Genomic DNA, 60,948 nt, shown 5'->3' on the forward strand with positions numbered 1-60,948 from the left:
TTAGGTTACAGAGTTAATTATCTACATGATGTAGAGTATATACGTTAGGTTACAGAGTTAACTATCTACATGATGTACAGTATATATGTTAGGTTACAGAGTTAATTATCTACATGATGTACAGTATATATGTTAGGTTACAGAGTTAATTATCTACATGATGTAGAGTATATACGTTAGGTTACAGAGTTAATTATCTACATGATGTAGAGTATATACGTTAGGTTACAGAGTTAATTATCTACATGATGTACAGTATATACATTAGGTTACAGAGTTAATTATCTACATGATGTAGAGTATATATGTTAGGTTACAGAGTTAATTATCTACATGATGTACAGTATATATGTTAGGTTACAGAGTTAATTATCTACATGATGTAGAGTATATACGTTAGGTTACAGAGTTAATTATCTACATGATGTAGAGTATATATGTTAGGTTACAGAGTTAACTATCTACATGATGTAGAGTATATACGTTAGGTTACAGAGTTAATTATCTACATGATGTACAGTATATATGTTAGGTTACAGAGTTAACTATCTACATGATGTACAGTATATACGTTAGGTTACAGAGTTAACTATCTACATGATGTACAGTATATATGTTAGGTTACAGAGTTAACTATCTACATGATGTAGAGTATATACGTTAGATTACAGAGTTAATTATCTACATGATGTAGAGTATATACGTTAGGTTACAGAGTTAATTATCTACATGATGTAGAGTATATATGTTAGGTTACAGAGTTAACTATCTACATGATGTAGAGTATATATGTTAGGTTACAGAGTTAACTATCTACATGATGTAGCTATTAGTAAATACAGCTCTCCATGTAAAACATCAAACTCTTCTGGAACCTGTCTGTGCTCTGATTGGTCCTTATACCTCCTCAGGTCTGCTATAGACCACCCTCTGTCTCCTGCCTGTGCTCTGATTGGTCCTTACACTTCCTCGGGTCTGTTATAGACCACCCTCTGTCTCCTGCCTGTGCTCTGATTGGTCCTTACACCTCCTCAGGTCTGTTATAGAGCACCCTCTGTCTCCTGCCTGTGCTCTGATTGGTCCTTACACTTCCTCGGGTCTGTTATAGACCACCCTCTGTCTCCTGCCTGTGCTCTGATTGGTCCGTACACTTCCTCAGGTCTGTTATAGACCAGCCTCTGCCTCCTGCCTGTGCTCTAAGGGAACTGATTGGTCCTTACACCTCCTCAGAGCTTGTGTCATCAGATGACCTGAACTGGGACATGCTCAGGCCTCCCATCAGCAGGATGCTTTAAACCTCTCCCTGATTGGCTACAGAAAGGATTCTTTAACCCTCTTCCTGATTGGCTCCAGCAGGATGCTTTAAACCTCTCCCTGATTGGCTCCCACCAGATACAACCAAGTCTATGGTTATTTTCACTAATATGCCTGCTGAGTACACCTCTGGCGTTTTCTGCCAAGGCCTTAATGGCCGCTTTTGTATTTCCTGTGTCCGCAACAGAACCACTGTTTATTGTCAAACGTCTATTAAAGCACTTCAATGAGCAGGCCTTCCTACACAACCTGGGGAAATGGGGAAACCAAGTCAGTCGCACAACTGAATTCATTCGACCTAAATGTGTCTTCCACATTTAACCCAATGCTGGGGGGGTGCCTTAATCATTGTCATTGGTTAACTGCCTCGCACAAGGGCAGAACAGCAGATTTGTTCAACCTTTCCCAAATTGGGGATTCGAACCAGCAACCTTTTGGTTACTGGCCTAACGCTCTTAACCGCTACTGTCACGTTCTGACCTTTATTTCCATTGTATTTATTTAGTATGGTCAGGGCGTGAGTTGGGTGGGCAGTCTATGTTTGTTTTTCTATGTTTTGGGGCATTTCTATGTTTTCGGCCTAGTATGGTTCTCAATCAGAGGCAGGTGTCATTAGTTGTCTCTGATTGAGAATCATACTTAGGTAGCCTGGGTTGCACTGTTTGTTTGTGGGTGATTGTCTATGTTGATGGCTTGTTTCAGCACAGGTCTCATTTTGTAGCTTCACGGTCGAATTTGGTTTATTGTTTTTGTTACTCGTTTGTAAAGTGTTCAGTCTTTCTTTATTAAAGATTTACCATGGACACTTACCACGCCGCGTATTGGTCTTCCGATCCATCTCGCCTCTCCTCTTCAGATGAAGAGGAGGACGACCGTGACAGCTACATTACCTGCCATCTGTACACTGGCCCAGAATCGACTTATCCCCTCGGTTGAGGACGCTCGGTCCTATTCCTCAAAGTCTTTAATGAACATGTCCTCCTTCAAAAAGTTACAGCCTCTGGTTTAGCACAGAACTGTCAAGGAGATGACTGTGGACAACAGGAAAAAGAGGACCGATCACGCCCCCATTATCATCGACGGGGCTGTAGTAGGTTGAGAGCTTCAAGTTCATCGATGTCCACATCACCAACAAACCTGAATGGTCCAAGGCACACCAAGACAGTCGTGAAGAGGACACGACAAAGCCTATTCCCCTTCGGGAAACTAAAAAGATTGGTTGCATCACTGCCTGGTACGGCAATTGCTCGGCCTCCGACCGCAAGGCGCTACAGAGGGTAGTGCGAACGACCCAGTACATCACTGGGACCAAGCTGTCACGACTTCCACCGAAGGGGGCTCCTCTTCCTGTTCGGGCGGCACTCAGCGGTCGTCGTCGCCGGTCTGGGCTGCTCACTCTCATCCATAACCACATCAGCCACCTTGAGTCTAAAGTCACATCCAGGAATGGTTTATTGTACCACAACGAAGCTTCCTTCACCCACTCTGCCAAGCACACCATCCTGGACGATGGCCATGTAGTTTACAGGCCTAACCTCAATAAACCAGATGTAATTTACCACACTGCCGCCCACTTTGTTACCAGTGCCTACTTTCAACGCTCATCACTGTGACCTTTACACCCTGATTAACTGGCCCTCGTTACCGACACAACGCCAGAGCTACTGGTGTTCCCTCCTCTACCTCAGCTTCCTCCTCTACCTCAGCTCCCACCTCTACCTCAGCTTTCTCCTCTACCTCAGCTTCCTCCTCTACCTCAGCTTCCCCCTCTACCTCAGCTCCTCTACCTCAGCTTCCTCCTCTACCTCAGCTCCCACCTCTACCTCAGCTTTCTCCTCTACCTCAGCTTCCCCCTCTACCTCAGCTCCCTCCTCTACCTCAGCTCCCTCCTCTACCTCAGCTCCCTCCTCTACCTCAGCTTCCTCCTCTACCTCAGCTACCCCCTCTACCTCAGCTTCCTCCTCTACCTCAGCTCCCTCCTCTACCTCAGCTCCCTCCTCTACCTCAGCTTCCTCCTCTACCTCAGCTTCCTCCTCTACCTCAGCTCCCACCTCTACCTCAGCTCCCACCTCTACCTCAGCTCCCTCCTCTACCTCAGCTTCCTCCTCTACCTCAGCTTCCTCCTCTACCTCAGCTTCCTCCTCTACCTCAGCTCCCTCCTCTACCTCAGCTCCCTCCTCTATCTCAGCTTCCTCCTTTACCTCAGCTTCCTCCTCCTCATCTCCTCTACCAATAGCAACCTGGGCTCTGGTAGATGTATCACAAGGGTCATTCAAAAGTCATTTATTTGTGTGTGCGTGCGTGTGTGCGTGTGTGTGTGTGTGTGCGCGTGCGTGTGTGTACTGGCCTTTATTCCGTAGTGAATCAGTGTTGCTAGGGACATGAGGATGTTTACTCTACTGTCAAGTAGAGCAGACTGCTGCTATGGTTACAACATCTCTCTGCACTGTTGCTGCTACTGTGTCTCCCCATGTGCTGTCTCTCTCTACTATCTGTCCCTCTCTATACCTCTCTCTGTCTCTCTCTCCCTCCCTCCCTCTCTCCACACCTCCCTCCCTACCTCCCTCCCTATCTCTATACCTCCCTTCCTCTCTCTCTCTCCCTCCCTCTCTCTATACCTCCCTCTGTCTCCCTCCCTCTCACTCCCTTTATACCTCCCTCTCTCTTTACCTACCCCTCTCTCTATACCTCCCTCTCTCTATACCTCCCTCTCTCTCTCCCTCCCCCTCTCTCTCTCTATACATCCCTCTGTCTCCCTCCCTCTCTCTTTATACCTCCCTCTCTCTCTTACTCTCTCTCTATACCTCCCTCTGTCTCCCTCCCTCTCGCTCTCCCTCTCTCTCTATACCTCCCTCTCTCTTTACCTCTCTCTCTCTATACCTCCCTCCCTCTCTCTTTATACCTCCCCCTTCCTCTCTCTATACCTTTGCACTATTGGTTAGAGCCTGTAACCTTCCTCTCTCTTTATACCTCCCCCTTCCTCTCTCTATACCTCCCTCCCTCTCTCTCTATACCTCCCTCCCCCTCTCTCTGTATACCTCCCTCTCTTTCTCTATACCTCTCTCTCTCTCTATACCTCCCTCTCTCTATTCCTCCCTCTCTTTCTCCATACGTCTCTCTCTATATACCTCCCTCTCTCTCTCTCTCTATACCTCTCTCTGTCTATACCTCCCTCTCTCTCTCTCTCTCTCTCTCTATTCCTCCCTCTCTCTCTCTATACCTCTCTCTGTCTATACCTCCCTCTTTCTCTCTCTCTCTATTCCTCCCTCTCTTTCTCTATACATCTCTCTCTCTATATATATATATACCTCCCTCTCTCTCTCTCTCTCTATTCCTCCCTCTCTTTCTCTATACGTCTCTCTCTCTATATATATACCTCCCTCTCTCTCTCTCTCTCTCTCTATATACCTCTCTCTGTCTATACCTCCCTCTCTCTCTCTCTCTCTATTCCTCCTTCTCTTTCTCTATACATCTCTCTCTCTATATATATACCTCCCTCTCTCTCTCTCTCTCTCTCTCCCTCCCTCCCTCTCTTTCTCTATATATCTCTCTCTATATATATACCTCCCTCTCTCTCTCTCTCTCTCTCTATTCCTCCCTCTCTTTCTCTATACGTCTCTCTCTCTATATATATACCTCCCTCTCTCTCTCTCTATTCCTCCCTCTCTTTCTCTATACATCTCTCTCTCTATATATATGCCTCCCCCTCTCTCTCTCTCTATACCTCTCTCTGTCTATACCTCCCTCTCTCTCTCTCTCTCTCTATTCCTCCCTCTCTTTCTCTATACATCTCTCTCTATATATATATACCTCCCTCTCTCTCTCTATGCCTCTCTCTCTCTCTATTCCTCCCTCTCTTTCTCTATACATCTCTCTCTCTATATATATACCTCCCTCTCTCTCTCTATGCCTCTATCTCTCTCTCTCTCTATTCCTCTCTCTCTCTCTCTCTCTCTCTCTATACCTCCCTCTCTTTCTCTATACATCTCTCTCTCTGTATATATACCTCCCTCTCTCTATTCGGTCTGTTTCAGATAGGAAATACAAAGATAGTGTTCACCAGAAAGAAAGAGATGTAATGATGAGAGATGGAGAGAGGGGACAAACAACCAGAGGGGGCTGGTGGGGGGAGCTATAGGAGAACAGGCTAATTTGTGATTGTAAATGGAATGGTATCAAACACTTCAAACATATAGAAACCCCACGTTTGACTCCGTTCCATTACAATGAGCTCGTCTTCTTATAGCTCCTCCCACCAGCCTCCTCTGCTAGCAATTTGGTTGGACACATTCTAAAATATTCATATTTAAGTTCCTGTAGTTGTGTGAAGCTGCAGTGTTTTTGAGCATTGCCAGCCAGGACTTTGAGACTCACTTAATCATATCCAATCGATACTGACACCTGCTGGTCAATGTCTGTAACTGCATATTAAAGATGAACAGGTGAGCTAAATATGCCATTCTGCGCACTCACTCGCTCACTCTAGCATTGCCAACAAAGCCATTACAGCCGTGTTTGTGTTTTGTTTGTTATATGCCCATATTTACTCCCTGTCTTTTCCTATGTCATTCTTAACCCACCGCATGACTCATTGGATGACTCACAGGCCCCATTCCCTCATATCCTCCTGGGCAGAGAGAGAGAGAGAGAGAGAGAGAGAGAGAGAGAGAGAGAGAGAGAGATGAGGAGAGAGAGATGAGGAGAGAGAGAGAGAGAGATGAGGAGAGAGAGATGAGGAGAAAGAGAGAGAGATGAGGAGAGAGAGAGAGAGATGAGGAGAGAGAGATGAGGAGAGAGAGAGAGAGAGATGAGGAGAGAGAGAGAGAGATAGAGAGAGATGAGGAGAGAGAGAGAGAGATGAGGAGAGAGAGAGAGAGAGAGATGAGGAGAGAGAGAGAGAGGGGGGGGGAGACAGACATGGCTCTCAAGAGAAGACAGGCTATGTGCTCACTGCCCACAAAATGAGGTGGAAACTGAGCTGCACTTCCTAACCTCCTACCCAATGTATGACCATATTAGAGAGACATGTTTCCCTCAGATTACACAGATCCACAAAGAATTCGAAAACAAATCCAATTTTGATAAACTCCCATATTTCTGGGTGAAATTCCACAGTGTGCCATCACAGCAGCAAGATTTGTGACCTGTTGCCACGAGAAAAGGGCAACCAGTGAAGAACAAACACCATTGTAAATACAACCCATATTTATGCTTATTTATTTTATCTTGTGTCCTTTAACCATTTGTACATTGTTAAAACACTATATATATATATATAATATGACATTTGTAATGTCTTTATTGTTTTGAAACTTCTGTATGTGTAATGTTTACTGTTAATTTGTATTGTTTTTCACTTTATATATTCACTTTGTATGTTGTCTACCTCACTTGCTTTGGCAATGTTAACACATGTTTCCCATGCCAATAAAGCCCTTGAATTGAATTGAATTGAGAGAGACAGACAGACAGACAGACAGACAGACAGAAACAGAGAGTGAGAGAGACAGATAGACAGATAGAGAGAGACAGAGCCACAGAGAGAGAAACAGAGAGAGAACAAAAGAGGGGTGAGTAACAGAGGAGTAACAAGGGAATGGGGGGAAGTTAAAGAGATGGCCTCTCGAATAGCGCAGTGGTCTAAAGTGAGGTGCCACTACTTCCTGGTTCGAATCCAGGCTCTGTCACAGCCAGCCGCGAACGGGAGACCAATGGGGTGGAGCACAATTCAAATCAAATCAAATTCAAATCAAATCAAATTTATTTATATAGCCCTTCGTACATCAGCTGATATCTCAAAGTGCTGTACAGAAACCCAGCCTAAAACCCCAAACAGCAAGCAATGCAGGTGTTGAAGCACGGTAGACGGAAGAAACCTAGAGAGGAACCAGGCTATGTGGGGTGGCCAGTCCTCTTCTGGCTGTGCCGGGTGGAGATTATAACAGAACATGGCCAAGATGTTCAAATGTTCATAAATGACCAGCATGGTCGAATAATAATAAGGCAGAACAGTTGAAACTGGAGCAGCAGCACGGTCAGGTGGACTGGGGACAGCAAGGAGTCATCATGTCAGGTAGTCCTGGTGCATGGTCCTAGGGCTCAGGTCAGTTGAAACAGGAGCAGCAGCACGGCCAGGTGGACTGGGGACAGCAAGGAGTCATCATGTCAGGTAGTCCTGGGGCATGGTCCTAGGGCTCAGGTCCTCCGAGAGAGAGAAAGAAAGAGAGAAGGAGAGAATTAGAGAACGCACACTTAGATTCACACAGGACACCGAATAGGACAGGAGAAGTACTCCAGATATAACAAACTTACCCTAGCCCCCCGACACATAAACTACTGCAGCATAAATACTGGAGGCTGAGACAGGAGGGGTCAGGAGACACTGTGGCCCCATCCGAGGACACCCCCGGACAGGGCCAAACAGGAAGGATATAACCCCACCCACTTTGCCAAAGCACAGCCCACACACCACTAGAGGGATATCTTCAACCACCAACTTACCATCCTGAGACAAGGCTGAGTATAGCCCACAAAGACCTCCGCCACGGCACAACCCAAGGGGGGGGGGGGGGGGGCAACCACTTCAGTGAATCAACCCACTCAGGTGACGCACCCCATCCAGGGACGGCATGAGAGATCCCCAGTAAGTCAGTGACTCAGCCCCTGTAATAGGGTTAGAGGCAGAGAATCCCAGTGGAAAGAGGGGAACCGGCCAGGCAGAGACTGCAAGGGCTCCAAGTTGCTCCAGAGCCTTTCCGTTCACCTTCCCACTCCTGGGCCAGACTACACTCAATCATATGACCCACTGAAGAGAAGAGTCTTCAGTAAAGACTTAAAGGTTGAGACCGAGTTTGCGTCTCTGACATGGGTAGGCAGACCGTTCCATAAAAATGGAGCTCTATAGGAGAAAGCCCTGCCTCCAGCTGTTTGCTTAGAAATTCTAGGGACAATTAGGAGGCCTGCGTCTTGTGACCGTAGCGTACGTGTAGGTATGTACGGCAGGACCAAATCAGAGAGATAGGTAGGAGCAAGCCCATGTAATGCTTTGTAGGTTAGCAGTAAAACCTTGAAATCAGCCCTTGCTTTGACAGGAAGCCAGTGTAGAGAGGCTAGCAATGGAGTAATATGATCAAATGTTTTGGTTCTAGTCAGGATTCTAGCAGCCGTATTTAGCACTAACTGAAGTTTATTTAGTTCTTTATCCGGGTAGCCGGAAAGTAGAGCATTGCAGTAGTCTAACCTAGAAGTGACAAAGCATGGATTAATTTTTCTGCATCATTTTTGGACAGAAAGTTTCAGATTTTTGCAATGTTACGTAGATGGAAAAAAGCTGTCCTTGAAATGGTCTTGATATGTTCTTCAAAAGAGAGATCAGGGTCCAGAGTAACGCCGAGGTCCTTCACAGTTTTATTTGAGACGACTGTACAACCATTAAGATTAATTGTCAGATTCAACAGAAGATCTCTTTGTTTCTTGGGACCTAGAACAAGCATCTCTGTTTTGTCCGAGTTTAAAAGTAGAAAGTTTGCAGCCATCCACTTCCTTATGTCTGAAACACATGCTTCTAGCAAGGGCAATTTTGGGGCTTCACCATGTTTCACTGAAATGTACAGCTGTGTGTCATCCGCATAGCAGTGAAAGTTAACATTATATTTTCGAAAATATATAGTGAAAACAAGTGGTCCTAAAACGGAACCTTGAGGAACACAGAAATTTACAGTTGATTTGTCAGAGGACAAACCATTCACAGAGACAAACTGATATCTTTCCGACAGATAAGATCTAAACCAGGCCAGAACTTGTCCGTGTAGACCAATTTGGGTTTCCAATCTCTCCAAAAGAATGTGGTGATCGATGGTATTAAAAGCAGCACTAAGGTCTAGGAGCACGAGGACAGATGCAGAGCCTCGGTCCGATGCCATTAAAATGTAATTTACCACCTTCAGTGCTATGATGGGGTCTAAAACCAGACTGAAGCATTTCGTATACATTGTTTGTCTTCAGGAAGGCAGTGAGTTGCTGCGCAACAGCCTTTTCTAAAAATGTTGAGAGGAATGGAAGATTCGATATAGGCCGATAGTTTTTTATATTTTCTGGGTCAAGGTTTGGCTTTTTCAAGAGAGGTTTTATTACTGCCACTTTTAGTGAGTTTGGTACACATCCGGTGGATAGAGAGCCGTTTATTATGTTCAACATAGGAGGGCCAAGCACAGAAAGCAGCTCTTTCAGAAGTTTAGTTGGAATAGGGTCCAGTTTGCAGCTTGAAGTTTTAGAGGCCAAGATTATTTTCATCATTGTGTCAAGAGATACAGTACTAAAACACTTGAGCGTCTCTCTTGATCCTAGATCCTGGCAGAGTTGTGCAGACTCAGGACAACTGAGCTTTGAAGGAATACGCAGATTTAAAGAGGAGTCCGTAATTTGCTTTCTAATAATCATAATCTTTTCATCAAAGAAGTTCATGAATTTATCACTGCTAAAGTGAAAGTCATCCTCCCTTGGGGAATGCTGCTTTTTAGTTAGCTTTGCGACAGTATCAAAAAGGAATTTCGGATTGTTCTTATTTTCCTCAATTAAGTTAGAAAAATAGGATGATCGAGCAGCAGTAAGGGCTCTTCGGTACTGCACAGTACTGTCTTTCCAAGCTAGTCGGAAGGCTTCCAGTTTGGTGTGACGCCATTTCCGTTCCAATTTTCTGGAAGCTTGCTTCAGAGCTCGGGTATTTTCTGTGTACCAGGGAGCTAGTTTCTTATGAGAAATGTTTTTAATTTTTAGGGGTGCAACTGCATCTAGGGTATTGCGCAAGGTTAAATTGAGTTCCTCAGTTAGGTGGTTAACTGATTTTTGTCCTCTGGCGTCCTTGGGTAGACAGAGGGAATCTGGAAGGACATCAAGGAATCTTTGAGTTGTCTGTGAATTTATAGCACGACTTTTGATGTTCCTTGGTTGGGGTCTGAGCAGATTATTTGTTGCAATTGCAGCGCAATTGCAGCGTATGACTGTGACAGTGAGTGGGTCCAGAGACATGTTGGACAAAACCCACTGAGTCGATGATGGCTCCGAAAGCCTTTTGGAGTGGGTCTGTGGACTTTTCCATGTGAATATTAAAGTCACCAAAGATTAGAATATTATCCGCTATGACTACAAGGTCCGATAGGAATTCAGGGAACTCAGTGAGGAACGCTGTATACGGCCCAGGAGGCCTGTAAACAGTAGCTATACAAAGTGATTGAGTAGGCTGCATAGATTTCATGACTAGAAGCTCAAAAGCTTCTAAGCTTTTTTTTGTAAATTGAAATTTGCTATCGTAAATGTTAGCAACACCTCCGCCTTTGCGGGATGCACGGGGGATATGGTCACTAGTGTAGCCAGGAGGTGAGGCCTCATTTAACACAGTAAATTCATCAGGCTTAAGCCATGTTTCAGTCAGGCCAATCACATCAAGATTATGATCAGCGATTAGTTCATTGACTATAATTGCCTTTGAAGTAAGGGATCTAACATTAAGTAGCCCTATTTTGAGATGTGAGGTATCATGATCTCTTTCAATAATTCGACAGTTACCATTATAAAACTAAAATTTTCCAAAATCGTTTAAAAAGGATTTCAAGTCAGATCACTTTGGGCAATGGCCTGATTTGTTTAGTAGGCTAGTACAAATGGTAGTTTATTTTTTTGTATGCCTTGTTTCGGCATCTTAACTAAAACATTTTTAATTAATATTTATCCAAATTCACTTCGTAAAAAAACAACAACAACAACAAAAACGCAATGTGACAGTTCCAGCTTGACTACTGACACTGTAGGCGACACAGAATATTACACAGGTGTGTTTTTTGGTTTCTCAACGTGCTATTCTTGTGTGTGTAATGTGTGTGTGTATAATGTGTGTGTGTGTGTATAATGTGTGTGTGTGTGTATAATGTGTGTGTGTGTGTATAATGTGTGTGTATAATGTGTGTGTGTATAATGTGTGTGTGTATAATGTGTGTGCGTGTGTGAACACAGAAACGAAGATGGCGGACGAACTAGACCGAGTTCGGATTTCAGCTGCGGAGCTGCGAGCTGAAGCGTCGACTTTGACCAACCATCACGACGATTGTCACAGAGGTGAGATCGATCACCCGACTGTTATCGTTATAAACCACGAAAGAGAACAACAACAACAACAACAAACGAGGGTGTAACACAACGTATAAACGGAAACGAAGTAGTTAGCCTGCTAGCTAACGTTAGCTATCTGATGTAACGGCAGCTAGAAGCATCATGTGGTATTTTGTTTTCAAAACACCCCTCCTCCTCCTCCTCTTCCTCCGCCCAGGGGACTCACTCACCCCCCCCCCCCCCCCGGACTCTCACACCCGAGGTGTCGGTCGGTTCATGTCCCCGTCAGCCCGTAGACCGAGGTTCCCCACCGGCTGCCGTGGTCGGTTAGTATTATAGCAGCAGAGACGAGCTTCTGGTTTTACCCCCAAATACAACAACACTATGTGGCTGTTCTTTTACAGGCCACAGTTAACGTTGTTGTTATGGAAGAAGCCTGGCGAAAGTGTATAGTTGAACTAGTTAGTTAGCGGACACAATAATTGGGAATAATGTTTTGTTTAGCGTTATTTTATAGAAAAAACAATTAAACGAAGTATATCACTATGGCAACCACACTGGTGTAGCTTTCGCCACACTAACTAACTAGCTACACACACACACACACACACACACATCTATACTCATCTATACACATCTTTCCTAAATTATCATTGATGAGGCCACTCCGGTGGTCATGGAGAATATTTTTTATTCTAGGCCATCACAAAGGTACCTGTTTACATTATTATTTTTTTTTAAAAATCTGACAATCATGATCTTCAGTCTCAGAGTCTGGGCCATGATGAGTTGAACAGGTGTGTTTGAGTAGGGCTGGAACTAAACCCTGCTCACCTACCCAGCAGCTTTTCCAGGGCCTTAAATTGGAGACTCCCCTGTTGGACTGACTGATCTTACCCACTTATGCTGGGCAACACACTACACCACTTATAAAATCGTACTACACGCTCACACTTCCGGGTTTCCTCGTCCCAAATCTTTCATTTTGTCCAGTCTCAACCCCAGGACGTGCTCACGTTACACGATGATTCCCTTAGTTGATCCTGCCTTGCGTTTCTCAGTTGTTGTAGGAAAGAAATGTTGACAGCGAGCTGTGAGCTGCTTTTTAGTGGTGCCAAGTATTATGTGCAGAAATACCAAAAGAGACAGAGGCCCAGAATATGGACTTAATATACAAAATAATAATGATATAATTATCTTTTTGATTTCTATCATGGTAGGATGGCTATGTAATATTGGTGGAGTTTGTTTTGCATGGCCCGGTGATCCAGGTGTGTGGAGATTTGACTTAAGGACCAATGGAATGGTCTCCCATCACCTCGGTCCTCACAGTGTTGTTGTTGTTGCTTTCCTCTTCACTGTTGTTGTTTTGGTCTCGCATGCTGAGTGCTCATTAGCTCTTGGCAACAGTCCTTGCCCAATCGTGCTCATACTACAACATGCACGACCAACATTGCAGACGCGTCAGAAAATGATCGGGACATCTGGACAGGGGTCTGGATAACAAAACAGCCGTCGTCGGTGCGCCCTTGACCCTCTCAAACTACGCCAGTCCCGACGTATTGATCCTAGCCCAAGTTCATAGGATTTTACCCAGATCGTGAACATTTAGTGTTTGACTGGTATTAGCTGTTATTCAGGCCCTGGGGCAGCTGTGTCATTGTTCATTGTCTTTGTTGAAGTACGGGGTACAGGTGCACTACGTTATCAGGCAGACTGTTCTTCCTGCTATCGCTTTTTCTCTTACCTCCTGCTCTCACCTTCTTGCACTTTCTCCTGCTGTGTGTTAGTCAGAGGAGACTGAGAACGAACTAAACTTACTCGACTGAGCAAGAGGGAGTGGAAATGAGGATAGAGGGAGTGGAAATGAGGATAGAGGGAGTGGAAATGAGGACAGAGGGAGTGGAAATGAGGACAGAGGGAGTGGAAATGAGGACAGAGGGAGTGGAAATGAGGACAGAGGGAGTGGAAATGAGGACAGAGGGAGTGGAAATGAGGACAGAGGGAGTGGAAATGAGGACAGAGGGAGTGGAAATGAGGACAGAGGGAGTGGAAATGAGGATAGAGGGAGTGGAAATGGGGATAGAGGGCGAAAGAGAGAAGGAGAAGGGGCTCTGACCTTCAGAACGGATTGTGTGTCTCTGTTGAAAAGTCAGTCATCACAACTAATATCTCCCATTCTCCTCTCCCTCCTCTATTTCTTTCCCAACACTTTCTCTCCCTTTCGTACCCCTCTCTCTGTCACAGAGGAGCGAGGAGAGGAGGGACGTGGCCAACGACAGCAGCGTCACCACGGCAACGACCCATCAAAACGCCCTGACCTGCAGCGCTACACGCCCGGGGCTGGCCACGGCAACCGTCGCCATGACAGCGAGGACGGCGGCGTAGTCATCTCCCCTGGAGACCCGTTAGCCATGACCTCTGACCCTGAGGTGGAACTGGTGATGTCACTGCCACAGGAGGAGGAAGAAGAAGGACACAACATGGCCGCCACCGAGACCGTTTCAACTGAACCTGGATGTATAGATGGAGGGATGGGGAAAGGAGGAGGAGAGAAATGTGGAGGAGGTTTTACTTCAAACCGGGGTGGATGCTCTCGAGCGCCTGCACAACAGAGGACTCGAAGAGGTGACCACCACACCACCAGAGCAGACAACAACAACAACAGTAGTAGCAGTAGTGCAAAGGGACCGTCAGGCTCCGCCAACCGACCACACAACTCCAGACAGAGGGATGAGGTGAGAGGGAAGAACCAGAGGGGTGGAGAACCAGCAGGGCGTTCCCCTGGCTCTCCCAAAACCACCAGGAAGACCCGTAAACCTGACCGAGAGATCTACCAGCCTGGGGGTCGGAGGAGCACCACCACCACCCAGGGGGAAGAGGGAAGAGAGACAGAGAAACCTGCTCCTGGTCCCCCTGATCCTGTCAGAGAGGAAAGCCAAGCCAGGAGGGAACCGGTCGTATGGAGAGAGAAAGAGGAAGATGGCAGAGGGGGTGAAGAGACAGGCAGAAGGCAGGGGAGGAGAGAAACAGGGAAAGCAGCCGTCTCAGACCATGGAGTAGAGAACCTGACTGGGAAGATACAGACACTCTGTGTGACTGCCCCACCTGAGAGAGAAGAGGAGGGGAAGAGAGGAGAGGGTGAGGAAGGAGTAGGCAGGAGGAGGAAGGCAAGCGGTGAGGGCAGGAGGAGCAGAGCTGGAGGTGGAGGCAAGGGACGAGTAGGAGGAGGAAATGAAGGATGCGAGAAGACTGAGGAGGAGAAGAAGAAGAAGAGAGAGAGGGGAAACCGCAGGAACAGAGGAGGGGAGAAAGGGGAGAATCAGGACTCCAGGAGAAGAGGAGGAGAGGGTGAGCGAGGGATGACCGAGAGAGACAGGAGAGCGTCGGAAGAAGATGGAGAGAGGGAAGCGAACCGTCCTGCAGATGCACAGCCAGCAAAGGGAAGAGAAAAACGGAGGGATAGAGATACTGAGAGAGACAACCAGAGAGGGAACAACAGACCCCAACCCCCGGATATAGACAGAGAGAAGAATGGAGAGAAAGACGGGAATGTAGAGATGCAGAGAAACAGAGATAGGAGTGAGAGATGCAGGGCTAACACTAACAACCACCACCACTCGTCATCTTCCTCTAAGCGCAACTCCAAGTCAAACATCAGAAGACCCAGGAATCGCACCTACAGCACCAGTTCTGCCAGTAGTGGCGCCAGCCTGGACGGACTGGGACAAGGAGAGGATCGGAGGGAGGACGGGGCCCGACGAGACCGACTGGGGCACAGGGAAAGAGACGGTGGAGAGGGAGGAGGAGGTCAGCTACCGAACAGGAGGAGAAACACTAGAGACTCCTCAACAGACTCACTGGAGGAGAGGAGGAGAGATGGAGGAGAGGAGTACTTGAGCCCCCCGTGGAGGAGAGGGGAGGAGGAGAGCAGAGGGGGAAGAGGACACAGAGGAGGAGGGAGAGGAGGGCTCCTGAAAGTGTCTCAGAGCGACAGACAGTCAGGTACCTCCCATGCCACTTCAGGCCCCAGCGATGACCCCCAGGGGCGCCTCAGGCAGGGCACTGTGCCTCGTGGTAAGGAGAGGGGCATTCTCATCCTCCCCGCCCACACTGACCTCTCCAATTCGCCGACGGGGCCCGGGCCAAGGCTCCTGTTTGGTGGGATTCGAGGAGGAAAAGAGGCGGGACTAGGGAGAGGAGGAAGGGGCGGAGGAACAAGGCGGCTCTGGGATCCCAACAACCCCGACCAGAAACCCGCTCTCCGGCTCTCCCAGCATGCCTCTCTCCAGCAGCAGCAGCCCATGTACCTGCAGACGGGCGGAGGTTACGGAGCGCTGCACTTCCTGGATACGGACGACGAGGCTGCAGGGAGTCCCCCGGTCCGCCAGGGGGAGCACTTCTACCCCCAGCAGGAGGCCGCAGCCATGGCCCAGGCCTTCTACAAGTACCAGAACTCTGACAACCCTTACCCTTACAATGCCAACCCTAATGCACGTTACCCGTACCCCTACCACACTATGCCTACCACCCCCTACCAGATGCCCTCCTCCAACGGCATTTACCCAGCCCAGTTTTACGGGGAGTATAGGGGCCAGGGGTACCAGACTGGGGCTGGAGCAGGTCTGACACCAGAGGAGGTGGAGCAGCAGGCCAGGGGAGAGCTGGGGAGACAGCTGAGGGCTGCAGACAGCCAGGAGTTACAACTCAGCAACCTCCTATCTAGAGACAGACTCAGTGCTGACGGACTGGACCGCATGGCTCAACTCAGGTAAGATGTTGGGGAGAGGGACAGGGTTGGATATGAAGGGAAGAGAGGGAAAGGGTTGGATGGAGGGACAGTGTAGGATGGAGGGAAGAGGGACAGGGTTGGATGGAGGGACAGGGTAGGATGGAGGGAAGAGGGACAGGGTAGGATGGAGAGAAGAGGGACAGGGTTGGATGGAGGGACAGGGTAGGATGGAGGGAAGAGGGACAGGGTTGGATGGAGGGACAGGGTTGGATGGAGGGACAGGGTAGGATGGAGGGAAGAGGGACAGGGTTGGATGGAGAGAAGAGGGACAGGGTTGGATGGAGGGACAGGGTAGGATGGTGGGAGATGGACAGGGTAGGAGGGAGGGTGGGAGAAGGACAGGGTAGGAGTGAGGGAGGAGACGGACAGGGTGGGAGGGAGGAGAGAGACAGGGTGGGAGGGGGAGAGGGACAGGGTAGGATGGAGGGAGGGAGGAGACGTCAGGGTAGGATGGATTGAGGGTGGGAGCTCCAACTTGGTAATATGTTGGGGGCTGCAACTTGTCTGAAAACTGACTGAGCTCCTTTCTGTCTTGTCTCCTTTTCACCCCCCCCTCCCCCTCCCCCCAGAGCTGACCTGTTGACCCTATATGAGCGGGTGATCCTAACAGACATAGAGTTCAGTGACAGTCAGAACCTGGACCAGGCTCTATGGAAGAACGTGTTCTACCAGGTTATAGAGCACTTCAGACAGCTCCTCAAAGACCCAAGCGGAGACTCAACCCTGCGCATCACCCCCATGCTGCTCACTCTGCTGGACGAGGTAGACACACTGAACACACGTAGCATAAGCACCAGCTATAGAATTTGGCCTTCCAAGGCTATTAACCAAAATAGCCCATTTTAAATTGATTAGAAAAACGATTAAAAAAACACTAGAAATTGTTATAAAAAAATTTATAAAAGTGGATGTAATTGTCCTTAAATGATTAGCCTGCATGTGAACGTTTAGGTGATAGGCTTGGGCCTTATACCGGGGTATTTGGAGAAAAAAAGCCACGTGATGGTTTTTCAATACCGTTGAAAACATTTCTTTGACGTTTTTAAATAAATATCTATATTTGAAGCTACTTAAATACCTGCTGTCAACTTGTGCAATACGTTAGGAGATAAGAAGCTGATTTTTATTCATGTCACACGTATCATTATGAAGCTTCCTGGTTGACCCCAGTCACATGGTGTTTGTTTACATACAACGACCGGAGCCTTGTGAGTCTCTCTATTGTCCAGTATGCTCCGGGTGATCTAGTTACAGCAGGGAATTCGCAATTCAATGTTTGCCAGCTACATGTCTTATAGCTATTAAGTTAACTGTCTAGAATGTGCTAAATGCGCTGCAGTTGTGCTAATTTAGTAGCTAGTTAGCTACCTAGCTAAGTGGTGAGCTCCTTCCAAAATCAAGCATTTGCATGATAACAGCAGAGGATCCCCTCCAGGATCAAAAGCCTTGCTGTCTAATATTTGTTTTGTTTTGTGCAGCTAACTGGGACTAGCAGCTAACTGGGACTAGCAGCTAACTGGGACTAGCAGCTAACTGGGACTAGCAGCTAACTGGGACTAGCAGCTAACTGGGACTAGCAGCTAACTGGGACTAGCATTTTGTTTTGTGCAGCTAACTGGGACTAGCAGCTAACTGGGACTAGCAGCTAACTGGGACTAGCAGCTAACTGGGACTAGCAGCTAACTGGGACTAGCATTTTGTTTTGTGCAGCTAACTGGGACTAGCAGCTAAATGGGACTAGCATTTTGTTTTGTGCAGCTAACTGGGACTAGCATTTTGTTTTGTGCAGCTAACTGGGACTAGCAGCTAAATGGGACTAGCATTTTGTTTTGTGCAGCTAACTGGGACTAGCATTTTGTTTTGTGCAGTTAAATGGGACTAGCATGTTGTTTTGTGCAGCTAACTGGGACTAGCATTTTGTTTTGTGCAGCTAACTTGGACTAGCATTTTGTTTTGTGCAGCTAAATGGGACTAGCATTTTGTTTTGTGCAGCTAACTTGGACTAGCATTTTGTTTTGTGCAGCTAACTGGGACTAGCAACTAACTGGGACTAGCATTTTGTTTTGTGCAGCTAAATGGGACTAGCATTTTGTTTTGTGCAGCTAACTGGGACTAGCATTTTGTTTTGTGCAGCTAACTGGGACTAGCATTTTGTTTTGTGCAGCTAACTGGGACTAGCAACTAACTGGGACTAGCATTTTGTTTTGTGCAGCTAAATGGGACTAGCATTTTGTTTTGTGCAGCTAACTGGGACTAGCATTTTGTTTTGTGCAGCTAACTGGGTCTAGCATTTTGTTTTGGGCTGCTAACTGGGAATAGCAGCTAACTGGGACTAGCAGTTAACTGGGACTAGCATTTTGTTTTGTGCTGCTAACTGGGACTAGCAGCTAACTGGGACTAGCATTTTGTTTTGTGCTGCTAACTGGGACTAGCATTTTGTTTTTGTGCGTGCAGCTATCTAACCTAAACTACTTGTATAGTTTAGGTTAGAGACTGTTGAAATGCTGAAATGCTGAAATGTTTGTTAGCATTTAGTTAGTTTTATTTATGGGATTTGACATGTACTTGTTAGCATTGCTAACCTTTGGGTTACATATTTTTTTTTATTTACATAGTATCCGTGGGGTTTGAAAACAGCGCCCCCTTGTGTTCAGTGCCGTTATTACTGAATATCCTGGTATGGCAGAAGGTCGATATGACAATCTGAATACCGTCCAAGTCTAGTAGGTGATGGACTATGCATATTGGTTACAGCTTGACAAATATAATGTAGTATAATTACATTAACGTCTAAAGGCTAATGTCTAATGTTGGGCGGTAGGTAGCCTAGTGGTTAGAGTGTAGGGGCGGCAGGTAGCCTAGCGGTTAGAGTGTAGGGGGGAGGGGTAGGTAGTCTAGTGGTTAGAGTGTAGGGGCGGTAGGTAGCCTAGTGGTTAGAGTGTAGGGGCGGCAGGTAGCCTAGCGGTTAGAGTGTAGGGGGGAGGGGTAGGTAGTCTAGTGGTTAGAGTGTAGGGGGGAGGGGTAGGTAGTCTAGTGGTTAGAGTGTAGGGGTGGTAGGTAGTCTAGTGGTTAGAGTGTAGGGGTGGCAGGTAGCCTAGCGGTTAGAGTGTAGGGGCGGCAGGTAGCCTAGCGGTTAGAGTGTAGGGGCGGCAGGGTAGCCTAGTGGTTAGAGTGTAGGGGCGGTAGGTAGCCTAGTGGTTAGAGCGTTGGACTAGTAACCGAAGGGTTTGCAAGGTCGAATCCTAGAGGCAGTTAACCCACTGTTCCTCGGCCGTCATTGTAAATATGAATGTGTTCTTAACTGACTCGCCTAGTTAAATAAAAAAAAGGTAAATTAATGAAGGCTCGATTCGGTCGACGTCCTCTAAGCACGGTTCGTTCAGAGAAAGCCCAGTGTCTGTTGTGCACTGCAATCTGAGTGGAGGCATTCAGCATTTTGAAACTATACTAAACAGAAATATAAACGCAACATGCAACCATTTCAAAGATTTTACTGAGTTACAGTTCATAGAAGGAAATCAATCAATTGAAATAAATTCATTAGGCCCTAATCTATGGATTTCACATGACTGGGCGCTGGTGGGCACCGAGAGGGCATAGACCTTTATTACAGACAGAAACATAGGTCCTAATCTATGGATTTCACATGACTGGGCACCGAAAGGGACCTTTATTACAGACAGAAACATAGGTCCTAATCTATGGATTTCACATGACTGGGCACCGAGAGGGACCTTTATTACAGACAGAAACATAGGTCCTAATCTATGGATTTCACATGACTGGGCACCAGAGGTGTTTTTATATTTTGGTTCAATATGTTTTAGCCATAAACGTAATTGTTTCAAACCTGGGCGTTTTGTCATTTTATGAATCATGTCTTACCTCGTTTCAAAGTAGCCAACAAATCTGACCATAGAAAGGTTGACGGAATTATTTTGTAAACACTTCCTCATATTGCCATTAAAACCAGCGTTTATCTCATGTTCTAACAACTTTCTTTCGTTAGCCATTAGCCAAAAGCACAATAGTCCTATTAGCAACCCGTGCTAGTTGTTACATCAATAGTCATATTAGCATCCCGTGCTAGTTGTTGCATCAATAGTCATATTAGCAACCCGTGCTAGTTGTTACATCAATAGTCATATTAGCAACCCGTGCTAGTTGTTACATCAGTAGTCATATTAGCAACCCGTGCTAGTTGTTACATCAATAGTCATATTAGCAACCCGTGCTAGTTGTTACATCAATAGTCATATTAGCAACCCGTGCTAGTTGTTGCATCAGTAGTCATATTAGCAACCCGTGCTAGTTGTTACATCAATAGTAATATTAGCAACCCATGCTAGTTGTTGCATCAGTAGTCATATTAGCAACCCATGCTAGTTGTTGCATCAGTAGTCATATTAGCAACCCGTGCTAGTTGTTGCATCAGTAGTCATATTAGCAACCCGTGCTAGTTGTTACATCAGTAGTCATATTAGCAACCCGTGCTAGTTGTTACATCAGTAGTCATATTAGCACCCATGCTAGTTGTTACATCAGTAGTCATATTAGCAACCCGTGCTAGTTGTTACATCAATAGTCATATTAGCAACCCGTGCTAGTTGTTACATCAATAGTCATATTAGCAACCCGTGCTAGTTGTTGCATCAGTAGTCATATTAGCAACCCGTGCTAGTTGTTACATCAATAGTAATATTAGCAACCCATGCTAGTTGTTGCATCAGTAGTCATATTAGCAACCCATGCTAGTTGTTGCATCAGTAGTCATATTAGCAACCCGTGCTAGTTGTTGCATCAGTAGTCATATTAGCAACCCGTGCTAGTTGTTACATCAGTAGTCATATTAGCAACCCGTGCTAGTTGTTACATCAGTAGTCATATTAGCACCCATGCTAGTTGTTACATCAGTAGTCATATTAGCAACCCGTGCTAGTTGTTACATCAATAGTCATATTAGCACCCATGCTAGTTGTTACATCAGTAGTCATATTAGCAACCCGTGCTAGTTGTTACATCAGTAGTCATATTAGCACCCATGCTAGTTGTTGCATCAGTAGTCATATTAGCAACCCGTGCTAGTTGTTACATCAATAGTCATATTAGCACCCATGCTAGTTGTTGCATCAATAGTCATATTAGCAACCCATGCTAGTTGTTGCCTCAGTAGTCAAATTAGCAACCCGTGCTAGTTGTTGCATCAATAGTCATATTAGCATCCCATGCTAGTTGTTACATCAGTAGTCATATTAGCATCCCATGCTAGTTGTTACATCAGTAGTCATATTAGCATCCCGTGCTAGTTGTTACATCAATAGTCATATTAGCAACCCGTGCTAGTTGTTACATCAGTAGTCATATTAGCATCCCATGCTAGTTGTTACATCAGTAGTCATATTAGCATGCCACAACTGTCCCAGAGTCTGTTTAAAAATATTTATTTATCACACAGAACAACAAGCTGACCGATAGACTAGGTAAACATTTATATTATGGGGGAAAGTAGATTGACATAGGCTGGTGATTTTTGCTGTTTGTAACTTTTCTTGTTGGATGAGGAAAAGTAAATGTGGACAATTATTCAGTGCGCGCCTCGGAATTCAGATTTTTTTTTGTTAGGGGGGAGAGCTGGCTGGTTTACTGCCATACAAGAGCGTGGCCTGGTACTCACACACACACACACACCGCGTACAGTGAAACACGCACCGCGTATACACACACCATGTTCAACTTCATGCAACTATTTTGAAACAGCCTTAGTGTTTCCTCATGGAGCTAATCATTTTGGTGCACTGTGTTTGTTTCCCAGGGGACGGTGTTCTTTGATGCACTGTGTTTGTTTCCCAGGGGACGGTATTCTTTGATGCACTGTGTTTGTTTCCCAGGGGACGGTGTTCTTTGATGCACTGTGTTTGTTTCCCAGGGGACGGTATTCTTTGGTGCACTGTGTTTGTTTCCCAGGGGACGGTATTCTTTGGTGCACTGTGTTTGTTTCCCAGAGGACGGTATTCTTTAATGCACTGTGTTTGTTTCCCAGGGGACGGTATTCTTTGGTGCACTGTGTTTGTTTCCCAGGGGACGGTATTCTTTGATGCACTGTGTTTGTTTCCCAGGGGACGGTGTTCTTTGATGCACTGTGTTTGTTTCCCAGGGGACGGTATTCTTTGATGCACTGTGTTTGTTTCCCAGGGGACGGTATTCTTTGATGCACTGTGTTTGTTTCCCAGGGGACAGTGTTCTTTGATGCACTGTGTTTGTTTCCCAGGGGACGGTATTTTTTGATGCACTGTGTTTGTTTCCCAGGGGACGGTATTCTTTGATGCACTGTGTTTGTTTCCCAGGGGACGGTATTCTTTGATGCACTGTGTTTGTTTCCCAGGGGACGGTGTTCTTTGATGCACTGTGTTTGTTTCCCAGGGGACGGTATTCTTTGATGCACTGTGTTTGTTTCCCAGGGGACGGTATTCTTTGATGCACTGTGTTTGTTTCCCAGGGGACAGTGTTCTTTGATGCACTGTGTTTGTTTCCCAGGGGACAGTGTTCTTTGATGCACTGTGTTTGTTTCCCAGGGGACGGTATTTTTTGATGCACTGTGTTTGTTTCCCAGGGGACGGTATTTTTTGATGCACTGTGTTTGTTTCCCAGGGGACGGTGTTCTTTGATGCACTGCTGCAGAAGCTTCAGACGGTGTTTCAATTTAAACTGGAGGATTACATGGACGGCATGGCCATCAGACCACGTCCACTACGCAAGACGGTAACAACACGACGTCTGTGTGTCTGTGTGTGTGTCTGTGTGTGTGTGTGTGTATACACGTGATGTGTGTGTGTGTGTGTGTGTACAGACTGTGTGTGTGTGTGTGTGTGTGTGTGTTCAGACTGTGTGTCTGTGTGTGTGTGTGTGTCTGTGTGTGTGTCTGTGTGTGTGTGTGTGTGTGTGTCTGTGTGTGTGTCTGTGTGTGTGTCTGTGTGTGTGTCTGTGTGTGTGTGTGTGTGTGTGTGTGTGTGTGTGTGTGTGTGTGTGTGTCTGTGTGTGTGTGTCTGTGTCTGTGTCTGTGTCTGTGTCTGTGTCTGTGTGTGTGTCTGTGTCTGTGTCTGTGTGTGTGTGTGTGTGTGTGTGTGTGTGTGTGTGTGTGTGTGTTCAGACTGTGTGTGTGTGTGTACAGACTGTGTGTGTGTGTGTTCAGACTGTGTGTGTGTGTGTGTGTCTGTGTGTGTGTGTGTGTGTGTGTGTGTGTGTGTGTGTGTGCAATCAATCACACTTAAACAAATGAAATAAAACAATGAAATAGGATGTTCTAAGTCCACAGCTTAAACCACATCAGGAGACTTTTGAGTTCTGGGAAAAAATCCAATCCATTTTCTATTTCTGGGTGTAGTTATCTTTAATTTGAGTTTACTTTAGCACATGTGATGGTAGAGTTTGGAAAATAACCACGATATCATTCTGGCAGGTAAACATAGGCTACTTTGTAGTTAACAACATTTCATTTATGTTTTTTGGGAAAAGCCTTCGTCTACTTAGCGTCGTCATCATCATTGCCTCTTCAGAGAGTTGCAGGAAATACGAAATCACTGATGCATTCTGTTCGTTGTCTTATGATAAACTCGGGAAAATTGTATAAATAGTTTTATACATTTTAGTTTTTTCCCTACAGGCTCGACAACCAGAATATAAATTTCAAAAAGTCCAAATGGACAAGTTAAAAAACGTATAATTATTATTATTTTTTTTTAAATCAATTTGAATGTGTGGATTGTGTCCTCGTTCTCCCCGTTGTAGATTCTCTAGGGTCCCACGTGTATTGAACAGTGTTACAATGTGTGTTGCTCCAGGTGAAGTATGCTCTGATCAGTGTGTGTTGCTCCAGGTGAAGTATGCTTTGATCAGTGTGTGTTGCTCCAGGTGAAGTATGCTCTGATCAGTGTGTGTTGCTCCAGGTGAAGTATGCTCTGATCAGTGTGTGTTGCTCCAGGTGAAGTATGCTCTGATCAGTGTGTGTTGCTCCAGGTGAAGTATGCTCTGATCAGTGTGTGTTGCTCCAGGTGAAGTATGCTCTGATCAGTGTGTGTTGCTCCAGGTGAAGTATGCTCTGATCAGTGTGTGTTGCTCCAGGTGAAGTATGCTCTGATCAGTGTGTGTTGCTCCAGGTGAAGTATGCTCTGATCAGTGTGTGTTGCTCCAGGTGAAGTATGCTCTGATCAGTGTGTGTTGCTCCAGGTGAAGTATGCTCTGATCAGTGCCCAGCGGTGTTTGATCTGTCAGGGGGACATCGCCCGTTACAGAGAGCAAGCCAGCGACTCGGCTAACTACGGCAAGGCCCGCAGGTACCGTACCGTGGCCACCAGGGAAAAGCATCTTATCCGTGTTCCTGTCCGTTGACAAATCGTAAATGGGGGGGGAAACTAGTGTTGTTAAAATGTTGTACATATGAAATAAGACTCCTTTAGGTCTCTCTTGCGAAGGAGACTCAGACACAATGTGCTCCTCTCTTCCTCCTCCCGTGTAGCTGGTACCTGAAGGCCCAGCAGATTGCTCCTAAGAACGGACGACCTTACAACCAGCTGGCCCTGCTGGCTGTTTACACGGTGAGAGTCGTGACAAAGGGAGGGAGGGGGTGAACTGTACTTTTTTTGTGTGGCCAGTATAGCCAAGATTTTAAGAGAAATATCACATTTTTCTCAATCTCTCTCCTTTCCTCCCCTCTTCTCTCCTCCCCCCCTCTCTCTCCTTTCCTCCCCTCTCTCGCTCTCTCTCTCTCCTTTCCTCCCTCTCCTCCGCCCTCCCTCTCCCCCTCTCTCTTTCTTTCTCCCCCTTCTCCCCCCTCCCTCTCTCGCTCTCTCCATCCCCCCTCTCCTCCCCCTCTCTCTCTCTCCTTTCCTCCCCTCTCGCTCTCTCTCCCTCCTTTCCTCCCTCTCCCTCTCTCTCTCTCCTTTCCTCCCTCTCCCCCCCTCTCTCCTTTCCTCCCTCCCCCCTCTCCTCCCCCTCTCTCTCTCCTTTCCTCCCCTCTCTCGCTCTCTCTCTCCTTTCCTCCCCTCTCTCGCTCTCTCTCCTTTCCTCCCTCTCCTCCCCCCTCCCTCTCCCCCCCTCTCCTCCCCCTCTCTCTCCTTTCCTCCCCTCTCTCGCTCTCTCTCTCTCCTTTCCTCCCTCTCATCCCCCCCTCCCTCTCACTCCTTTCCTCCCTCTCCCCCCTCTCTCCTTTCCTCCCTCTCCCCCCCTCTCTCCTTTCCTCCCTCCCCCCTCTCCTCCCCCCCTCTCTCTCCTTTCCTCCCCTCTCTCGCTCTCTCTCTCTCCTTTCCTCCCTCTCCTCCGCCCTCCCTCTCCCCCTCTCTCTCTCCTTTCCTCCCCTCTCTCGCTCTCTCTCCTTTCCTCCCTCTCCTCACCCTCTCTCTCTCCCATCTCTCGCTCTCCCTCTCCCCCCCTCTCTCTCCTTTCCTCCCTCTCCTCTCCCCCTCCCCCTCTCTCCCCCCCACCCCCTCTCTCTCTAGAAGAGGAAGTTGGATGCAGTGTATTACTACATGCGTAGCCTTGCTGCCTCCAACCCCATCCTCACTGCCAAGGAGAGTCTCATGAGTCTGTTTGAAGAGGCCAAACGCAAGGTCAGACACACACACACACCACACACACACACACACACACCACACACACACACACACCACACACATACACACCACACACACACACACCACACACACACCACACACATAAAAGACACACACACCTCAAGTCATAACCCAGCTAATGTATTCATTGACCAAACACAACCTAACACCAGGCCTTTATAACACGTGATGTTGGGATTCTCACCTGCCCCTTTGACCCCTGACCCCTTGACCTTTCACCCCCCCCCCCCCCCCCCAGGCGGACCAGATGGAGCGGAGGAGGAAGCAGGAGTGGGAGGGGGGGTCCAGGGGCCCCGGGGTGCGAGGAGGAGGACGGGGGGAGGAGGGGGCCAGGGTAGAGATCTGGGTCGGCCCTATTGGACAGGCAGGGGTTCCGTCATCACACCGCGGGGCTAGCGAGTCCAGCAGAGACTCTGAACAGGAAGGAGAACTGGGCAACCACAGCCCTAGTGATGTGAGTAGAACACTTTACACTGACACACACACACACACACACACACACAAACACACACCATCCATGCATATACACACACTTCTGGATTATCTGCAGCTTCTCTTCTGGTTCTGTTCCAGTTATTTTATACTGGATGTTGTCTTTACTCTCTGTCTCTCTCTGTGTCTCTCTGTGTCTCTCTGTCTCTCTGTGTTTCTCTGTGTCTCTCTGTGTTTCTCTGTGTCTCTCTGTGTCTCTCTGTGTCTCTCTGTGTCTCTCTGTGTCTCTCTGGGTCTCTCTGTGTCTCTCTGTCTCTTTCTGTGTCTCTCTGTCTCTCTCTGTGTCTCTCTGTGTCTCTCTCTGTGTCTCTCTGTCTCTCTCTGTGTCTCTCTGTGTCTCTCTGTCTCTCTCTGTCTCTCTCTGTGTCTCTCTGTGTCTCTCTCTCTGGGTCTCTCTGTGTCTCTCTGTGTCTCTCTGTGTCTCTCTGTGTCTCTCTGTGTCTCTCTGTGTCTCTCTCTGTGTCTCTCTCTGTCTCTCTGTGTCTCTCTGTGTCTCTCTGGGTCTCTCTGTGTCTCTCTGTCTCTCTGGGTCTCTCTGGGTCTCTCTCTGTGTCTCTCTGTCTCTCTCTGGGTCTCTCTGGGTCTCTCTGGGTCTCTCTCTCTCTCTGGGTCTCTCTGTCTCACTCTGTGTCTCTCTCTCTGTCTCTCTCTGGGTCTCTCTGTGTCTCTCTGTGTCTCTCTGGGTCTCTCTGGGTCTCTCTGGGTCTCTCTGTGTCTCTCTCTGTGTCTCTCTGTGTCTTGCTCTGTGTCTCTCTGTGTCTCTCTGTGTCTCTCTGGGTCTCTCTGGGTCTCTCTGGGTCTCTCTCTGTCTCTCTCTGTCTCTCTCTGTGTCTCTCTCTGGGTCTCTCTGTGTCTCTCTCTGTGTCTCTCTCTGTGACTCTCTCTGTGTCTCTCTGTATCTCTCTATGTGTCTCTCTCTGTGTCTGTCTGTCTCTCTCTCTCAATTCAATTCAAGGGCTTTATTGGCATGGGAAACATGTGTTAACATTGCCAAAGCAAGTGAGGTAGACAACATACAAAGTGAATATATAAAGTGAAATAAACAATAACAATTAACAGTAAACATTACACATACAGAGGTTTCAAAACAATAAAGACAATCCAAATGTCATATTATATATACAGTGTTGTAACAATGTACAAATGGTTAAAGGACACAAGATAAAATAAATAAGCATAAATATGGGTTGTATTTACAATGGTGTGTGTTCTTCACTGGTTGCCCTTTTCTCGTGACAACAGGTCACAAATCTTGCTGCTGTGATGGCACACTGTGGTATTTCACCCAGTAGATATGGGAGTTTTTCAAAATTGGATTTGTTTTCGAATTCTTTGTGGATCTGTGTAATCTGAGGGAAATATGTCTCTCTCTGTCCTCTCTTTCTTTCTTTCTCTCTTTCTCTTTCTCTGTCTCTCTCTCTCTTTCTCTGTCCTCTCTCTCTCTCTCTCTTTCTCTGGCCTCTCGCTGACTCTGTCCCCCTCTCTGACTCTCTCGCTCTCTCTGTCTACCTCTCTCTTTCTCTGACCTCTCTGACTCTCTCTCTCTCTTTCTCTCTCAGTCTGCCTCTCTCTCTCTTTCTCTGTCCTCTCTCTGTGTCTCTGTTTGTTGATTTTACCAGATTCCGGATCATATTTCTCTCTTTCCACACACACACACATACTAGAGATGTTTTACATACTAGAGCTGTTTTACATACTAGAGATGTTTTACATACTAGAGATGTTTTCTCTCCCAGGAAGTGGTGGCTCTGTGACCCACCCTCTGTAGCAGACAGACGGTGCTTCGTGGGCCATGGTGCTCTTGTTATTGCCATCTCCATGGAGATACTACCCCGTAAACACACGCGCACACAGACTCACATCCTCACACACACACACACACACACACACACACACACACACACACACACACACACACATCCTCTCTCACCATGCAGACACACACAGGGTGTTTCTTAAGACAACCCTTATTGATAAATCAATAGTTACTGAGGAATCTCTGTTTGTTTCCTCATGTACTCTTCCTCTGTTTCCCTCCTTCCTTTCTTATTTTCGGATGTAAGTTGGCCTGTTGTCAAATTCTCTCATTCCCTCTCCTTTCTGCTCAGTCCCCTTCACCTAGCTATTGTAACCTGTTATAGCCAGTCCCCTTCACCTAGCTGTTGTAACCTGTTATAGCCAGTCCCCTTCACCTAGCTGTTGTAACCTGTTATAGCCAGTCCCCTTCACCTAGCTGCTGTAACCTGTTATAGCCAGTCCCCTTCACCTAGCTGTTGTAACCTGTTATAGCCAGTCCCCTTCACCTAGCTGTTGTAACCTGTTATAGCCAGTCCATTTCACATAGCTGTTAAAACCAGTCCCCTTCACATAGCTGTTATAACCACTGTTATAACCAGACCCCTTCACCTAGCTGTTATAACCAGTCCCCTTCACCTAGCTGTTATAACCACTGTTATAACCCGTCCCCTTCACCTAGCTGTTATAACCCGTCCCCTTCACCTAGCTGTTATAACCACTGTTATAACCAGTCCCCTTCACCTAGCTGTTATAACCCGCCCCCTTCACCTAGCTGTTATAACCACTGTTATAACCAGTCCCCTTCACCTAGCTGTTATAACCAGTCCCCTTCACCTAGCTGTTATAACCAGTCCCCTTCACCTAGCTGTTATAACCCGTCCCCTTCACCTAGCTGTTATAACCACTGTTATAACCCGTCCCCTTCACCTAGCTGTTATAACCACTGTTATAACCAGTCCCCTTCACCTAGCTGTTATAACCAGTCCCCTTCACCTAGCTGTTATAACCAGTCCCCTTCACCTAGCTGTTATAACCCGTCCCCTTCACCTAGCTGTTATAACCACTGTTATAACCAGTCCCCTTCACCTAGCTGTTATAACCAGTCCCCTTCACCTAGCTGTTATAACCCGTCCCCTTCACCTAGCTGTTATAACCACTGTTATAACCAGTCCCCTTCACCTAGCTGTTATAACCCGTCCCCTTCACCTAGCTGTTATAACCCGTCCCCTTCACCTAGCTGTTATAACCACTGTTATAACCAGTCCCCTTCACCTAGCTGTTATAACCCGTCCCCTTCACCTAGCTGTTATAACCCGTCCCCTTCACCTAGCTGTTATAACCCGTCCCCTTCACCTAGCTGTTATAACCCGTCCCCTTCACCTAGCTGTTATAACCACTGTTATAACCCGTCCCCTTCACCTAGCTGTTATAACCCGTCCCCTTCACCTAGCTGTTATAACCAGTCCCCTTCACCTAGCTGTTATAACCAGTCCCCTTCACCTAGCTGTTATAACCCGTCCCCTTCACCTAGCTGTTATAACCAGTCCCCTTCACCTAGTTGTTATAACCACTGTTATAACCCGTCCCCTTCACCTAGCTGTTATAACCCGTCCCCTTCACCTAGCTGTTATAACCAGTCCCCTTCACCTAGCTCTTATAATAGCACTCATACCAAGGCCAATGATGTCACAGAGAAATAGCATTTAACAATGATAGATGACAGGACAGACATGTCTAATCAATGACAGACTGTCTGACTCATCAGTGCTCTGTTGCTCCTGTCTCTCTGCTTCTGTCTGCAGCTCAATAAGAGGTTTACACTCAGCTTCCTCCACGCTCACGGAAAACTCTTCACTAAAGTGGGGTGAGTACTCTGCCCTGTGTGTGTGTGTGTGTGTGTGTGTGTGTGTGTGTGCGCAAGCTTGTTTTTAAAAATATGTAGACTTCATTTTCATGTAGTCTTGTCGCAGACAGCTTTTCTAACTCGCACAGATTATGAGAGTTAGCTGCTGTTTCGTAAGATAGATTTAGCTTCCAGTCCCTGTGATGCGTGGTTGTCTTTCTGTGACGTCTGTAAGTCCCTCTGGGTAAGGAGTGTCTGCTAAATGAGCATAATGTGTTGCAGCATGGAGTCGTTCCCTTCGGTGGCCAGTCGGGTTCTCCAGGAGTTCACCGTGCTGCTCCAACACAGCCCCTCTCCTCTGGGCAGCACACGCATGTTGCAGATCATCACCATTAACATGTTCACGATACACAACGCTCAGAGCAGAGGTAACATACACACAGAAGTGTGACCTTGTGCCAGCAACACTCAAGCCTGTGACTAAATGTTTCTCTCTCTCTCTCTCTCTCTCTTCTCTCTCTCGCTCTCTTTTTCTCTCTTCTCTCTGCTCTCTTCTCGCTCCTCTCTTCTCTCTCCTCTCTCCCCTTTCTCTTCTTTCTTCTCTCTCCCCTCTCTCTCTCTTCTCTCTCTTCTCTCTCCTCTCTCCTCTCTCTCTCTTCTCTCTCTTCTCTCTCCCCTCTCTCTCTCTCTTTCTCTCTCTTCTCTCTCCCCTCTCTCTCTCCTCTCTCCGCTTTCTCTTCTTTCTCCTCTCCTCCTCCTCTCCTCTCCTCTCTCTAGGAGGAGACAGTGAGGTGAGATCTGTGTTACAGGAACAGACTACAGCTCTGGGTCTGGCCATGTTCTCTCTGCTGGTCCAACGCTGCACAGAGCTGCTGAGAGACACACCCGCAGGTACACACACACACACACACACACACACACACACACACACACACACACGTAAGGGCATACGATAGCGTACAGTTATGGCAATAACTACTGTTCTCTGAAGGAGGGAACAAGGTATAACATACTACGGGGAGTCAACAACAAATCATAGTCACCTGAAATCACGCTGCAACCCCAAAACGGGCCAATGGATATCGAGCTCGCCCTTGGTAGTAACACCGGAAACTGTGGACTCGCTCGCTGCCACGGCAACCCAAGGCTTAAACCCAAGGGAAACCTGCAGTAACCCGGAAACTGTGGACTCGCTCGCTTCCACGGCAACCCAAGGCACACGCAAACAATTTGCCACCCGCGACAGCAGATATGGGATCTGTGGGTTTAGGCCCCATAAACTGTTTATGATCTCTGCATAGTCACTTCACCTACATGTAGAAATTACTTCGACTAACCTGTACCCCCACACATTGACTTGGTACCGGTACCCCCTGTATATAGCCTCATTACTAACCTGTACCCCCACACATTGACTTGGTACCGGTACCCCCTGTATATAGCCTCATTACTAACCTGTACCCCCACACATTGACTTGGTACCGGTACCCCCTGTATATAGCCTCATTACTAACCTGTACCCCCACACATTGACTTGGTACCAGTACCCCCTGTATATAGCCTCATTACTAACCTGTACCCCCACACATTGACTTGGTACCGGTACCCCCTGTATATAGCCTCATTACTAACCTGTACCCCCACACATTGACTTGGTACCGGTACCCCCTGTATATAGCCTCATTACTAACCTGTACCCCCACACATTGACTTGGTACCAGTACCCCCTGTATATAGCCTCATTACTAACCTGTACCCCCACACATTGACTTGGTACCGGTACCCCCTGTATATAGCCTCATTACTAACCTGTACCCCCACACATTGACTTGGTACCGGTACCCCCTGTATATAGCCTCATTACTAACCTGTACCCCCACACATTGACTTGGTACCGGTACCCCCTGTATATAGCCTCATTACTAACCTGTACCCCCCCACATTGACTTGGTACCGGTACCCCCTGTATATAGCCTCATTACTAACCTGTACCCCCACACATTGACTTGGTACCGGTACCCCCTGTATATAGCCTCATTACTAACCTGTACCCCCACACATTGACTTGGTACCGGTACCCCCTGTATATAGCCTCATTACTAACCTGTACCCCCACACATTGACTTGGTACCGGTACCCCTTGTATATAGCCTCATTACTAACCTGTACCCCCACACATTGACTTGGTACCAGTACCCCCTGTATATAGCCTCATTACTAACCTGTACCCCCACACATTGACTTGGTACCGGTACCCCTTGTATATAGCCTCATTACTAACCTGTACCCCCACACATTGACTTGGTACCGGTACCCCCTGTATATAGCCTCATTACTAACCTGTACCCCCACACATTGACTTGGTACCAGTACCCCTTTTACAGCCTCATTATTGTTATTTTATTATTTATTTTAGAATGTTGTTGTTAACTCTATTTTCTTAACTGCGTTGTCGGTTAGTATTTCGCGGTTAAGGTGTAAACGGTTATGTTGGCCGACAAATAATACCATTTGATTTGATATTGGGCCCAAAAGGCGGATAATCTCTAGGAACCAGGGTTGTCTGGCCCAACAGGGGAGCCACCAAAATCAACAGTGGACCCTCTCCACGGTGGCCTGAATCAGATCCATAGAGCAGGGTCTGAGGCCACTGATAGGCCAAAGCATCCGTTCCCAACGGAGCGCTCAGATCCCTTTATTGAGAAGGGCAGACTGCAATGCGGGTTTTCTTGTGATTCTTTACATGTACAGGACCAGTCATAAGTTCGGACACCAACTCATTCCAGGGTGTTTCTTCATTCGGTATAATTTTCTACATTGTAGAGTAATAGTGAAGACATAAACACTATGAAATAACACCTATGGACTCATGTAGTAGACCAAAAATGTTTTAACCAAATCAAAATATATTTGAGATTCTTCAAAGTAGCCACCCTTTGCCTTGATGACAGCTTTGCACACTCTTGGCATTCTCTCAACCAGCTTCAAGAGGTGAGTCACCTGGAATGCATTTCAATTAACAAGGTGTGCCTTGTTAAAAGTTAATTTTGTGGAATTTCTTTCCTTAATATGTTTTAGCCAATCAGTTGTGTTGTGACAAGGTAGGGGTGGTATACAGAAGATAGCCCTATTTGGTAAAAGTTCATGTCCATATTATGGCAAGAACAGCTCAAATAAGCACAGAGAAACAACAGTCCCCCGAGGACTGGGATGTTTTATCGATCCAACACCCCGAGGACTGGGATGTTTTATCGATCCAACACCCCGAGGACTGGGATGTTTTATCGATCCAACACCCCGAGGACTGGGATGTTTTATCGATCCAACACCCTGAGGACTGGGATGTTTTATCGATCCAACACCCCGAGGACTGGGATGTTTTATCGATCCAACACCCCGAGGACTGGGATGTTTTAACGATCCGACACCCCGAGGACTGGGATGTTTTATCGATCCGACACCCCGAGGACTGGGATGTTTTATCGATCCAACACCCCGAGGACTGGGATGTTTTATCGATCCAACACCCCGAGGACTGGGATGTTTTATCGATCCAACACCCTGAGGACTGGGATGTTTTAACGATCCGACACCCTGAGGACTGGGATGTTTTATCGATCCAACACCCCAAGAACTGGGATGTTTTATCGATCCAACACCCCGAGGACTGGGATGTTTTAACGATCCGACACCCCGAGGACTGGGATGTTTTAACGATCCGACACCCCGAGGACTGGGATGTTTTATCGATCCAACACCCTGAGGACCGTGTCTGAACGGTATATTTGGGGGTGGAGAGCCCCGAGCCAAACAATCTTGTTGGCGAAACTGGCTCATCACAAATTTATCCGCCTGTCCCTCTCATGAATCCTGAGAAGAGGCACTGTTTATTCAGAAGCACCGTGCTAGGAGTAGCCCCCTTGTTAGCCTCTTGATCGAAGTAGATCGGCACTCATTTGCTAATTCTTTATTAAGCACTAACTCGCTAACTCTCAATCACTCAGAGCCCATCCCAGCGGAGGAGAGAGAAGAGGGGCAGGAGGGGATGGTGAGAGTTTCTGCCTTTCCATTGGAACTGAGGGAGCTGCTGCCTAGCGTCAAGGTCTGGTCTGATTGGATGCTTGGACACCCCAACCAATGGAATCCTCCACCTTGCCGTATAGAGTAAGTACACACACACACACACGATGAGCTCTTTTTTTCCCTGTTTGTTGACTGGGTGGGTGGAATTGGCACTCAATTTCAAACGTAATAGACTTTTAATTTAAAAGATTCTGAGGCACACACTGACACACACACACTGACACACACACACACACACTGACACACACACACTCTCTCTCCCCCTGTAGCTGTAGTCTTGATGTGTGGCGTAGCCTGGCAGACCTGTGTAATGCGTTGGCGCGTGTCGACCACGGCGAGGCGCCACTGTACAAGGCAGACGGGGACGGAGGCGAGGGGGATGAGGAGCTCCGCCTGCTGCTATTGGAGGAGGACAGGCTACTGGCCGGCTTCGTCCCGCTGCTCGCCGCCCCTCAGGAACCCTGCTACGTAGACTGCACCGGGGATACAGTGAGTTTATCCACCACACACACAATCACAAAACCGTATCAGTAGACCAATATTCTCTCCCTCTCCCCCCTTTTCTCCCTCTCCCCCCTTTTCTCCCTCTCCCCCCTTTTCTCCCTCTTCCCCCCTTTCTCCCTGTCCCCCCTTTTCTCCCTCTTCCCCCCTTTCTCCCTGTCCCCCCTTTTCTCCCTCTTCCCCCTTTTCTCCCTCTCCCCCCTTTTCTCCCTCTCCCCCCTTTTCTCCCTCTCCCCCCTTTTCTCCCTCTCCCCCTTTTCTCCCTCTCCCCCCTTTTCTCCCTCTCCCCCTTTTCTCCCTCTCCCCCCTTTTCTTCCTCTCCCCCTTTTCTCCCTCTCCCCCCTTTTCTCCCTCTCCCCCCTTTTCTCCCTCTCCCCCCTTTTCTCCCTCTCCCCCCTTTCCCCTCTCCCCCCTTTTCTCCCTCTCCCCCCTTTTCTCCCTCTCCCCCCTTTTCTCCCTCTCCCCCCTTTTCTCCCTCTCCCCCCTTTCGCCCTCTCCCCCTTTTCTCCCTCTCCCCCCTTTTCTCCCTCTCCCCACTTTTCTCCCTCTCCCCACTTTTCTCCCTCTCCCCCCTTTTCTTCCTCTCCCCCTTTTCTCCCTCTCCCCACTTTTCTCCCTCTCTCCCCTTTTCTCCCTCTCCCCCCTTTTCTCCCTCTCCCCCCTTTTCTCCCTCTCCCCCCCTTTTCTCCCTCTCCCCCCCTTTTCTCCCTCTCCCCCTTTTCTCCCTCTCCCCCCCTTTTCTCCCTCTCCCCCCTTTTTTCTCCCTCTCCCTCTCCCCCCCTTTTCTCCCTCTCCCCCTCCCTTCCCCCTTCTCCCTCCTCTCCCCTCTCCCTCTCCCCCCTTTCTCCCTCTCCCCCCTTTTCTCCCTCTCCCCCTTTCCCCCTCTCCCCCCTTTTCTCCCTCTCCCCCCCTTTTCTCCCTCTCCCCCCCTTTTCTCCCTCTCCCCCTTTCTCCCTCTCCCCCCTTTCTCCCTCTCCCCCCTTTTCTCCCTCTCCCCCCCTTTCTCCCTCTCCCCCTTTTCTCCCTCTCCCCCCTTTTCTCCCTCTCTCCCCCTTTTCCCTCTCCCCCCTTTTCTCCCTCTCCCCCCTTTTCTCCCTCTCCCCCCTTTTCTCCCTCTCCCCTCTCCCCCTTTTCTCCCTCTCCCCCCCTTTCTCCCTCTCCCCCCTTTTCCCTCTCCCCCTTTTCTCCCTCTCCCCCCTTTCTCCCTCTCCCCCTTTTCTCCCTCTCCCCTTTCTCCCTCTCCCCCCTTTCTCTCCCTCCCCCTTTCTCCCTCTCCCCCCTTTCTCCCTCTCCCCCCTTTTCTCCCTCTCCCCTCTCCCTCTCCCCCCTTTCTCCCTCTCCCCCCCTTTTCTCCCTCTCCCCCCTTTTCTCCCTCTCCCCCTTTTCTCCCTCTCCCTTTTCTCCCCCCCCTTTCTCCCTCTCCCCCCCTTTTCTCCCTCTCCCCCTTTCTCCCTCTCCCCCCCTTTTCTCCCTCTCCCCCCTTTTCTCTCCCTCTCCCCCCCCCTTTCTCCCTCTCCCCCTTTTCTCCCTCTCCCCCCTTTCTCCCTCTCCCCCCTTTTCTCCCTCTCCCCCTTTTCTCCCTCTCCCCCCCCCTTTCTCCCTCTCCCCCCTTTTCTCCCTCTCCCTCTCTCCCCCTTTTCTCCCTCTCCCCCCTTTTCTCCCTCTCCCCCTTTTCTCCCTCTCCCCCCTTTCTCCCTCTCCCCCCTTTTCTCCCTCTCCCCCCCTTTTCTCCCTCTCCCCCCTTTTCTCCCTCTCCCCCCCTTTTCTCCCTCTCCCCCCTTTTCTCCCTCTCCCCCTTTTCTCCCTCTCCCCCCCTTTTCTCTCCCTCTCCCCCCCCCCCTTTTCTCCCTCTCCCCCCCTTTTCTCCCTCTCCCCCCTTTTCCCTCCCTCTCCCTCTCCCCCCTTTTCTCCCTCTCCCCCTTTTCTCCCCCTCTCCCCCCCTTTTCTCCCTCTCCCCCCCTTTCTCCCTCTCCCCCTTTTCTCCCTCTCCCCCCCTTTTCTCCCTCTCCCCCTTTTCTCCCTCTCCCCCTTTTCTCCCTCTCCCCCCTTTTCCCCTCTCCCTCTCCCCCCTTTTCTCCCTCTCCCCCCCTTTTCTCCCTCTCCCCCCTTTTCTCCCTCCCTCTCCCCCCTTTTCTTTTTCTCCCTCTCCCCCTCCCTCTCCCCCCTTTCTCCCTCTCCCCCCTCTTTTTCTCCCTCTCCCCCCTTTTCTCCCTCTCCCTTTTCTCCCTCTCCCCCTTTTCTCCCTCTCCCCCTTTTCTTCCTCTCCCCCCTTTTCTCCCTCTCCCCCCTTTTCTCCCTCTCCCCCCTTTTCTCTCCCCCCTTTTCTCCCTCTCCCCCTTTTCTCCCTCCCCCCCTTTTCTCCCTCTCCCCCTTTTCCCTCCCTCTCCCCCCTTTTCTCCCTCTCCCCCTTTTCTCCCTCTCCCCCCTTTTCTCCCTCTCCCCCCTTTTCTCCCTCTCCCCCCTTTTCTCCCTCTCCCCCCCTTTTCTCCCTCTCCCCCCTTTTCTCCCTCTCCCCCTTTTCTCCCTCTCCCCCCCTTTTCTCCCCTCCCCCCCCCTTTTCTCCCTCTCCCCCTCCCTCTCCCCCTTCCCTCTCCCCCCCTTTTCTCCCTCTCCCCCCCTTTTCTCCCTCTCCCCCTTTTCTCCCTCTCCCCCTTTTCTCCCTCTCCCCCCTCTCCCTCTCCCCCCTTTTTTTCTCCCTCTCCCCCCCTTTTCTCCCTCTCCCCCCTCTTTTTCTCCCTCTCCCCCCCTTTTCTCCCTCTCCCCCCTTTTCTCCCTCTCCCCCCCTTTTTCCCTCTCCCTCTCCCCCCCTTTTCCCTCTCCTCTCCCTCCCCTCCCCCCCTCTCCCCCTTTCTCCCTCTCCCCCCCTTTCTCCCTCTCTCCCCCTTTTTCTCCCTCTCCCCCTCCCCCCCCTTTTCTCCCTCTCCCCCCTTTTCTCCCTCTCCCCCCCTTTCTCCCTCTCCTCTCTCCCCCTTTTCTCCCTCTCCCCCCTTTTCTCCCTCTCCCCCCTTTTCTCCCTCTCCCCCCCTTTCTCCCTCTCCCCCCTTTTCTCCCTCTCCCCCCTTTTCTCCCTCTCCCCTCTCCCCCCCCCCTTTTCTCCCTCTCCCCCTCCCTTTCTCCCTCTCCCCCTCCCTTCCCCCCTCCCCCTCTCCCCCCTTTTCTCCCTCTCCCCCCTTTTCTCCCTCTCCCCCCCCTCTTTCTCCCTCTCCCCCCTTTTCTCCCTCTCCCCCCTTTTCTCCCCCTCTCCCTCTCCCCCCTTTTCCCCTCTCCCCCCTTTTCTCCCTCTCCCCCCCTTTCTCCCTCTCCCCCTTTTCTCCCTCTCCCCCCTTTTCTCCCTCTCCCCCCTTTTCTCCCTCTCCCCCTTTTCTCCCTCTCCCCCCCTTCCCTCTCCCTCTCCCCCCCCCCTTTTCTCCCTCTCCCCCCCTTTTCTCCCTCTCCCCCCCTTTTCTCCCTCTCCCCCCCTTTCTCCCTCTCCCCCCTTTTCTCCCTCTCCCCCCCTTTTCTCCCTCTCCCCCCCTTTTCTCCCTCTCCCCACTTTTCTCCCTCTCCCCCCCTTTTCTCCCTCTCCCCCCCTTTTCTCCCTCTCCCCCCTTTTCTCCCTCTCCCCCCCTTTTCTCCCTCTCCCCCCCTTCTCTCCCTCTCTCTAGACGATAGCAGCAGACTGTAAAAGGGTAACAGTATTGAAGTATTTCCTGGAGGCTCTGTGTGGACAGGAAGAACCTCTCCTGGCTTTTAAAGGAGGGAAGTACGTCTCCATGGCAACCTCTCCCCAACCCGGTCGCCCCGGCGACGCACGCAGCAGACAGGACTCGCAGACAGAGAGAGAGGTGTGTCCGTCTCCTGTCCCCTGTGTGTCGCTGGCTTTTACCCAAACAACGGAAGTTAAACAGCTGATTCAACCGAGTTTTAGTTTTAATGCTGAACCTCACAACATTGATTTCCATGTCAATGGTCAGTTATCATATAGCAACTAGTCACCTTCATGAAGACCTTGGTTAGCTGAGTCGTGTGTGTGTGTGTGTGTGTGATTGTGTGTGTGTCTCAGTTTTGTAACACGTCCTTCTCTTCCGTTGTTGTGTCGCAGAGTGATGACGTCATCGTGGAGGCGGAGTCGTCTGTGTCGGACGGTGATGATGGCAGTGAGGACGACATCCGAGAGCTCCGGGCCAGACGGAGCGCCCTCACCAACAAACTGGCTGAGCAGCAGAGACGCAGGGACAAGATACAGGTAACACACACTATATACACACAGGGACTAGATACAGGTAACACACACTATATACACACAGGGACTAGATACAGGTAACACACACTACACTATATACACACTACACTATATATACACACTTTACTATACACACTATACTATACACACTATACTATATACACACTATATACACACTATACTATACACACTATACACACTATACTATATACACACTATATACACACTACACTATATACACACAGAGACTAGATACAGGTAACACACACTATACACACACTATACACACACTATACTATACACACACTATATACACACTACACTATATACACACAGGGACTAGATACAGGTAACACACACTATACACACACTATATACACACTATACACACACTATATACACACTATACACACAGGGACTAGATACAGGTAACACACACTATATACACACTATACACACACTATATACACACTATACACACACTATATACACACGGACTAGATACAGGTAACACACACTATATACACACTATACACACACTATATACACACTATACACACACTATACACACAGGGACTAGATACAGGTAACACACACTATATACACACTATACACACACTATATACACACTATACACACACTATATACACACGGACTAGATACAGGTAACACACACTACACTATATACACACACTATAGTATAAACATACACTATATATATATATATATACACACACACACAGACTATACATAGGCTCGTAAGTAAGCATTTCACTGTAAGGTCTACTACACCTGTTGTATTCAGCATTTCACTGTAAGGTCTACTACACCTGTTGTATTCAGCATTTCACTGTAAGGTCTACTACACCTGTTGTATTCAGCATTTCACTGTAAGGTCTACTACACCTGTTGTATTCAGCATTTCACTGTAAGGTCTACTACACCTGTTGTATTCAGCATTTCACTGTGAGGTCTACTACACCTGTTGTATTCAGCATTTCACTGTGAGGTCTACTACACCTGTTGTATTCAGCATTTCATTGTAAGGTCTACTACACCTGTTGTATTCAGCATTTCACTGTAAGGTCTACTACACCTGTTGTATTCAGCATTTCACTGTAAGGTCTACTACACCTGTTGTATTCAGCATTTCACTGTAAGGTCTACTACACCTGTTGTATTCAGCATTTCACTGTGAGGTCTACTACACCTGTTGTATTCAGCATTTCACTGTAAGGTCTACTACACCTGTTGTATTCAGCATTTCACTGTGAGGTCTACTACACCTGTTGTATTCAGCATTTCATTGTAAGGTCTACTACACCTGTTGTATTCAGCATTTCACTGTGAGGTCTACTACACCTGTTGTATTCGGGCGCACGTGACAAATAAACTTTGATTTGATTTTGATTTGTAACGTGTGTGTGTGTGTTCCCTCCGTCCAGGCGGTGTTACAGACGTGTGGTCAGTTGGAGTTAGAGGTCCGTCCTCTTTTCCTGGTCCCCGACACCAACGGTTTCATCGACCACCTCACCGGCCTCAAGACGCTGCTTCAGTCTGGGACGTACATTGTGGTGGTGCCCCTCATCGGTAACTACCACACACTAACAAACATACAGTGAATTCCTTCGACCGCCTCACCAAAACACTTCAGTCTGGGACGTACATCGACCGCCTCACCAAAACACTTCAGTCTGGGACGTACATCGACCGCCTCACCAAAACACTTCAGGGACTTCAGAAAGTATTCACACCCCTTGACTTTTATCACACATTTAGTTGTGTTTACATACAGCCCGAATTTTAAATTGATTAAATGTAGATTTTTTGTTGTGTCGCTGACCTACACACAATAATGTCACGGTGGAATTATGTTTGTAGAAATGTTTACAAAATTAATTAAATGTGAAAAGTTGAGTCAATATGTATTCAAACCCCTTTTGTTATGGCCTAAATAAGTTCACGTGTTTTAACAAGTCGCATAATAATTATAAGTCACTATAATTGCACACTCACTGTGTCCAAAAATAGTTTTTAAACATGATTTTTGAACGACTACCCCAACACATATAAAATTATCTGTAAGGTCTCTCAGTCGAGCAGTGAATTTTCAAACACAGATTCAACCACAAAGACCGGGGAGGTTTTTCAATGCCTCGCAAAGAAGGGCTCCTATTGGTAGATGGGTAAACATTTAAAAAAGCAGACATTGAATATCCCTTTGAACATGGTGAAGTTATTAATTTCACTTTGGATGGTGTATCAATACACCCAGTCACTACAAAGATACAGGCATCCTTCCTAACTCAGTTGCCGGAGAGGAAAGAAACCGCTCAGGAATTTCACCATGAGGCCAATGGTGATTTTACAATGGTTACAAGGTTTAATGGCTGTGACGTGTGACCTGAGGATGGATCAAGAACAGTGTAGTTACTCCACAATAGTAACATATTTGACAGAGTATGAAGGAAGCCTGTACTGAATAAAAAATATTCCAAAACATCCTGTTTGCAACAAGGCACTAAGGTAATACTGCAAAAAAAAATCTGGCAAAGAAATTAACTTTATGTCCCGAATACAAAGTGTTGTGTTTGGGGCAAACACAACACATCACTGAGTACCACTCTTCATATTTTCAAGCATGGTGGTGGCTGCATCATGTTATGGGTATGCTTGTCATTGGCAAGGACTAGAGAGTTTGTTTTTTAGGATTTAAAAAAAAAACGTAATAGAGCTAAGCACAGGCAAAATCCTAGAGGAAACCCTGGTTCAGTCTGCTTTCCAACAGACACTGAGAGACATTCACCTTACATCAGGACAATAACCTCAAACAGAAGGCCAAATATACACTGGGCGGCAGGTAGCCTAGTGGTTAGAGTGTAGGGACGGCAGGTAGTCTAGTGGTTAGAATGTAGGGGGGGCAGGTAGCCTAGTGGTTAGAGTGTTGGCCGAGCTGACAATGTAAAAATCTGCCCCTGAACAAGACAGTTAACCCACAGTTCCCCGATAGGCCATCAATCGAATGTTTCTGAGTTGCCTAGTTACAGTTTTGACTTAAATCGGCTTAAAAATCTATGACAGAACTTGAAAATGGCTGTGTAGCAATGATCAACAACCAACTTGACAGAGCTTGAAGAATTTTTAAACGAATAAGTGCAAATATTGTACATTCCAGGTGTGCAAAGCTCTTAGAGACTTACCCAGAGAGACTCACAGCTGTAAACGCTGATAAAGGTGATTCTAGCATGTGTTGAATACTTACCCTACCAGTCAAAAGTTTGGACACACCTACTCATTCAAGGGTTTTTCTTTATTTTTTACTATTTTCTACATTGTAGGATAATAGTTTAGACATCAAATGCATTCCAGGTGACTACCTCATGAAGCTGGTTGAGAGAATGCCAAGTGTGTGCAAAGCTGTCATCAAGGCAAAGGGTGGCTACTTTGAAGAATCTCAAATATAAAATGTTTTGATTTGTTTAACACTTTTTTTTTTGGTTACTACATGATTCCATAGGTGTTTTTCATAGTTTGTCTTCAGTATTATTTTACAATGTAGAAAGAGAAGGAAAAACCCTTGAATGAGTAGGTGTGTCAACTTTTGTCCGTATTGATTTCGTCAAAACATTTGCTAACATTTCTAAAAACATGTTTTCACTTTGTCATGGTGGGATATTGTGTGTAGATGGGTGAGATAATTATAATTTTTTAATAAATGTTTAATTCAGGCTGTAACTCAACATATAATGTGGAATAAGTCAACTGGCATGAATACTGTCTGAAGGCACGGTCCATACTGGTGGTGCCCCTCTATTGTGAGACTAAGAGGGAAGGAGTAGAGCATTGCACGGGCATGACATTTAAGCCTGAGCCCTACCCTATCCTACTCTACCCTACCCTATCCTACTCTACCCTAGCCTATCCTACTCTACCCTATCCTACTCTACCCTATCCTACTCTACCCTATCCTATTCTACCCTAGCCTACCCTACTCTACCCTACCCTATCCTACTCTACCCTAGCCTATCCTACTCTACCCTATCCGACTACACCCTACCCTAGCCTACCCTACTCTACCCTACCCTACTCTACCCTATCCTACTCTACCCTATCCTACTCTACCCTATCCTACTCTACCCTATCCTACCCTATTCTACCCTACTCTACCCTACCCTATCCGACTATACCCTATCCTAGCCTATCCTACTCTACCCTACTCTACTCTACCCTATCCCACCCTACCCTACTCTAGCCTGGCTGACTCTACCATATCCTACCCTAGCCTGGCCGACTCTACCCTAGCCTAACCTACTCTACCCTAGCCTGGCCGACTCTACCCTAGCTTATCCTACTCTACCCTAGCCTATCCTACTCTACCCTAGCCTATCCTACACTACCCTAGCCTATCCTACACTACCCTAGCCTATCCGACTCTACCCTAGCCAAGCCGACCGAAGCCTAGACGACCCTAGCTTTCTGACCTTACCCAAGCCTGGCCGACTCGACCCTACTCAACTCTAGCCTATCCTACTCTACCCTAGCCTATCCTACCCTATCCTATTCTACCCTAGCCTATCCTACCCTAGCCTATCCTACTCTACCCAAGCCTATCCTACTCTACCCTTGCCTATCCTACTCCACCCTAGCCTACACTACTTTACCCTAGCCTATCTTACTCTACCCTACCCTATCCGACTCTACCCTAGCCTATCCGACTCTACCCTAGCCAAGCCGACCGAAGCCTAGACGACCCTAGCTTAGCTGACCTTACCCAAGCCTGGCCGACTCGACCCTACTCTAGCCTATCCTACTCTACCCTAGCCTATCCTACTCTACCCTAGCCTATCCTATTCTACCCTAGCCTATCCTACCCTAGCCTATCCTACTCTACCCTTGCCTATCCTACTCCACTCTACCCTAGCCTACACTACTTTACCCTAGCCTATCTTACTCTACCCTACCCTATCTGACTCCACCCTACCCTGGCCTATCCTACTCTACCCTGGCCTAGCCTAGCCGACCCTACCCAAGCCTGGCCGACTCGAACCTACTCTAACCTATCCTACTCTAACATATCCTACTCTACCCTGGCCTACCCTACTCTACCCTAGCCTACCCTATCCGACTCTACCCTACCCTATCCGACTCTACCCTGGCCTATCCTACTCTACCCTGGCCTATCCTACTCTACCCTGGCCTATCCGACTCTACCCTAGCCTAGCCGACCCGAGCCTAGACGACCCTAGCCGACCCGAGCCTAGACGACCCTAGCCTGGCCGACTCGACCCTACTCTACTCTAGCCTATCCTACTCTACCCAAGCCTATCCTACTCTACCCAAGCCTATCCTACTCCACCCTACTCTACCCTAGCCTACACTACTCTACCCTAGCCTATCTTACTCTACCCTACCCGACTCTACCCTACCCTGGCCTATCCTACTCTACCCTGGCCTAGCCGACCCTAGCCTAGCCGACCCTACCCAAGCCTGGCCGACTCGACCCTACTCTAACCTATCCTACTCTACCCTAGCCTACCCTACTCTAGCCTACCCTACCCTGGCCTACTCTAGCCTATCCTACCCTAGCCTAGCCTACTCTACCCTACACTACTCTACCCTAGCCTACCCTACCCTAGCCGATCCTACCCTACCCTATCCGACTCTACCCTACCCTATCCGACTCTACCCTACCCTGGCCTATCCTACTCTACCCTGGCCTATCCTACTCTACCCTGGCCTATCCGACTCTACCCTGGCCTATCCGACTCTACCCTAGCCTAGCCGACACGAGCCTAGACGACCCGAGCCTAGACGACCCTAGCCTGGCCGACTCGACCCTACTCTACTCTAGCCTATCCTACTCTACCCTAGCCTATCCTACTCTACCCTAGCCTATCCTACTCTACCCTATCCTACCCTAGCCTATCCTACACTACTCTAGCCTATCCTACTCTACCCTAGCCGATCCTCGCCTACTCTACCCTAGCCTACCCTACTCTACCCTAGCCTGGCCGACCCTACCGTACCCTAGCCTGGCCGACCCTACCCAAGCCTGGCCGACCCTACCGTACCCAAGCCTACCCTACTCTACCCTAGCCTGGCCGACCCTACCCAAGCCTGGCCGACCCTACCGTACCCAAGCCTACCCTACTCTACCCTAGCCTGGCCGACCCTACCGAACCCAAGCCTGGCCGACTCTACCCTAGCCTGGCCGACCCAAGCCTGGCCGACCCTACCGTACCCAAGCCTATCCTACTTTACCCTAGCCTGGCCGACCCTACACAAGCCTGGCCGACCCTACCGTACCCAAGCCTACCCTACTCTACCCTAGCCTGGCCGACCCTACCGAACCCAAGCCTGGCCGACTCTACCCTACCCAAGCCTGGCCGACTCTACCCTACCCAAGCCTACCCTGCCCCAGCCTAGCCTGATTGCTTCTGCCAAATGATTATTATTATTAACTTTTACAACTTTTCTGAGTTGTTGACTATTTATTTCCCTTTTTGTTTGTTTATTCCACTTGCTTTGGCAACGTAAACATGTGTTTCCCGAGTGAGAGAGAGAGACAGCCATCAATATCAGGTTGATATTCTCCTTCTTCTTCTCTCTCTCTCTTCTCTTCTCTTCTCTCTCTCTCTCTCTCCCTTACTCATTTCTCTCTTCTCTCCAACCTCCTCTTCTCTTCTCTCTCCCTCCTCTTCTCTCTCCTTCCTCATTTCTCCCTCTTCTCTCCCTCCCCTCCTCCAGTGATAACAGAGTTGGATGGTCTAGCAAAGGGGCAGGAGAGCTGCGATGGCTCTGGCAGTGGGCGTGGTGGCAGTGGTTGTCGTGGAAACACCGGTGGTGGTGGTGGTGGACCGACCCACGCCCGGTCGGTCCAGGAGAAGGCTAAGGTTGCCGTGGCGTTTCTGGAGCGAGGGTTCGAGGCCAAGGAGCCCTGTCTCAGAGCGCTGACCAGCAGAGGAAGTCAACTGGAGTCTATCGCCTTCCGCAGCGAAGACACCTCCGGACAACAGGTGTGTGTGTGACGTGTATATTAAACATGTGCCCCAGATCCTCTGTCACGTATTTGACCATCTCTTGTGTGTGAATTAGAGTTTGGAGCGGTCTTCCACTGCAAGTCAATGCTATTTCATCCAATTTCGGACTGTCGTTGTAATTCAGCTTTAGATTTACCGGTCTCTTCCCCTCCTTTCAGGGAAACAATGATGATGTCATCTTGTCCTGCTGTCTCCACTACTGCAAAGATGAGGCTAAAAGCTTGATGCCTGCACAGACAAGTAGCTGTCTCCTTCCACCAACACACTCATGCATGTGTTGCACAATCTGTCTATACTATATTTATTCTACCTTTACTCCTCCATCCCTCCGTCTCTCATACCTCCCCCCGTCTCTCATACCTCCCCTCCTCCCTCCGTCTCTCATACCTCCCCTCCTCCCTCGGTCTCTCATACCTCCCCCCGTCTCTCATACCTCCCCCCGTCTCTCATACCTCCCCCCGTCTCTCATACCTCCCCTCCTCCCTCGGTCTCTCATACCTCCCCTCCTCCCTCGGTCTCTCATACCTCCCCTCCTCCCTCGGTCTCTCATACCTCCCTCCTCCCTCGGTCTCTCATACCTCCCTCCTCCCTTGGTCTCTCATACCTCCCCTCCTCCCTCGGTCTCTCATACCTCCCCTCCTCCCTCCGTCTCTCATACCTCCCCTCCTCCCTCCGTCTCTCATACCTCCCCTCCTCCCTCCGTCTCTCATACCTCCCCTCCTCCCTCCGTCTCTCATACCTCCCCTCCTCCCTCGGTCTCTCATACCTCCCCTCCTCCCTCGGTCTCTCATACCTCCCCTCCTCCCTCCGTCTCTCATACCTCCCCTCCTCCCTCCGTCTCTCATACCTCCCCTCCTCCCTCCGTCTCTCATACCTCCCCTCCTCCCTCCGTCTCTCATACCTCCCCTCCTCCCTCGGTCTCTCATACCTCCCCTCCTCCCTCCGTCTCTCATACCTCCCCTCCTCCCTCCGTCTCTCATACCTCCCCTCCTCCCTCCGTCTCTCATACCTCCCCTCCTCCCTCGGTCTCTCATACCTCCTCTCCTCCCTCTGTCTCTCATACTTCCCCTCCTCCCTCCGTCTCTCATACCTCCCCTCCGTCTCTCATACCTCCCCTCCGTCTCTCATACCTCCCCTCCTCCCTCGGTCTCTCATACCTCCCCTCCTCCCTCCGTCTCTCATACTTCCCCTCCTCCCTCCGTCTCTCATACTTCCCCTCCTCCCTCCGTCTCTCATACCTCCCCTCCGTCTCTCATACCTCCCCTCCGTCTCTCATACCTCCCCTCCGTCTCTCATACCTCCCCTCCTCCCTCCGTCTCTCATACCTCCCCTCCTCCCTCCGTATCTCCCCTTGTCTCTCATACCTCCCTCCGTCTCCCCTCCTCCCTCCGTGTCTCATACCTCCCTCCGTCTCCCTTCCTCCCTCCGTGTCTCATACCTCCCTCCGTCTCCCCTCCTCCCTCCGTGTCTCATACCTCCCCTCCTCTCTCCGTGTCTCATATCTCCCCTCGGTCTCTCATATCCCCCCTCCTCCCTCCGTCTCTCATATCTCCCCTCCTCCCTCCGTCTCTCATATCTCCCCTCCTCCCTCCGTCTCTCATACCTCCCTCCGTCTCCCCTCCTCCCTCCGTCTCTCATACCTCCCTCCGTCTCCCCTCCTCCCTCCGTGTCTCATACCTCCCCTCCTCTCTCCGTGTCTCATATCTCCCCTCGGTCTCTCATATCCCCCCTCGTCCCTCGGTCTCTCATATCCCCCCTCCTCCCTCCGTCTCTCATACCTCCCCTCCTCCCTCGGTCTCTCATACCTCCTCTCCTCCCTCTGTCTCTCATATCCCCCCTCGTCCCTCGGTCTCTCATATCCCCCCTCCTCCCTCCGTCTCTCATACCTCCCCTCCTCCCTCGGTCTCTCATACCTCCCCTCCTCCCTCCGTCTCTCATACCTCCCCTCCGTCTCTCATACCTCCCCTCCGTCTCTCATACCTCCCCTCCTCCCTCCGTCTCTCATACCTCCCCTCCTCCCTCCGTCTCTCATACCTCCCCTCCGTCTCTCATACCTCCCCTCCGTCTCTCATACCTCCCCTCCGTCTCTCATACCTCCCCTCCTCCCTCCGTCTCTCATACCTCCCCTCCTCCCTCCGTATCTCCCCTTGTCTCTCATACCTCCCTCCGTCTCCCCTCCTCCCTCCGTGTCTCATACCTCCCTCCGTCTCCCTTCCTCCCTCCGTGTCTCATACCTCCCTCCGTCTCCCCTCCTCCCTCCGTGTCTCATACCTCCCCTCCTCTCTCCGTGTCTCATATCTCCCCTCGGTCTCTCATATCCCCCCTCCTCCCTCCGTCTCTCATATCTCCCCTCCTCCCTCCGTCTCTCATACCTCCCTCCGTCTCCCCTCCTCCCTCCGTCTCTCATACCTCCCTCCGTCTCCCCTCCTCCCTCCGTGTCTCATACCTCCCCTCCTCTCTCCGTGTCTCATATCTCCCCTCGGTCTCTCATATCCCCCCTCGTCCCTCGGTCTCTCATATCCCCCCTCGTCCCTCGGTCTCTCATATCCCCCCTCGTCCCTCGGTCTCTCATACCTCCCCTCCTCCCTCCGTCTCTCATACCTCCCCTCCTCCCTCCGTCTCTCATACCTCCCCCCCTCCATCCGTCTCTCATACCTCCCCCCCTCCATCCGTCTCTCATACCTCCCCCCGTCTCTCATATCTCCCCTCCTCCCTCCGTCTCTCATACCTCCCTCCGTCTCCCCTCCTCCCTCCGTCTCTCATACCTCCCTCCGTCTCCCCTCCTCCCTCCGTGTCTCATACCTCCCCTCCTCTCTCCGTGTCTCATATCTCCCCTCGGTCTCTCATATCCCCCCTCGTCCCTCGGTCTCTCATATCCCCCCTCGTCCCTCGGTCTCTTATATCCCCCCTCGTCCCTCGGTCTCTCATACCTCCCCTCCTCCCTCCGTCTCTCATACCTCCCCTCCTCCCTCCGTCTCTCATACCTCCCCCCCTCCATCCGTCTCTCATACCTCCCCCCTCCATCCGTCTCTCATACCTCCCCCCGTCTCTCATATCTCCCCTCCTCCCTCCGTCTCTCATACCTCCCCTCCGTGTCTCTCATATCTCCCCTCCTCCCTCCGTCTCTCATATCTCCCCTCCTCCCTCCGTCTCTCATACCTCCCCTCCTCCCTCCGTCTCTCATACCTCCCCTCCTCCCTCCGTCTCTCATACCTCCCCTCCTCCCTCCGTCTCTCATACCTCCCCTCCGTCTCTCATACCTCCCCTCCGTCTCTCATACCTCCCCTCCTTCCTCTGTCTCCCCTCCTCCCTCCGTCTCCCCTCCTCCCTCCGTCTCCCCTCCTCCCTCCGTCTCCCCTCCTCCCTCCGTCTCCCCTCCTCCCTCCGTCTCCCCTCCTCCCTCATATCTCCCCTCCTCCCTCCGTCTCTCATCTCTCCCCTCCTCCCTCCGTCTCTCATATCTCCCCTCCTCCCTCCGTCTCTCATATCTCTCCGTCTCCCCTCCTCCCTCCGTCTCTCATACCTTCCCTCCTCCCTCCCATATCTCCCCTCCTCCCTCCGTCTCCCCTCCTCCCTCCGTCTCTCATATCTCCCCTCCTCCCTCCGTCTCTCATATCTCCCCTCCTCCCTCCGTCTCCCCTCCTCCCTCCGTCTCTCATACCTCCCCTCCTCCCTCGGTCTCTCATATCTCCCCTCGTCTCTCATATCTCCCCTCGTCTCTCATATCTCCCCTCCGTCTCTCATACCTTCCCTCCTCCCTCCGTCTCTCATACCTTCCCTCCTCCCTCCGTCTCTCATACCTTCCCTCCTCCCTCCGTCTCTCATACCTTCCCTCCTCCCTCTGTCTCCCCTCCTCCCTCCGTCTCTCATACCTTCCCTCCTCCCTCTGTCTCCCCTCCTCCCTCCGTCTCTCATACCTCCCCTCCTCCCTCGGTCTCTCATATCTCCCCTCGTCTCTCATATCTCCCCTCCGTCTCTCATACCTTCCCTCCTCCCTCCGTCTCTCATACCTCCCCTCCTCCCTCATATCTCCCCTCTGTCTCTCATATCTCCCCTCCTCCCTCCCCTCCTCCCTCCCTCCCCTCCTCCCTCCGTTTCTCATATCTCCCCTCGTCTCTCATACCTCCCCTCCGTCTCTCATACCTCCCCTCCGTCTCTCATACCTTCCCTCCTCCCTCTGACTCCCCTCCTCCCTATGTCTCCCCTCCTCCCTCCGTCTCTCATACCTCCCCTCCTCCCTCCGTCTCTCATATCTCCCCTCCTCCCTCCGTCTCCCCTCCTCCCTCCGTCTCTCATACCTCCCCTCCTCCCTCGGTCTCTCATATCTCCCCTCGTCTCTCATATCTCCCCTCCGTCTCTCATACCTTCCCTCCTCCCTCCGTCTCCCCTCCTCCCTCGGTCTCTCATATCTCCCCTCGTCTCTCATATCTCCCCTCCGTCTCTCATATCTCCCCTCCTCCCTCCGTCTCTCATACCTTCCCTCGGTCTCCCCTCCTCCCTCCGTCTCTCATATCTCCCCTCCTCCCTCCGTCTCCCCTCCTCCCTCCGTCTCCCCTCCTCCCTCCGTCTCTCATACCTTCCCTCCTCCCTCCGTCTCCCCTCCTCCCTCCGTCTCCCCTCCTCCCTCCGTCTCTCATACCTCCCCTTCTTTCTCTTCTTTCCTCTCTCCCAGACGGTCCAGTGCGTTTGCGTCGGGAGGTGGTTCTCCTGACAGATGACCGTAACCTGCGGGTCAAAGCCCTGACCAGGAATGTGCCGGTCAGGGACATTCCTGCATTCCTCACCTGGGCCAAAGTGGGCTGAACCGGGTCACACACAGACCACGTCCAGAGCACCCAGACAACCAATCAACTGCTGATAACCGCTGGCCACCTTCCACACCACCTTGGAGTGCAGAAGGAGAATATACGCTAATGCAGAAGAGAAGACTGTTGGAGGGAGAGAGACGAAGGAGAAACTCATTTTTTTTTGGGTGGAGTGGAATGAGTTGAATTGTCTGAGAGCTTTTTTCTCCTCTCGTTGTGGTGAGGTGTGTGTGTTAATAACTGCTTCTCTCAGAGGGAAGGAGGAGGGAGGACAGGAGCAGAGAGAGATGCAGGAAGAACTGTAGAAGAGAGAGAGAGAGGAGGTGTGTGTGTTAATAACTGCTTCTCTCAGAGGGAAGGAGGAGGGAGGACAGGAGCAGAGAGAGACGCAGGAAGAACTGTAGAAGAAAGAGAGAGAGAGAGAGAGAGAGGAGGTGTGTGAGTGTGTGTTATTATCTGGCTTCTCCATTCCAGCCGTGCGCCCTTCATAACTTCTGCAGTGTGTTCACAATGCCAGCAGCAGTATTTACCTCTGTGGAAACGACAGAGCAGAGAAGGAATAGAGAGAGAGGTCTGAGGGCTGAGGAGGAAGGCCGTAGCCTGACTGAAGACTTATCACTGGCTGTGTGATTTGTCTGTTTAACTGACATCTTGTCTGTAACCCCAGAGCAGCACAGAGAGAGGCCCTGTAGTGGCAAAGAGGGAGGCTGTGGTGATGGGTTACCAGGTTCTGGTGTATTAGATTAGGGGATTGGTACCCCCCCACCTTAATCTCCTTGACGCGGAGCCACACGCTCAGCCTCGGATGGCCAGGATGTGGTTTGCATCCCAGTTGCCCAGCAACAGTGTTGGTGATGTTGGTACCCCCAGCAGCTTGATGGTAACGGAGTCATTTCCAAGTTGGGGTTTCTATAAAGGAGCAGCTTTAAAAAAAAAAAAAAATCAAAAGACGAAGAAAATAGACTTTTTCTGATTTAGCATTGTGGATGTGGCGGTGTGTTTTAGTTGGTGTCCATTGTGTGTGTGTGTGGTTGTGTTTGATGTTTATGCTCTACAGAAGAGCTCGTCTTTCTGCTTACATTTTTTTCCACCCACAAATCGTTTTGGTTTGTTTAAGTTTTTTTTAACAAGTCAAATAAGATTTGAATGTTTTATTTCATCATACATTTAGTTTGTTTCTCTTGGGTTTTTACCACCACCTGTGGGGTAACGCAACAGCTTGTTCAGCTTCTATTCATTATATATCTATTTTTCTTCACGTTGAGTATAGAACTCTGCTGATCTGAGTGAACATATCTAGACTGGCTAGATATGTTCAGTAACGTGTTTGTGTGTGTGCGCGGATTTCTCGGAACTGGTAATTGGCGGATTTTTCCCCACTCACTAAATAAAAAAAGGTAAGCCGATAAATACAATTTGCCTCAGCCAAATTGTCCGGAAGAATCCCATTTGCTTTTTTGTTGTTGATGGAAATACATTTATTCGGCCCTGCTTATCGGCCTGTAGGTAAATGTGCACAATTAAGTGGAGTTAAATTGTCGCGTTCCTTCTTCCCAGTCGTCCTATCTTCCCACGGCATACAGAGACCTGAACATCACCTGTCAGACAGAGCTGCTGCTGCTGAGAGACTGGTTCAGCTCGTTGCTGGACTGAATAGCACTTGTATAAGCCCAGTTATTATTACGCAACAATTTATGCAATCGCGTGTTAACAGTTTTGATTACCACAAAATGTTTTAATGACCTATTTTTATTTCTCAACTGGTATGCCTTATTGAAGTGTGCCTCCAATTTGAGTGCATATGCAACGGTAAGCAGTCTATCAGCGCCTCACCCACCACCTGGCAATGTGAGCTGGAGGCATTTTGAAAACAGTGCTTTCAGAAAGTATTCACACCACTTGACTTTTTCCACATTTTGTTCTTAAAAGCCTGAATATAAAATGGATTTGATTTTGTGTCACTGATCTACAGACAATACCCCATAATGACATCACAATACCCCATAATGACATCACAATACCCCATAATGACAAAGTGGGATTATGTTTTTAGAAATGAACTAAAAATGAAAGGCTGAAATGTCTTGAGTCAATAAGTATTCAAACCCTTTTGTTATGGCAAGCCTAAATCCGTGCTTAACAAGTCACATAATAAGTTGCATGGACTGACTGTGCAATAATGTTCAACATGATTTTTAAATGACTAAATGACTCATTTCAAGCAGGGAGATTTTCCAACGGTTCTCAAAGAAGGGCTATTGGTAGATGGGTAAAAACCAAAAAAAGCAGACATTGAATATCCCTTTGAACATGGTGAAGTTATTAATTACACTTTGGATGGTGTATCAATAAACCCAGTCACTACAAAGATACAGGCGTCCTTCCTAACTCAGTTGCTGGAGAGGAAAGAAACCACTCAGGAATTTCACCATGAGGCAAATGGTGATTTTTAAAATGGTTACAAGGTTTAATGGCTGTGATAGTAGATAACTAAGGATGGGTCAACAACATTGTAGTTACTCCACAATACTAACCTAATTGACAGAGTGAAAACTATTCCAAAACATCCCATCCTGTTTGCAATAAAGTAATACTGCAAAAAAAATTGGCGAAGAATTTAACTTTTTGTCCTTAATATAAAGTGTTATATTTGGGTCAAATACAACTTATTACTGAGTACCACTCTTCATATTTTCAAGCATGGTGGTGGCTGACACTGGGAGATGAATTCCCCTTTCAGCAGGACAATAACCTAAAACACACACACACACTGGAATTGCTTACCTAGACAACATTAGATGTTCCTGACTGGCCGAGTTACAGTTTTTACTTAAATTGGAATTAAATCCTATGGCAAGACTTGGAAATGGCTGTCTAGCTAGCAATGATCAACAAACAACTTGACAGAGCTTGAACAATTTTTTTGTAATAATAATAATGTGCAAATCTTGTACAATCCAGGTGTGTAAAGCTCTTAGAGACTTACCCAGAAAGACTCACAGCTGTAAACGCTGATGAAGGTGATTCTAACATGTATTGACTCAGGGGGTTGAATACTTATCTAATCAATATATATATTTGTGTTTAATTTTTCTTTGACAGAGTATTTTGTGTAGATCGTTGACCGAAAAATCAATTTTAATCCCAGTTTGTAACGTAAGAAAATGTGGAAATAGTTAAGAGGTGTGAATACTTTCTCTGAAGGCACCCGGAAGGTTTTACTTCATATTATGAGGCGTGTCTTACAAAGGCAATTATTTTATAAAGACTTCCTCATTACGCCATTTCTCTCCTATTCTATTGGTTTTTCATATCAACAATACATCGTTAGATCCTCTTTCTAAACAGAGATGATGATCTGAGATGCACTGTGTTTACAAAAGTATGTGGACACCACTTCAAAATAGGGGATTTCGGCTATTTCCGACACAGCCATGCAATCTCCATAGACAAACATTGGCAGTAGAATGGCCTTATTGAAGAGCTCAGTGACTTTCAACGTGATGCCACCTTTCCAACAAGTCAGTTTGTCAAATTTCTGCCCTGCTAGAGCTGCCCCGGTCAACTGTAGGTGTTGTTATTGTGAAGTGGAAACGTCTAGGAGCAACAACGGCTCAGCTGCGAAGTGGTAGGCCACACAAGCTCACAGAACGGGACCGCCGAGTGCTGTCGCATGTAAAAAAATGTGTCTGTCCTCGGTTGCAACACTCACTACAGAGTTCCTAACTGCCTCTGGAAGCAACGTCAGCACAAGAACTGTTCATCGGTAGCTTCATGAAATGGGTTTCCGTGGCCGAGCAGCCGCACACAAGCCTAAGATCATCATGCGCAATGCCAAGCGTCAGCTGGAGTGGTGTAAAGCTCGCGGGCAGTGGAAACGTGTTCTCTAAAGGGATGAATCACGCTTCACCGTCTGGCAGTCCGATGGATGAATCTAGGTTTGGTGGATGCTAGGAGGACACTACCTGCCCCAATGCATAGTGTCAACTGTAAAGTTTGGTGGATGAGGGATAATGGTCTGGGGCTGTTTTTCATGGTTCAGGCCCCTTAGTTCCAGTGAAGTGAAATAATTACATTCCAGCACACAATGACATTCTAGACGATTCTGTGCTTCCAACTTTGTGCCAACAGTTTGGGGAAGGCCCTTTCCTCTTTCAGCATGACAATGCCCCTGTGCACAAAGCGAGGTCCACACAGAAATGGTTTGTCGAGATCGGTGTGGAAGAACTTGACTGGCCTGCACATTGCCCTGACCTAAACCCCATCGAACACCTTTGGGATGAATTGGAACGCCGACTGCCTAATCGCCCAACATCAGTGCCTAACCTCACTAATGCTCTCGTGACTGAATGGAAGCAAGTCCCCGCAGCAATGTTCCAACATTTAGTGGAAAGCCTTCCCAGAAGAGTGGAGGCTGTTATAGCAGCAAAGGGGGGGGAACCAGCTCCATATTAAAAGGCCATGATTTTTGGAAGGAGATTTTCGATGAGCAGGTGTCCACATATTTTGGTCATGTAGTGTGTATATATCAAACGGTGTTTTCTCAAGAAAATGCCTTTTTTTATTTGGCAGCTTCATTACAGGAGTTGCATGTTTGGTTAAGATGAATAAACATAATCTAAATGTGATTTCTGTCATTCTGAACACCGTGGGTGAATGCACTAAATGGGTTGATGCAGCCGATGCATAATGGGCCGCTAAAATTTTCAGATGTCGTCTGACGTCATCAATTAAAACGTGTCCGGTCACTTTGCCCGGCCCCTACATTTTGCTTAAGGAAACCCCTGGTTGCGCAAACAACTCTTCGTGCATTTGAACCCGCGTCACAGTACTTTCGCAACCATACAACGTCCCACACGCTGTAAACAAATATAACATCTGTGAATGACATTTACCTGACGTAAATGTTTACGTCATGTCGGCATGCTGTGATCGTTTTATTATGCGTGCTCACGTTGTGTTACCAGTTCTACAGACCGTCCAGTTAGTTAGCCCTCTGTTTATTACCAGTCTATATGACAGGAACACACGTCTGTAACAGTCTGTTAGCCAAGTCTATGAACAACTACAGATAACATTAGTTGATACTCTCGATCATTTGGTCTTTACCTTTGTGTGTGCGTGTGTGTACACTTTTAATTTATTCAAGAATATTTGGGTGAAACTAGCTAGCTAACTGAAATCACAGGCCTGCATGTCCTAGCCTCTCAATGCTTTTCCATTTTCTGTTTGAATAAAGTACTTGTTTTGATTCAAATCAGTTGTCTGTTTTATTGTATGTGTATGTGGTTGTGGTGCGCAATGATGTGTTTACATATATACTGATGTGGCAAATCCTTTAGATGCAAGCACTCCTTCAAACAAACGTGAGGACTACTTACCCAGGTGCAGCGACATACAGCGGTCCTGTGTGAAGAAACCAAAGCCTTTAAAAAATAAATAAAAAGTTAAGTCACACAGAGGAGAAATCACACAAGTGTCGAGTGTGCATTAAACACATCACGAGTGCAAAGAATGTGACAAATGCTTCTACTGCAAGGAGCATCTGGTGACTCACACAGGGGAGAAACTTTAGTTGCTCTGCATGTGGAAAAGGCTTCACATCAGCCTCTTCTCTAAAAAAAATCCAGCCATTGACTTCACACTGGAGAGAAATCGTATCAGTGCCAAGAATGTGGCAAATTCTTCAGAGTCAAGCCAGACTTCAACAAGCATATAGGTTGCAGTGTGGGGGTACCAACCAGGTTGTAGTGTGGGGGTACCAACCAGGTTGTAGTGTGGGGGTACCAACCAGGTTGTAGTGTGGGGGTACCAACCAGGTTGTAGTGTGGGGGTACCAACCAGGTTGTAGTGTGGGGGTACCAACCAGGTTGTAGTGTGGGGGTACCAACCAGGTTGTAGTGTGGGGGTACCAGCCAGGTTGTAGTGTGGGGGTACCAGCCAGGTTGTAGTGTGGGGGTACCAACCAGGTTGTAGTGTGGGGGTACCAACCAGGTTGTAGTGTTGGGGTACCAACCAGGTTGTAGTGTGGGGGTACCAACCAGGTTGTAGTGTGGGGGTACCAACCAGGTTGTAGTGTTGGGGTACCAACCAGGTTGTAGTGTTGGGGTACCAACCAGGTTGTAGTGTGGGGGTACCAACCAGATTGTAGTGTGGGGGTACCAACCAGATTGTAGTGTGGGGGTACCAGCCAGGTTGTAGTGTTGGGGTACCAACCAGGTTGTAGTGTTGGGGTACCAACCAGGTTGTAGTGTGGGGGTACCAACCAGGTTGTAGTGTTGGGGTACCAACCAGGTTGTAGTGTGGGGGTACCAACCAGGTTGTAGTGTTGGGGTACCAACCAGGTTGTAGTGTTGGGGTACCAACCAGGTTGTAGTGTGGGGGTACCAACCAGATTGTAGTGTGGGGGTACCAACCAGATTGTAGTGTGGGGGTACCAGCCAGGTTGTAGTGTTGGGGTACCAACCAGGTTGTAGTGTTGGGGTACCAACCAGGTTGTAGTGTTGGGGTACCAACCAGGTTGTAGTGTTGGGGTACCAACCAGGTTGTAGTGTTGGGGTACCAGCCAGGTTTTAATCCTTGTCATATGAAGAGAAATTTGATAAAACGTATCAATGCTCATCGGCCATTGGACATAAATATTACACAACAAGTTGGAAATCGCAAATTCAACAATGAGTGGTTTGGAAGATATCAGTGGCTAACTGCATGCATTGCAAAGCAGTCACTACCAATACTATGCATGCCAGTCTTTCTAGGCTAAGAGTGGGGTAGAGTGACTACCTCACTTATTTTTATAAGAAACACTAATGTGTTGAATCCAAAATTGTTTGCTTAGTCAAGTTACACACAGCACTGACACACACACTTACCCCACCAGGGGTCTTTTCACAGTCCCCAAATCCAGAACAGATTCAAGAAAGCGTACAGTATTATATCTAGCCATTATTGCATGAAACTCCGTTGAACAGCAAACCTGGTTTAAACAAAAAAAAAAACAGATAAAGCAACAACTCAGGACGTATTTCCCCTATTGGACCTAGTTAGTTTGTATGTATTGATATGTTGGTTACCTGTGTCTTTTTTAAATGTAGTTCTGTTCTTGTCTATTCATGTTCTGTATTACATCATGTTTCATGTGGAACCCCAGGAAGTGGAGCTGCTGCTTTCGCAACAGCTAAATGGGGAACCTAATAAAATACCAGTGGAGAGGGTGTGTGGTCCAAGTCTGGGTTTAAAGGGTCTCTTTTCCAAGCTTAAAAAAGCATAAACATTTATATGCCAAGGACCAGAAAAGGTTGAAAATATTGGCCATACTGTCAATTCGGCATGACTTCTGCCACGTTCAAAACAACTGGAAACTCAGAAGGAAAATAAAGAAGCACTGACTGGGAACGGTCATCCAACTCAGGCCTCGTTCTAGAGCTCCGACCTGAAGATCACTGACGTCATGACTCAACCTTGTTTTTTTTCCCCCAGAGTTCCCAGTTGTCTTGAAAGCAGCATAAATTCAGAGAATACTGGACTTTGATGACAAAGTTTGATTACAAAATTTGCCATGAAGGACCGCCGCGCCACCTTCCTGTTCAAGTGAGCACAGCAGAACAAGATAAGTCCAATCTTGTCTTGTATGCTACTGCATAAATTATGTAATATGCCAGGTACATATGTATACTGTAGCTAAAGAAAGTAATACTAAGTGTTGTGTAGTAAGCTGTTAGTAGCCCCTCATAACTTAGCCTACTTGACTTGGTGGTGTCTGCTTATATGCCCCCTTTATTTATCCTAAGGTTCTGACTTGGTGTACAGGGAGAACACTAAGAATGGACAGGTTCTGAATTCTGTCGCTGCACATTTCAAAAGCGCTAAACAAATAGTTCTATTGACTACATCCATCCTAGCTCACTGATTAATGTCTTAGTCGAAATTACAGATGGCCTCTTATCTGCTTGTTGTCCCCTTATGCCATAGTTTGTACATCTCAATTGTCAGTAGAAACCACGTTTGTTTAAGCAAGTCAGCCATATCAGCTATGTTTTTTTTTAAATACAGTAAATGAGGCTGAATTAACTGTTTCGCTCCCAGACAAGGCCCCGCTGATAACCAGGTGTAGCGGTGGTAAGGGTTCCCTCCATGGTGCTGATAAGAAAGCTCTACTGTTGGGACAGCTTTAAGTAGGACTTAACAGTTTGTGGTCACCGTGTGTTACTGTTATAGTGAAATGAATGTATTGTTTAGTATTGTGTAGTGGCTTTGCTGGCATGAATTTAAAACAATGTTGGGGAGTTTGCCCCACCAAGATTTACATGCTAAAATCACCACTCATTAATTAGTACGTCACACGTATTATCTCAGACACCACTAACCTGATCATTTAGTTACGTTACAGCCTTACTCTAAAATCTATTAAATCGTTTCCCCCTCCCTCATCAATCTACACACAATAATGACAAATCAAAAACATATTTTTAATAAATGTTTGCAAAAAGTGAAACATCTAATTGACATAAGTATTCAGACCCTTTTACTCAGTACTTTGTTGAAGCACCTTTGGCAGCGAGTCATCTTGGGTGTGACGCTACAAGTTTTGCAAATCAAAGTGTATTTGTCACGTGCGCCGAATACAACAGGTGTAGTAGACCTTACAGTGAAATGCTTACTTACAGGCTCTAACCAATAGTGCAATAAAAAGGTGTGTGTGTGTAGGTAAGTAAAGAAATAAAACAGTAAAAAGACTATATACAGTAGAGAGGCTATATACAGTATAGAGGATATATACAGTAGAGAGGCTATATACAGTAGAGAGGCTATATACAGTAGAGAGGCTATATACAGTAGAGAGGCTATATACAGTAGAGAGGCTATATACAGTAGAGAGGCTATATACAGTAGAGAGGCTATATACAGTAGAGAGGCTATATACAGTATAGAGGATATATACAGTAGAGACTATATACAGTAGAGAGGCTATATACAGGAGAGAGGCTATATACAGTAGAGAGGCTATATACAGTAGAGAGGCTATATACAGTAGCGAGGATATATACAGTAGAGAGGCTATATACAGGAGAGAGGCTATATACAGGAGAGAGGCTATATACAGTAGAGAGGCTATATACAGTAGAGAGGCTATATACAGTAGCGAGGATATATACAGTAGAGAGGCTATATACAGTAGAGAGGCTATATACAGTAGAGACTATATACAGTAGAGAGGCTATATACAGTAGCGAGGCTATATACAGTAGAGAGGCTATATACAGTAGAGGCTATATACAGTAGAGAGGCTATATACAGTAGAGACTATATACAGTAGCGAGGATATATACAGTAGAGAGGCTATATACAGTAGAGAGGCTATATACAGTAGAGACTATATACAGTAGAGGCTATATACAGTAGAGAGGCTATATACAGTAGAGACTATATACAGTAGAGAGGCTATATACAGTAGCGAGGCTATATACAGTAGAGAGGCTATATACAGTAGCGAGGCTATATACAGTAGCGAGGCTATATACAGTAGAGAGGCTATATACAGTAGAGAGGCTATATACAGTAGAGAGGCTATATACAGTAGAGAGGCTATATACAGTAGAGAGGCTATATACAGTAGAGAGGCTATATACAGTAGAGAGGCTATATACAGTAGAGAGGCTATATACAGTAGAGAGGTTATATACAGTAGAGAGGCTATATACAGTAGAGGATATATACAGTAGAGAGGCTATATACAGTAGCGAGGCTATATACAGTAGAGGATATATACAGTAGAGAGGCTATATACAGTAGAGGATATATACAGTAGAGAGGCTATATACAGTAGAGAGGCTATATACAGTAGCGAGGATATATACAGTAGCGAGGATATATACAGTAGAGAGGCTATATACAGTAGCGAGGCTATATACAGTAGAGAGGCTATATACAGTAGAGAGGCTATATACAGTAGAGAGGCTATATACAGTAGCGAGGCTATATACAGTAGAGGATATATACAGTAGAGAGGCTATATACAGTAGAGAGGCTATATACAGTAGCGAGGATATATACAGTAGAGGATATATACAGTAGAGAGGCTATATACAGTAGCGAGGCTATATACAGTAGAGGCTATATACAGTAGAGAGGCTATATACAGTAGCGAGGCTATATACAGTAGAGAGGCTATATACAGTAGAGAGGCTATATACAGTAGAGAGGCTATATACAGTAGAGAGGCTATATACAGTAGAGGATATATACAGTAGAGAGGCTATTTACAGTAGAGAGGCTATATACAGTAGAGAGGCTATATACAGTAGCGAGGCTATATACAGTAGCGAGGCT

General features: G+C 48.1%; 1 protein-coding gene across 1 annotated transcript; it reads left to right on the forward strand.

Moving 5' to 3' along the window:
- Nucleotides 1-11,321: 11,321 nt before the first annotated feature.
- Nucleotides 11,322-55,876, forward strand: LOC139417928 (telomerase-binding protein EST1A-like). The gene is made up of 20 exons (XM_071166920.1): nt 11,322-11,424; nt 13,666-16,189; nt 16,780-16,972; nt 22,859-22,969; nt 24,434-24,540; nt 24,723-24,801; nt 25,702-25,812; nt 26,075-26,290; nt 29,928-29,989; nt 30,251-30,396; nt 30,746-30,859; nt 33,973-34,132; nt 34,321-34,540; nt 38,197-38,376; nt 38,634-38,777; nt 40,220-40,364; nt 45,522-45,790; nt 45,973-46,054; nt 50,487-50,942; nt 51,047-55,876. Exons 1-19 carry the CDS (start codon nt 11,331-11,333, stop codon nt 50,615-50,617), a joined length of 5,088 nt encoding a protein of 1,695 aa, XP_071023021.1. The 5' UTR covers nt 11,322-11,330; the 3' UTR covers nt 50,618-50,942; nt 51,047-55,876.
- Nucleotides 55,877-60,948: the final 5,072 nt, after the last annotated feature.

Source organism: Oncorhynchus clarkii, chromosome 10 (genome assembly GCF_045791955.1).
Source record: "Oncorhynchus clarkii lewisi isolate Uvic-CL-2024 chromosome 10, UVic_Ocla_1.0, whole genome shotgun sequence".
NCBI classification, from domain to species: domain Eukaryota; kingdom Metazoa; phylum Chordata; class Actinopteri; order Salmoniformes; family Salmonidae; genus Oncorhynchus; species Oncorhynchus clarkii.

Coding starts and splice junctions, on each gene's coding strand:
- LOC139417928 (XM_071166920.1), top strand. CDS start 11,331: ATGGCGGACGAACTAGACCGAGTTCGGATTTCAGCTGCGGAGCTGCGA. Junction 16,973..22,858: donor TGCTCACTCTGCTGGACGAG/GTAGACACACTG, acceptor TTTGTTTCCCAG/GGGACGGTGTTCTTTGATGC. Junction 34,541..38,196: donor TAGACTGCACCGGGGATACA/GTGAGTTTATCC, acceptor CCCTCTCTCTAG/ACGATAGCAGCAGACTGTAA.